The 72,089-nt window shown below is 37.3% G+C and overlaps 3 protein-coding genes across 5 annotated transcripts; 2 read left to right on the top strand and 1 right to left on the bottom strand.

The window, feature by feature from the left end:
- Positions 1–46,614: 46,614 nt before the first annotated feature.
- Positions 46,615–47,571, bottom strand: LOC140879285 (uncharacterized). Its single transcript, XM_073282962.1, has one exon. The coding sequence runs from the start codon at positions 47,569–47,571 to the stop codon at positions 46,615–46,617; it is 957 nt and encodes a 318-aa protein (XP_073139063.1).
- Positions 47,572–49,102: 1,531 nt separating this feature from the next.
- On the top strand, positions 49,103–52,139 carry LOC140882168 (uncharacterized). 3 transcript variants are annotated; one of them, XM_073287981.1, is made up of 7 exons: positions 49,103–49,211; positions 49,346–49,449; positions 50,360–50,439; positions 50,813–50,989; positions 51,141–51,239; positions 51,323–51,568; positions 51,668–52,139. In XM_073287981.1, the coding sequence occupies exons 3-7, from the start codon at positions 50,374–50,376 to the stop codon at positions 51,956–51,958; spliced, it is 879 nt and encodes a 292-aa protein (XP_073144082.1). In that variant the 5' UTR covers positions 49,103–49,211; positions 49,346–49,449; positions 50,360–50,373; the 3' UTR covers positions 51,959–52,139. The 3 variants fall into 3 exon arrangements, with proteins under 3 accessions (XP_073144082.1, XP_073144081.1, XP_073144083.1); XM_073287980.1 differs by lacking the exon at positions 49,103–49,211 and having other exon boundaries at positions 49,238–49,449; XM_073287982.1 differs by lacking the exons at positions 49,103–49,211; positions 49,346–49,449 and adding an exon at positions 49,476–49,705.
- Positions 52,140–57,860: 5,721 nt separating this feature from the next.
- Positions 57,861–58,454, top strand: LOC140879284 (uncharacterized). The gene has a single exon (XM_073282961.1). It carries the CDS (start codon positions 57,861–57,863, stop codon positions 58,452–58,454), a length of 594 nt encoding a protein of 197 aa, XP_073139062.1.
- The last annotated feature ends 13,635 nt before the right edge of the window (positions 58,455–72,089 follow it).

Below are 72,089 nucleotides of genomic sequence, written 5' to 3'. Positions count from 1 at the left end.
TGCTTTGTAGCTGCAAATCAACAAAAAAACTGGCTCTGGCACAAGTGACCGAACCACCTTATTTTCAAGGCAATTTCTAATATGAGAATTAGGGGTGTCAATTCGGGTGGGTCGGGTTGAAAAAATATTTTTTAAAAATTTCCCAACCCAAACCCGACTCAACCCGAAAATGAACAACCCGAACCCGACTAACCCGACTAACCTGATCCACTCGAAACAACCAGATTTATTTTTTAAGTTTTAATTTTTTAAAAAAATAATTAAATTAAAATTAAAAAAACAACAACAATAATAATAATAATAATAATAATATCAATATCAATATTAATATTAATTAATTTAAACACATAATATCAAAATCTAATCTTATATATAATTTAAATTTGAAAGTCTAGTGGTAAAAAATTTAAATTATAATTACTACGATAAATAAAAAATTATTTTAAAACATCAAAATTGTACAAAATAAACATTAAATGACAAAAATATATAATATCAATATATAATAAAAAATTTTCAAACATACAACACATAAAAATGTAGCAAATATTTTTTAATTTAATATAAAAATAATAATAAAAAAAATTTCGGGTCACATCGGGTCAACCCGCGTTGACCCAAACCCAACCCAAATCCGATTAATTTTTTCGGGTTAGCTTTCGGGTCAAACCGATTCGACCCAAACACAAAAACCCCCAACCCAAACCTGATATTTTTTGGGTCGACTCGTGTCCGGTTGGCGGATTGGGTTCAATTTTGACACCCCTAATGAGAATCATGCCTTGGTCACTAATCTTATTCCGCACAACTCTTTTGCTAATCGATTAATATTGACAGTCAAGAAAAAAACACATCGTTCAATTGTGACCACGACTGAACCAAGTCATTAAATCGAAGAAAAGTGCAAGTGGTGTATTCACCCTCATCTACACGCACTCACCGATCCTAAAATTTTAATTGTTGTTGGATCCAAAGCAGAGCAAAGAAATTTATAGCAGCTAAGTAATCTGATTCAATCCTACTTCTTGCTAGACCATGAGATCAATCGATCTCCTAAGAACTGGCAAGACCCACTAGTGCTCTTTCTATCTAGTTTGCAACCGGCATGGTCTGCATCCAAATCCAACTAGATTGAACGAGCTGTCCTTAGAATACCATAGCCCAACTTTTGTGGTTCCTTTGAGATACTTCAATATGCGTTTGGAATCTAAGTAATGTGACTGCTTGGGACTGACCTGAAATCTTGCACACAAGCAAACATCAAACACAATATCTAGTCTACTAGCAGTTGTATATAACTATGAACCTATAAGATCTTGATACAATGTTACCTCAACTGGAATTCCCCGTTCATCTTTATCGAATTTAATCGATGAGCTCATAGGGGTAGCAACAGCTAGGCAGTTCCGATTCCAAACTTCTTAAGCAGATCCTTAGTATATTTGGTTTGTTTTATGAACATCCCACTCTACAGTTGCTTCACTTGCAGTCCGAGAAAGAATATCAGTTCACCTATCATGCTCATCTCGAACTTGTCCTTCATTAGCTTAGCAAATTTCTTTCATAGTTTGGGGTTAGTTGACTCAAATATTTTATCATCAACATAAATCTGGACAAGAAAAGTGTGATCATCCTTCGTGAACTTGAACAAAGTCTTGTCCACTAGGCCTAAAGTGAAATCGTGTTCTATTAGAAATTTGGAAATGGTATTATACCAAGTTCTTGGAGTCTGTTTCAATCCATATAGAGCTTTGTTTAAATGATATACACGGTGGATAAATTGGTGGTTGACAAACATTGGAGGTTGTTCTAAGAACACTTCTTGCAATTGACCATTGAGGAAAGCACTGTTTACATCCATTTGATATACCTTGAAATTCTTGAAAAAGTAATAGGAAAGAAACATATGGATTGCCTCAAGTCGTGCCAGTGGAGCATAGGTTTCATCATAGACGATCCCTTCTTGCCTAAATCCTTGGGCAACCAGTCGTGCTTTGTTTCTCACGACTGTTCCATCTTTATTCAGTTTGTTCCTGTACACCCATCTTGTACCGATAACATACTGATGATTTGGTATTGGAACTAAGTTTCAGACATGGTTATGAGTAAAATGAGTCAGCTCTTCTTGCATAACTTCTATCCAAATTTGATGAGTAAGAACTTCATCAATTTTTTTGGGTTCAACTTGGGCTATAAAAGCTGAATACATAAAAAGGTTATGAGTTTTTTTTTTTTTTTTGACATTGGGGGTGGAGGTTGTAGGGTCTTGAACTCAAGACCTCTCCCATTTTTGGGAGGTTGATGCCACTTAGGCTAGAAGCCTTGGGCATAAAAAGGTTGAGAGTTGCCCTCTGGTCTTGATTGGATTAGAGAGGTTACGTATAACCATGTTCTGAGGATGATTTTTGTTCCATATGTAGTATGGATCATCGATTTTGACTTGGGGAACTATATCAGTTGGTCTAGCCTCAATTGCATCATCCACGACTGGATTGGTATAAGTTAGGATATCCTCAGTTTCATGTGCATCGACTGGTAGGACAACTGGATCAACTGGTTGATATACTATATCAGGTTCTGGAGATTGAAGTATTCTCTTATATAGTTGGACATCATCTTCACTATCATCTTCTAGATTTATTCCGTATAAGCGGTTTGTAAGTTGAGTTAGATCAGTCGCCATGTCAGTCGAGGATGTTTAATAAAAAACAACTTGCACAGTTTATTAAACATTTAGAGTTCTTTTGTTAAAGTCTCGATATGATTTACTAATTAAAGAGTAGCCAAAGAAGATATCCTCATCTGAATTTGCATCAAATGTAGTCAGATGACTTTTACCGTTGTTTTGGATGTAGCACTTGCAACCAAACACCTTGAAGTAGGATACCTTAGGCTGCTTGCCATTCCAGGTTTCATATGGTATCTTTCCAAGATTCTTATTAATCATAGACATGTTCTGAGTATAGAAAGACGTGTTCTCGCGGATTCTTTTAGAGTGCTATTTCTCCTTTCTGCAACACCATTTTATTGTGGTGTTCTAGCTGCTGAAAGCTCATGTCTGATTCCACGATTCTCTAAAATGAAGAAAAATCTTGATGGAAAAATTTGGTTCCCCTGTCACTCTGATTTTGTCAATCCCAAAATATTTTCTCATTTAAAAGTCTCTAAAAAAAGTTTTATTAGTTGTAAAGCAGTCTATGGTCTTTCGATTTTAGAAAAATGACCCAAGTGAATCGAGAAAATTCATCTACCACAACTAGAGTATACTTCACTCCCCCTAATCTCATCACTGGTATAGGACAAAAAAGTCAATGTGCAATAGTTTTAAGCATCAGTTTGATGAATTAAACCAATTTTTTTAAAAGATGACCTAACTTGCCGCTCAAACCAATATGCTGAAAATACTTTGTATTTGGTAAAATCCAGTTGTGGCATACTAATGACCAAGTCATGCTTGCTTAGACTGGAAATAACCTTGAAATTTAGGTGGTTCAGTCGCTTGTTCCATAACTAGTTCTTAAAAATTTATACTCAGCTGGATATCTCAGTCAGTATTTACGTACCTCTAACACTGGTTTAAGGATCTCACAAGATCCAAACCTATACACCATAACCAATCTCAATGATTGGTCAAGATTAGATTATAAACCAACTCTTAATAATGCAACAGATCATATCTTCATACATAATTAACCCACTGATGTAGAAAGCTCTGTAGCTTGAGCCTAGCTTCTTTACTAATTTGGAATCGAACACTGAATCTCGATATAAATCATACATTTCACCTTTAAAATGTGAAATCCTTAGGCCTCTTTACAAGCATGAGATCGGATGGTCCAATCCCATTTCTGACGGTCCGATCCTTTCATGTTTCTTTGTGTTAATAAACTTTTGGAACCTAATTTGACACAGTCGCGATGCCTTGAAATTGGTGGTTGACAAATCCTGGAGGTTGATCTAGGAACACTTCTTATTGCAATTTCCCATTGAGGAAATAACTATTTACATTCATTTTATATACCTTGAAATTATTGAAAGAGGAATAGGCAAGAAACATACGGATTGCCTCCAATCGTGCCACTAGAGCATATGTTTCATCATAGAAGATTCCTTCTTGCCTAAATCCTTGGGCAACCAGTCATGCTTTGTTTCTCATGACTGTTCCATATTTATTCAGTTTGTTCCTGTACACCCATCTTGTACCGATAACATACTGATTATTTGGTATTGGAACTAAGTCCCAAACATGGTTACGAGTAAAATGAGTCAGCTCTTCTTGCATAGCTTCTATCCAAATTGGATGAGTAAGAGCTTCATCAATCTTCTTGGGTTCAACTTGGGATATAAAAGCTGAATGCATAAAAAGGTTGAGTAATTTCCCTCTGGTCTTGACTGGATCAAAGAGGTTACTTATAATCATGTTCTGAGGATGATTTTTGTTCCATATATAGTCTGGATCATCGATGTTGACTTTTGGAACTGGATCAATTGGTCTAGCCTCAATTGCATCATCCATGACTGGATTGGTATCAGTCAGAACATCCTTCAGTCAGTTGCATGTGCATCGACTGGTTGAACAATTGGATCAACTGGTTGATACACTATATTTGGTTTTGGAGACTGAAGTTCCCTCTTATGTTGCTGTACATCATCTTCACTATTGTCTGCTATAGTTATTCCTTTTAAGTTGTTGGTAAGTTGAGTTTGATCAATCACCATGTCAGTCGAGGATGTTTCATAAAAAACAACATGCACAATTTATTCAACATTTAGAGTTTTTTTGTTAAAGACACGATAAGATTTACTAATTAAAGAGTAGCCAAGAAATATATCCTCATCTAACTTTCCATTAAATGTAGTCAGATGACTTTTACCATTGTTGTGGATATATCACTTGCAACCAAACACCTTGAAGTAGGATACCTTAGGCTGCTTGCCATTACAAGTCTCATATGGTGTCTTTAGAAGATTCTTATTAATCATAGACATTTTCTAAATATAGCAAAACATGTTCGCTTCTTCTGCCCAAAATATTTGAGACAACCCATAATCAACCAACATAGTTCTCGTAGATTATTTTGGAGTGCTATTTCTCCTTTTTGCAACACCATTGTGGTGTGGTGTTCTAGCTGCTGAAAGCTCATGTCTGATTCCATGATTCTCTAAAAATCAAGACAAAGCTTGATTGAAAAATTTGGTTCCTCTGTCACTCATGATTTTGTCAATCCCAAAAGATTTTCTCATTTAAAAGTCTCATAAAAATCTTTATTAGTTGTAAAGCAATTTGTGGTCTTTCGATTTTATAAAAATGATCCAAGTGAATCGAGAGAAGTCATCTACCACAACTAGAGTATACTTCACTCCCCCTAGGCTCATCACTGGTATAGGACCAAAAAGTCCATGTGCAATAGTTTTAAGCATCGGGTTGATGAATCACACCATTTTGTTTTTAAAAAAAGATTACCTAACTTGCTTCTCAAACCAACATAATGAACATACTTTGTATTTGGTAAAATCCAGTTGTGGCAGATCAATGAACAAATCATGCTTGCTCAGGCTGGAAATAACCTTGAAATTCAAGTGGTTCAGTCGCTTGTGCCATAGCTAGTTCTTAAAAATTCATACTTAGCTGGATATCTCAATTAGTACTTATGTACCTCTAACATTGGTTTTTAGGATCTCACAATCTCCAAACTTAGACACCATAACCAACTTACTAATATCAATGACTGGTCAAGATTAGATTATAAACCCAACTCTTAATAAGGCCACAGATCATACCTTTATTCATCATTAGCCCACTGATGTAGAAAGCTCTGTAGCTTGAGCCTAACTTCTCTACTACTTTGGAAGCGCATCGCGACTGACCGGCCCTCGATGATATGGTAAGAAACCTTCAAATATACACTGAATATTGAGATAAATCACTCATTTCACCTTCAAAATGTGAAATCTTAAGGCCCCTTTGTAAGAATGAGATCGGATGGTCAAATCCTATTTCTGACGTCCGATCCTTGCATGTTTCTACGTGTTAATAAATTTTTGGCACCTAACTTGACGGATCACTTTGGAATTTCCGATCTCGAGTTTGGAAGGTCCGAACCATTACATGTTAATGCAATTTTAACACGCGAACTATCTTGATGGAACCTTGGGTTTGGATGGTCCGTATGTGGTTCTGTGGGTCTGAACCCGTCGGTTGTTTCGAACTCATTGATGTTTAACTACTATGTTTTTCTTAATTAATTGACTCTTTAATCATGTTTTAGTATCTAATTCTCAAAACAAAACTCGAGTCACTATACGATGGCCACTGTTGATGATGTTATTCCTTTGTACATTTGGTATCTACTATTCCATTGTTCCGTTCATGCACCACATAACACTTCGTTACATTTTACTTGGTATTATTATATGTTATTTAAATCTTAATTTTATTGTCCTATTGTATTGGGGTGGAACCTAGGTTTTCTTTTTATGTCGTGATTTTGTGGGATCCCATAGCAGGTTATCCAGGGGGTGTTGGGATGAAACTTAAAATTTGTAATTATTTATATGTTAGAAGTTGTGTTTTAAAATTAAAGTTTCATTAAAATTATGAAGTATTATTTTAGTGGTGTGTGTTTATATTTACTTGTTTTACTAAAAATGTTGTATTTTAAGTTTTACGCAGGTTTCGTAAAAATAAAATTACTCAAGCTACAAAGGTCATATTGGAGTAATCTCAAATCCTGTAGAATCACAAAAGAGGCATCTTCAACTTTGTATAAGACAAAAAATTCCAAAAACCTCATTAAGATGATCAAAATAATCAAACATCAAAAAGGAGACAGATTTACTTTTACTATGACCAGCTTGTAGTAAAAGTATCATAACTATTTCACCTTTTACCCAAAAGAGGTAAATTATATGTCCAAACACTTCTACACAAAATATCCTACGTGTTCTATGTTTAATGGAGAGGCTGAATCGGTGGTCTATGGCATCATAAATGCCAATTAACATTGGGTCAAGGTATTGACATTCAAGGAGACAACCACCCACCAACTTTACTATTCATCATTTAATGAGTCTTGGACTCTTTCTCTCATTTAGCCTATAAATAGATGTGTTGTATAAGCTTTGTAGTGTGCAAGAGTGTAGAGAAGTCCTCATTTGTAAAATAAATATTGTGTGTGTGAGAATAAAAGTTTGAGTGTGCATATTTCTCAAGTTCAAGTATGAAATTTATTTTATCCTTACTCTTGAGTTTCATGTTCATGGCAAGCTAAATCTTTTTATGTCATGTGAAAAGGTTTCATTGTTGGTCAAGTAAGATTGTTTATATTTTGTATATTCTTCTCTTTTTCTATTTCTATTTTGTTTTTCTAATTGATCCTTATTTGTAGGTATAATTTTGGAAGATTTGTTATTATCTATTTACATCAAATGCTTGGTACCTTGAATGTGGTTACCTTGATTTGTTGTCAAATATGATACAATAAATACTACAATAATTATATACTATAAATATAAGTATCTATTTATAATAAAGTCATATATTATTTAGACGATAGCGTGACACTGTCGGTTGTTCTAAATAATATATTGTGATTTGAACTAACATTTACTTTCTCGCATCTAACTTTTACTTTATTGCAAATAACATTTACTTTTTTCCAACTAACATTTACTTTCTCGCATATAACATTTATTTTTCCGCAACTAACATTTACTTTATCGCATCTAACATAAAGTCATATATTTTATTTAGAAGATAGCGTGGCTCTGCCGGTTGTTCTAAATGAAATATTGCGATTTGATCTAACATTTACTTTTATGTCAATTTATATTTATGCATTTATATATATATTATGGGTATCATGTATTAAATATCGGCTGATATTAATATAGTGGAAACTATATTATATGATATACTTGTTTAAATATTTAATTGTTCTTTTTATGTTTATATTTATTCATTTATATATATATTATGGGTACCATGTATTAAATATCGGCTGATATTAATATAGTGGGAACTATATTATATGATATACTTGTTTAAATATATCATTGTTCTTTTATGTTTATTCTTATTTTAGTTTCTTTTATTTATTTTTATTAAATAATCTTAAATAAACCAACAATGAACCTTTGAAACCTTGACAATTTTATAATTTGTGTATTTGAAGTTTCATAATAATATTTCCATCTATAATATATCATGCTAAAATTAAACTTACAGCATCCTCTCCGTGGATCGATCTCGTACTCACGAGTATATTACTTGCACACAACGTACACTTGGGTGAATTACAATTTAAGTTGTAGCAAGTTTTTGGCGCCGTTGCCGGGGAGGTATAAATTAAGTTTAATTTTTGTTATTTATGTTATTATGTATATAGTATGTTGTTTTTAATTGTATGATTGTTTGGAGTCGTAAACAAAGTGGTAGACTTGTTCGAGTAACTGAAATTATTTTAAACATGGAGGATAATTCTAATAATCAAGATGATAATAATAATAATAATAATAATAATAATAATAATAATAATAATAATAATAATAATAATAATAATAATAATAATAATAATAATAATAAAGAACATGAACAACCAAGAACACTTAGGCACCATATGAATCCAATAAGAACTAGTACACTATCTTGTTTAGTTTTTCCTCCTAATGCATCTAATTTCAATTTTAAGCCACAAGTTATTCAACTTTTACCAAATTTTCATGGCTTAGATTCTGAAAATCCATATTTGCATTTAAGAGAATTTGAGGAGGTTTGCAACACTTATAATGATCAAAATTGTAGCATGGATACTGTTCGATTAAAGCTTTTCCCTTTTTCCTTAAAAGATAAAGCTAAAACATGGTTGCAAAATTTGAGATCAAGTTCAATAAGATCATGGGAATAAATGCAACAACAATTTCTAAAAAAGTTTTTTCCTTCCCATAGAACAAACTCTTTTAAAAGACAAATTGTAACTTTTTCTCAAAAACAAGGGAAAACATTTTATCAATGTTGGGATAGATATAAAGAGTTACTTAATACATGCCCACATCATGGTTTTGAAATATGGAGAATAGTTTCTCACTTTTATGAAGGTTTAATACCTAAAGATAGGCAAATGATAGAATTCATGTGTAATGGAACTTTTGAAGATAAAAACCCAAATGAAGCTATAGAATATTTGGAGTCATTAGCAGAAAATGCTCAAAATTGGGATAATATAGGCTCAATTGAACCACCAAGTAAAACCAATAATTCAACAAATGGGGGTGGTATTTATCATCTTAAAGATGATGTAGATGTTCAAGCTAAACTTGCATCTTTAGCAAGAAAAATCGAGTCATTAGAAATGAAAAAGAGTGATCAATTAAAAAGTGTTCAAGAAATTGTTTGTCATATATGTGACACACATGATCATCTTACAAAAAATTGTCCTACTTTGCCTTTATTTAAAGAATGTCGCCATGAACAAGCCAATTATGCTAACAATTTTAAAAAATCAACATCAGATCCTTTTTCACAAACATATAATCCTGGTTGGAGAAATCATCCCAATTTTAGTTGGAGGAACGATAATAATGCACAACCTTCACAACAACCTTTTCAAAATAACCAAAATCATCAAGGTTATGCTCCTTATATCCCACCTCCAAGAAAACATTTTGAAGATGAAATTCATGCATACATTCAAAAGCAAGAGTCTATCAATATTCAAAACATTCAATCTATGAATGATTTGAAAGAAACTCTTGCAAAATTTGCATCTGCATTTAATATTCATGAAAAAAGAAAATTTCCATCTCAACCACAATCTAATCCTAAAAATAAAGATAAATTTGATCAAGTAAAATCTGTTATTACTCTTAGAAGTGGTAAAATAGTTAATGATCCATATAGTGATGAAAACAAAGATCAATTAAACTCAAAGAGTAAGGATTCAAATCCTGATACTTTTGAGAAAGATGATGCTTTGAGTCCTAAAAATAAGAAAATTGATGATAAAATAAATAAAAATGTTCCTTTTCCTCATGCATTAGTAAATAATAAAAAATAAAAAAATAATTCTGATATTTATGAAGTTTTTAAACAAGTAAAAATAAATATTCCATTATTAGATGCTATTAAACAAGTGCCTTCTTATGCAAAGTTTTTAAAAGATTTATGTACTGTGAAAAGACAATTGCATGTAAAGAAGAAAGCATTCTTAACGGAGCAAGTAAGCTCTATTATTCAAAATAATTCTACCTTGAAATATAAAGATCCCGGTTGTCCAACAATTTCATGTATTATTGGAAAAAATAAAATTAAAAAAGCTTTGTTAGATTTGGGAGAAAGTGTGAATTTACTTCCTTATTCAGTTTATGAAAAACTTAAGTTGGGAGATTTAAAGCCTACATCTGTCACTCTTTTACTAGCCGATAGGTCAATCAAAATACCTAGAGGTATCGTAGAAGATGTGTTAGTTCAAGTCGATAAATTCATATATCCTGTGGATTTTATTGTTTTGGATACACAACCAATAGAAGTGCATAATGAAATTCCAATAATATTGGGACGTCCATTTCTCGCAACTTCAAATGCTTTAATAAATTGTCGAAATGGAATAATGAAATTATCTTTTGGAAACATGACTTTGGAACTTAATGTGTTCAATTTGAGTAAACAACCAAGTAGTAATGAAGATGAAGATGATAATACAATAGAAACTATCGTGGAAGAATGTCAACAAGATAACTTAAATCAACAATCTGATGTTTGTTTAGTGGAAAATTTTGATTCGGAAAATATTTTTGAATCAAAATTATTTGAAAAAGACAATCAACTTGAAGAAGATAATGTAGTAGCCGATCAGTTATCAAGAATAATTTCTGAATCATCTCAAAATGAAATACCAATAAATGAAAATTTTTCGGATAATCAACTATTTTATGCTACTACTATGCCTTGGTCTGCTAATATTGTAAATTTTCTTGTAACAAAGAAAATGTCTTCTCATTGGAGTTCACAAGATAAAAATAAATTATTCAAAAAGGTAAAAAAATTTTATTGGGATGATCCTTATTTGTTTAAGTATTGTCCTGATCAAATTTTTCGACGATGCATACCCGACAATGAGGCAAGTAGTGTCATTAAATTTCTTCATTCTGAGGTATGTGGAGATCAATTGTTGTCAAAGAAAACAGCTAAAAATGCAAAAATTTATAAAGATAAAACAAAAGCCTTTTATGAAAAAAATATTATGAGAAAATCTTTTGAAAACAGACAAAAAGTTTTACTTTATAATTCTCGCTTGCATTTGTTTCCAGAAAAACTTAGATCACAATGGTGTGGACCATTTATTGTTAAAAATGTTTATCCTCATGGTGCTGTTGATGTTGAAAATCCTAAAAATAATAATGTATTTAAAGTTAATGGGCAAAGACTTAAACCAATTTTAGAAAATAAAATTCTTGATGATGAATTTATGCCTTTATATGATCCAACTTAATTGTTATTAATATTTTCATTTTATTTTTGCAGAAATTAGGTCACTTCCCGGTTAAGTGGCGGATAACGGTACTCCGTGGCTCTTACAGTCGGTTAAATTGGTTTCCCACAATAACTGATCCAAAAAAAATATAAATATTTCTTTATTTTCAAAATGGAAGAAGCTATCAAAGAACATGAAAAATATATTTGTTCTTCTGTTTCTAAAAAGGTTCGAAGAATGATTTATGAATGCAGACGTGAAAGATTGAGAATGCTTATGCAAAAAGGAATTTCGGAGGACATTCGTCTTATAATTGAAGCCAAGGTTCGAATAGGTGGCGAAGTTCCAAAATTCTTACATGTTTGAAATATGTCCGGACTAGGAAAAATCACCTATGCGAAGAAAAGGAGGGCAAAAGAGTTAGATGTTTGTCATAAATGTACCAGATGGACTTGTAACAAACGATGCAGATCTTTGGGATGTGTTTCCACAAATAGAGAAGATAAAATTGATTTCATTAAGAATGAGCTGAGTAAAGAGTCATTGGATGATATCTCATTGACTCTTGAGACGCATTCTAGTGGAGATGTACAAGGTCAACTTCTCCGTTTATGGAAACTATTCCAAGCGCAGCGTCATGGTAATGGTCTTGGGAATCTGACTAAAAAAGACCCTATTTGCCAATTTATAAGAAAATTGGATGGGAAGCCAACCCTCAACTCATAAGAAGACGTTGAAGTCATCATTGATTCAACATGTCACGAAATGGTTTGTGTTTGTTCCTCATCTTCAATAAATTCCAGGTGATATCTCTTTCATCATGTACTCTTTTTTTTAATAAAAAAAATTAAAAAAATGTCATATTCAGGTTTGGGGGAGGGTTTATCCTTAAAAAAAAAAATTAAACTTTAAAAAAATATATTTCTATAATAATATTTATTTTTATTTTTCAATGGCAGAGTAAGGAGTCAAAAACTCCTGACACGCATTAGTTTTTATTTATCATCTTATCACAATAGATTAGATTTTAATATTCCGTATATATTTAAATTGCAAACTACTAAGAAAATGAAGTCTTTTTGTATAGATGTTTATTTATTCTTCTTTTTATCAATTTAATAGAAAATATATAATTGATGGGATATAATTTATAAATAATATATAATTGTGTGTTTTCAAATAACATATTTTCTAAAACTTTTATGAGTATATAATTAAAGTGATATTGATTGAATGAATAATAACATGTATAATTGAGGGAATTAATTTGTAAAAGTGCAATATTTACTCACATAAATTTTGTGAGTGAGGGGTGAGAATTGAGAAAACAAATTATAAGCTTTTATTGATTATTAAGAAATGGTTGATTACTAGATTAAACCCATTTTGAAAAAAAAAAAAAAGAAAAATGAAAATTGGCTGCAAAGTTGTTTGAAGTTTGATTGTAAAGATGTAGATTATTAATATCTCTACTATAATTATTAATGTAATAGATTTACCTCATAAAAAATAAAAAAAATTAATAAACTTTGAAAAAAAAATGTTACATTTTCAAAGTTTATTGGAGGTATTTGATTATGTAAAAACAATTTTGCAGCCAAGCAAAAAAAAAACAAAAACAAAAACAAAAACAAAAAAAAAAATGGGTTTATTCTTTGTAAATCATTCTATCTTATTTTCAATATTATGTTATTTGATTGTCTGCTTTACTAGCCATTTTCAAAGAGTGTATAATTTTCTTCCAACTCCATGAGTGAAAAACAGCTATATATGAAATACTTTAACCCAAGAGAATATGGAGTTGAAACTTTTACATTAATATTCCTGATGATATACATGTTATGAAAATGATTTCTATTATCCTTTTAATTATATTATTCTCAAAGTTTTTAGAAAATATTTATGTAAAAAAAATTATATATATTTAATATTTTGATATTGTGTGAAATATATATGTATACCCCATCCAATTATATATTAATATATTAGTTGATAATAAGATTTATAAATAAACATATGATCTCCTCACAAGTGTGCTTTAAAATTTAAAAGTTTGCAAATTTGAATATATATATATATATATTAAGGAATAAAAATCTAACTTGTGATTTTATGATATTTTATGATATTTTATTACTAAGGGACTAGTAATTAGCCGGTTTGGGGGTGTGATGAAACTTAAAATTTGTAATTATTTATATGTTAAAAGTTGTGTTTTAAAATTAAAGTTTCATTAAAATTATGAAGTTGTATTATTTTAGTGTTGTGTGTTTATATTTACTTGTTTTACTAAAAATGTTGTATTTTACGTTTTGCGCAGGTTTCGTAAAAATAAAATTACTCAAGCTACAAAGGTCATATTGAAGTAATCTCAAATCTTGTATAATCACAAAAGAGGCATCTTCAACTTTGTAGAAGACAAGAAATTCCAAAAACCTCATTAAGATGATCAAAATAATCAAACATCAAAAAGAAGACATATTTACTTTTACTATGACCCGCTTGTAGTAAAAATATCATAACTATTTCACCTTTTACCCAAAAGAGATGAATTATATGTCCAAACACATCTACACAAAATATCCTACGTGTTCTATGTTGAATGGAGAGGCTGAATCAGTGGTCTATGGCATCAAAAATGCCAATTAACATTGGGTCAAGGTATTGACATTCAAGGAGACAACCACCCACCAAGTTTACTATTTAACATTAATGAGTCTTGGACTCTTTCTCTCATTTAGCCTATAAATAAATGTGTTGTATAAGCTTTGTAGTGTGCAAGAGTATAGAAAAGTGCTCATTTGTAAAATAAATATTGTGTGTGTGAGAATAAAAGTTTGAGTGTGCATATTTATCAAGTTCAAGTATGAAATTTATTTTATCCTTACTCTTGAGTTTCATTTTCATGACAAGCTAAATCTTTTTATGTCAAGGTGAAAAGGTTTCATTGTTGGTCAAGTAAGATTGTTTATATTTTGTATATTCTTCTCTTTTTCTATTTCTATTTTGTTTTTCTAATTGATCCTTATTTGTAGGTATAATTTTGGAAGATTTGTTGTTATCTATTTAAATCAAATGCTTGGTACCTTGAATGTGGTTACCTTGATTTGTTGTCAAATATGATACAATAAATACTACAATAATTATATACTATAAATATAAGTATCAATTTATAATAAAGTCATATATATTATTTAGACGATAGCGTGACACTGTCGGTTGTTCTAAATAATATATTGTGATTTGAACTAAAATTTACTTTTTCGCATCTAACTTTTACTTTATCGCAACTAACATTTACTTTTTCGCAACTAACATTTACTTTCTCGCATTTAACATTTATTTTTTTGCAACTAACATTTACTTTATCGCATCTAACATAAATTCATATATTTTATTTTGACGATAGCGTGGCTCTGCCGGTTGTTCTAAATGAAATATTGTGATTTGATCTAACATTTACTTTTATGTCAATTTATATTTATGCATTTATATATATATTATAGGTACCATATATTAAATATCGGCTGATATTAATATAGTGGGAACTATATTATATGATATACTTGTTTAAATATTTAATTGTTCTTTTTATGTTTATATTTATTCATTTATATATATATTATGGGTACCATGTATTAAATATCGGCTGATATTAATATAGTGGAAACTATATTGTATGATATACTTGTTTAAATATTTAATTGTTCTTTTTATGTTTATATTTATTCATCTATCTATATATTATGGGTACCATGTATTAAATATCGGTTAATCTGATATTAATATAGTGAGAACTATATTATATGATATACTTGTTTAAATATTTCATTGTTCTTTTATTTTTATTCTTATTTTAGTTTCTTTTATTTATTTTTATTAAGCAATCTTAAATAAACAAATAATGAACCTTTGAAACCTTGACAATTTTATAATTTGTGTATTTGAAGTTTCATAATAATATTTCCATCTATAATATATCATGCTAAAATTAAAATTACAGCATCCTCTCCGTGGATCGATCTCGTACTCACGAGTATATTACTTGCAGACAACCTACACTTGGGTGAATTACAATTTAAGTTGTAGCATGTTGACGTGTCTCGAAGCATTTCGCATCGGTTCCTAGTGATTTTAGTAGTTTGTGATGTTCCCAGATATTATATATGTATTATATCGAGAGTATGGTATTTTCTCGGAAGATTCTCCGTACGTAGCTTTAAGTGTCTGACATCGGTTCCCAGTGATTTGAGTAGTTTGTGACGTTCACATATATTATATATGTATTCTATCGAGAATTTGGTATTTTTCTCGGGAGATGCCCCGTATAACTGTATTGATTTTTTTTATGTTGATTTGGATTAATTGTAGTGTGTTCGAGTCTTGCTGGCTCTATTGTTAATGTTAGTCATGGCTAGTGCGACTATAAGATATTGTTGAATTTGACTTTATTTTCGAGTTTATAAATGTTGTTTTTGTTTCTGTAATTTCTCGCTATTTCCTATTTATGAGGAAGTCAAGCCGATTTTTTTGCATACCTAAAAAAAACTCGTTTTCATTATTTACGTTAATTAATCTTGTTTGCTCGATCATTAAAGACAAATTAGGAGCACATACACTCACGGTGGGCATGACACTCAAGAATGCAAAAAGTTAGCTAATGAATTGAAGAAAGCAATACAGAACCCAAGGATGATGTCTTTATTGGCGCAGTTATATACTCAGTTCATCTAACTCATTTAAGTTACATTTCATTTTTCATCTGTCTCAAATATATATTTTAATTTTCATACTTAATGTCATCTCTCCTATTTTACAAAATTATCTTTATTAAATTAATAATATTAACTACATGTATAATTATTTTATTCTATTTAAATCTTCATTAAATAAGAGTAAAATGAGAAATTTTGTTTCTAAAATTTACTTTACCAAATATTTTCTCAATCTATGTGAAAATACATACTTGTCTATTGATATGTGATGGAAGAAGTATTTATTTATTTATTCAACCGAGACAATAGGTCTTGAGAGATTAGAGGCCAAACTTTGAAAATTACATTTGACAAGCAAAAACTTGCATTTTCTATATTTCACTATCTATATTCATACCTTGAGAGTCGAGTAGGATTAAGATAGTGTTTGCAATCTCTAAAAATAATTTCTTATGAAGATTCTCTTCACAAATTTGTGAAAAAAATCTTTATAATCACTTATTTTTAGAGGTTGCAAACTCTACCTAAATTGTTGAATGAATTCTTTTTAGAAACATATAGATATAATGAATAACAATGATGATGAAACATTAATAATAATACTACTTCCTTCGTTCCACTTAGTTAGACCATTTTTTTTTCATTCGTCTAATTATATATTTCAGTTAATTTTTATTTTTATTGATATTTTTCATATTATTTTACCACTTTCTCTCTATTAAATTAATATCATTAACTTTCTTACAAAAATATTATTAACTAAGAAAAAAAAAAGATAAATTACCATAAAACCAATTGATATACCTCAATAAAGTGATCTCCTTCGATGAGCTGAAGAAACTCCTCCAACAAAAGATGAACTGCTGCTGGCCTGAAACCACGAACAAGAGTGTTAAAGGGGGCCGGAAGGTGATCCGGCATATACCCTCCGACGCTCAAGTTAGATGCTAGGATAGCGAAATATAGAGAGTGGTGTGTGCACACGAGTGAAAAAAATTGGAGTCCAAACAATGAAAATAAACCTGGTATTTATAGGAGAGAACTTTGGTGATATGAATCTAAAAAGCTATCAAAGATTCATATTGTTCCAAGATTTTTTTCATAATTTGCCATCAAGAATTGAAGGGTTTGGAATTCATGGGAATCAAGTTGGAGAGCATGAGAGCCAAGTTGGAATGCATGGAGCTCGAGTTGGAGGACTGAAATTATCTGGAATCTTTAGATATATCCAAATCCAATCTTCACCGTCCAAAATATATTTTAAGATGTTATGAAGCTACGGTTAAAATTTTGGCTCAATCCGACGGCTAGATTTTAAGTATTGAATTTTTGAAGAATAATGCACAATTCGGACAGCTTCAGAGCCTAGGCTCCAGTTTGAAGCGCCTAGGCGCCAGTACGGGATTTACACATAGTACGGCATGTACTGTGTGTTTTCGGGTTTTTGATTATTATTTTATTATTTTGAGTATTTTTGATTATTTTGAGTATTATAAGTCTATTAGGAAACTTTTAGATAATATCTTTTGATATATTTTATATTATTTTGCGTTATCTTTTATTATTTTGTAGTTGTATTATAAATACAACATATACAATCATTTTTGAATACAACAATACAATGAAGATTATTGAATATTGATTTTATCAATTATAATTCTTTCTAGAATTACGACAAAGCTTTGCTTTGTGTATCAAAAAAATAAAACTTATCAAAGTTTCATAAACTTTGTGGCGTTTGTTAATTGATTATATTCGTGGATTGTCAGAGACAGGTTCCTCTGAAGGTTCCGTTGAGATCGATTGTTTATCTCGTGATTATCTGTTGCTGGTTTCATTGTAAATTAGAGGTGGATATCCAAAAACTGTGATTATATGTTGCTAATTTCATTGTAAATTAGAGGTGGATTTTTCAAACTTACTTGTTTCAAAAGATCGGGACAACATTATTGAGTCTTTTTGTTATTGAACTGAGGGTTCGATTTTAATATAGTCGTGTTTGCTTTTCATGACATCCAAGATTCTTATCATTTGGTATCAGAGCTTAAGGTTCCATTGATTCAAGTAAGTCGTATCTTTTTATTTGTTCTTCTTATCTGTTCTTCGTTCTTCTTATCCCTTCTTCATCGTTCTTTGTTCTTCGTTGGAATCTTTCCTTCGTCGAATTTCTGTGTCGTTTTTTTCAAACTTGTTATCCAAGTCTTGTGTCTTGTGTTACAAGTTATAAATTAAAAAAACAAAAAAAATTCAAAAATTCAAAAAAAAAAAAGATGATTTCGAAATTGTTGAGAAAAAAAGGGTGAAAACAAAAAAGAGGAGAGAAGAAACGAGAAAACTTGTGGCTAAATTTCTTGCAGGTAAAGGGCAAGATTTGAGGACAAATCTTTTTGAAGAAGAGGAGTCTGATATGAATCTAAAAAGCTATCAAAGATTCATATTGTTCCAAGATTTTTCTCATAATTTGCCGTCAAGAATTGAAGGGCTTGGAATTCATGGGAATCAAGTTGGAGAGCATGAGAGCCAAGTTGGAATGCATGGAGCTCGAGTTGGAGGACTGAAATTATCTGGAATCTTTAGAGATATCCAAATCCAATCTTCACCATCCAAAATGTATTTTAGGATGTTATGAAGCTACGGTTAAAATTTTGGCTCAATCCGACGGCTATATTTTGAGTTATGAATTTTTGAAGAATAATGCACAATTCGGACAGCTTCAGAGCCTAGGCTCCAGTTTGAAGCGCCTAGGCGCCAGTACAGGATTTATACATAGTAAGGCATGTACTGTGTGTTTTTGGGTTTTTTATTATTATTTTATTATTTTGAGTATTTTTGATTATTTTGAGTATTATAAGTCTATTAGGAAACTTTTAGATAATATTTTTTGATATATTTTATATTATTTTGCGTTATCTTTTATTATTTTGTAGTTGTATTATAAATACAACATATACAATCATTATTGAATACAACAATACAATGAAGATTATTGAATATTGATTTTATCAATTATAATTCTTTCTAGAATTATGACAAAGTTTTGCTTTGTGTATCAAAAAAATCAAACTTATCAAAGTTTCATAAACTTTGTGGCGTTTGTCAATTGATTATATTCGTGGATTGTCAGAGACAGGTTCCTCTGAAGGTTCCGTTGAGATCGATTGTTTATCTCGTGATTATCTGTTGTTGGTTTCATTGTAAATTAGAGGTGGATATCCAAAAACTGTGATTATCTGTTGCTAATTTCATTGTAAATTAGAGGTGGATTTTCCAAACTTACTTGTTTCAAAAGATCGGGACAACATTATTGAGTCTTTTTGTTATTGAACTGAGGGTGCGATTTTAATATAGTCGTGTTTGCTTTTCATAACATCCAAGATTCTTATCATCCGGACATTACGCTTACTTCCTAATCAAGAACCCGAGAATCCCGGGATCACGATCCCGAATATATAGGCGGAGATCTCGTCTGAATCTCATTTGATAAAGGAACTATTGATCTGTACATCTTATCTAAGCTGAACTGTAATCACTAGGAATTTATATTGCTGCTCTCCTTGGAGTCAAATGGAAAGAGGTAAATGAGTTATTGTTGAATCCTTGAACTCACTTTAAACACTGATCCTAACATCCTAGCTAGCTCGCCAAGGTTTCCGAAACAATCTACCAAGCTAACTCCTTACTGCCATCAGGGCCGAGCTGAGCTCCCAAACTCCCGAGCTGAGCTCCCGACCCGAGCTGGTAATTATAGTGGGGGAGCTTTGCCGAGCTCCTGAGCTCCTGACCCGAGCTGGTAATTATAGTGGGGGAGCTCGGCCGAGCTCCCGAGCTCCTGAGCTGGTCCTAGTTGATTAGAGACGAGCTTTCATCTTAGAGTCATCGATAAGCTGAGGTGATTTCCTCCTCCGGGTATCACAAGTCCCCCCCTCAAAAGTCAAATTGAGGTCAAAGACTCGAAGTTCGTTATTCTTATTCTGAGATGACCCAAGCGAATGCCGAGCTGAAGTGCCCCGCCGAGCCCAGTTGTCATTCTGACAAGTACTATGTAACAGTAAATTTTCGAACTCCAGAGGATCTGAGCCGTACACCTGTCTACATTCAACTGTCCGATTAGATCCGAGCTTTCTATAAATAGCCCCTTGATGTAAAAAAATTCATTTTCATTTTCTCCACTTCTTGTTTTTTTGAATTCTCTCTTGAATTCCTTTTCTGAGCTTCTTTGCTTTCTTCCCTTTCTCCCATGTTTCCGAGCTTCCTAAGTAAGTAAATACCTTTCATGGCCACTTCTTCCCGAGCTCACTCTGGAAGCTCAGACGAAGTGTTTTGTGAGGTGGATCAATTTGATTCCCTCGCTCTTACTCCCACAGGAGAGCCTATAGGCCAGGACCCTGCCCACCCCTCGACGTCAGCTCAAGATGATGACTTGGGCACTGACCCTGATGTCCCCGTGGTGCCGTGGTTTGAGCTATACCCTTCCGAGCTAGATGCCTCGGACGAGGCTAAAATAAGGGCTCTATCTCACGCTCCTGTGGATTACGAATTCATTATCCCTGATCTCGATGACCGAGCTGATAACCCCCCAGAGGGATACTACACCTTTTATGTAGATCAGTTAGAAGCTGGTCTTAGGTTTCCCCTGCCCCTCATCTTTCAGCAGCTCAGCCGTTACTATGAGCTTCACTTGGGCAGTTCACCCCTAACTCCTTCCGAACCTTGCACAGCTTTATAGTTCTCTTTAGAACATTAGGCTTTGAAGTAACTTGTTTTAATATCTGTAATTTTTTGCTCCCCAAACGATCTGAGGAGGGCCCTTTTTACTTCTCTTTCCGACCTAACTGTAAATTTTTTAAGGGCTCCCTCAGTTCAAACAAAAACTGGAAAACCTCTTTCTTTTTTGTTCATCCTTCCGATGACTGGGAAATATGCTCAGCTTGGAGGGAAACTCTCCCCTTCCTGCTTGTTCCTTCCCCGGGCTTTCGACAGGGGGAGTTGTTTACCGGAGCCCTAAGGGCTATAGGGGGAAGGTGCTTCGATACTTTTGCCCTTCTGGCAGAAGATCTGCTCTGCCACCATGGGCTCAGCTCGGCCGAAGATCTGCTCTGCCACCATGGGCTCAGCTCGGCCGATGTCTCGGTCCGAGGAAACTTAGGTATGGCCCTTCCCCGCCCTTGCTTTCCACTTTTTTTTTTACTGACCTCCTTTATACTTGCTCAGAAAAAAGAGTCATGAACGCTGCCATGAAGAGGATGCTAGAGAAGAAGAAGACACCAACTCAGCCAGGAAGCAAGGCTGAAGCTACCTCGGGCAAATCCAAAGCTGCTTTGCCCCGCACTGCTGCTGCCTTCGAGCCATCCACTGCCCCTTACAAAGGCTCTAAAAGGCATGCTGCATCTAGCCCCCGCCCCGAGGTAGTTGAGCTGGATTCGGGAAAATCTACCATTCCCGAGGTTGTGCCTCTTCTGCAGTTCAGGTCGGAGAAGCCCCAAACCCCTGTGGTCCGATGCCGCTCCAATTTCTTTGACATGTACCATGATGAGCTTCGGATAGTGGGGGTAGGCCCTACCCCAGCAGCAGGCTCAGTCCTTCAGGACATGCTCTCTCAAGCCGATGCTGACTTTGTGAAGAACCTTGGCTGGACTGAGCTTCTACAACGTTCCAACACCGCTTCCGCTGAGGTGACTTATACTCTATTTACTTTATGCTCAGCACTTTATACTCAGCTCACAACGATCTCTTTCCTATGCCAGGCCGCCGCATTGAACGCCGAGGTGTCCCTCCGAGCTTCCATTGCTCGGAAGCAACTCATCAAGGACACCAGGAGTTTTGATACTCATCTTGCTGAGATCAACCAAGAGCTTGAGGTTCTAAAGCTGGCTCACAACAAGGAGTTGGCCACCCTCCAAGCTCAGATGGAGGAGATGAGGATGGGCTTCCATGGTGATCGGCTGAAGCAGCAGAATGACCTTCGAGTTTCCGAGGTGCAGAAGGAAGCCCTGCAGGGTAAACTTAAAGGCTCCCAGGATCAGCTTGCTCAAGCCCTCCAAGAGCTGGAGTTGTCCCAAACCGAGCTGGCTGAGGGAGCTGAGGGTTTTAAAGAAGTCTTCTTAAAGTCGGGCGAGTTTATGGATGAGGTTGCTATCCAAGCCTATGGCTATCTATCCAAAGGGTTCGAGGGATGCACCCAGCAGTTCAGGGTAGCAGGTTATCCTCCTGAAGGGATCCCCGTAGATTTTCTAGACTTGGACGGGTTTGCCCTCTCCCTCACCTCAGGAGAGGCAGCCAAGGAGGGCGAGGGCGAGGCCGAGGGAGGCGAGGGTGAAGGGGAGAATGAAAATTAATTTTTGTAATTGCTGGTGTAAACACTTATATTTATGTCATATTATGCAAGCTCAGTTCTGTTATTATTATTATTATTTTTTTATGTTATCATAATTTGAGTTGCGATTACTAACACCCTAAAATGAGCTGAGACGAGCTCCCTAAAGGGAGGGAAAATTAACACTTAAAAATAAACTCACCCAAAGGTGAGCTGAGCTGAGCTCCCTGAAGGGAGGAAAAATTAACACTTAAAAATAAACTCTCAAAGGTGAGTTGAGCTGAGTTCCCTGAAGGGAGGCAAAATTAACTCTTAAAAATAAACTCTCAAAGGTGAGCGGAGCTGAGCTCCCTGAAGGGAGGCAAAATTAAATCTTAAAAATAAACTCTCAAAGGTGAGCTGAGCTGAGCTCCCTGAAGGGAGGCAAAATTAACACTTAAAAATAAACTCACCAAAAGGCCAGCTGAGCTTAGCTGAGCTCCCTGAAGGGAGGCAAAATTAACTCTTAAAAATAAACCAACACCCAAAGGTAAACTGAGCTGAGCTTTAGATGGCCGAGCTGAGCTGCCAAACTCTCGAGCTGAGCTCCCGAGCCGAGCTATCAAATATGTCGGGGAACCTTAGCCGAGCTCCCAAGCTCCCACGTCCGAGCTCCCGACCTGACCTGGTTTATGTGACCCGAGAGCTTGAATGAGCTCTCGACCTGACCTGGCTTATGTCACCCGAGAACTTGAATGAGTTCCCGACCTGACCTGTCTTATGTCACATGAGAGCTTGAATGAGTTCCCGACCTGACCTGGATTATGTCACCCGAGAGCTTGAATGGGTTCCCGACCTGACCTGGCTTATGTCACCCGAGAACTTGAATGAGTTCCCGACCTGACCGGCTTATGTCACTCGAGAGCTTGAATGAGTTCCCGACCTGACCTGGATTATGTCACCCGAGAGTTTGAATGAGTTCCCGACCTGACCTGGTTTATGACATCCGAGAGCTTGAATGAGTTCCCGACCTAACCTGGATTATGCCACCCAAGAGCTTGAATGAGTTCTCGACCTGACCTGGCTTTCCCCTGCTCCAAGTTTACCTTGATGAGCCTGATGTGAAACAGTCTCTCTTATTTGTTAAGTGTGCTCAACGGGATCACTTATGAAGTTTACACTTCTTGTTTAAGTATATACTGAATTGAGTTGCCAGTACTAGATGTGCTCAAGTTAAGGGCGTGACCAAGGTGATGAACTGAACCAAAGTCAAGAGCCTAAGAGGCGTGACTAAGGTGATGATCTGAACCAAAGTCAGGGGCCTAAGAGGCGTGACTAAGGTGATGAGCTGAACCAAATTCAGGGGCCTAAGAGGCATGACTAAGGTGATGAGCTGAACCAAAGTCAGGGGCCTAAGAGGCGTGACTAAGGTGATGAGCTGAACCAAAGTCAGGGTCCTAAGAGGCGTGACTAAGGTGATGAGCTGAACCAAAGTCAGGGCCTAAGAGGCGTGACTAAGGTGATAAGATGAACCAAAGTCAGGGGCCTAAGAGGCGTGACTAAGGTGATGAGCTGAACCAAAGTCAGGGGCCTAAGAGGCATGACTAAGGTGATGAGCTGAACCAATGTCAGGGGCCTAAGAGGCGTGACTAAGGTGATGAGCTGAACCAAAGTCAGGGGCCTAAGAGGCGTGACTAAGGTGATGAGCTGAACCAAAGTCAGGGGCCTAAGATGTTGGTATGCGTTTTCAGATCAGTGTGATATGATACCCGGAGCAGCGGAAGTTTAAAAATTTTTATATGGAACGATTCCATATCATGGGTATCAAATCCTAACGATTAAATTATGCAAGTAAAATAATAATAACAATTAATATTTTACCTCTTCAAGCTATGGCTTGATTATGGACTCCAACAGATTAATCTGCTCTTGTTGTAAATCCCAGGAACTGATGACTTGCTCGATCAACTCCTGAATTAGGTCCACAAACAGAAAAACTGAAACCCTCTGATTGATTGCACTAGAAATCAATCAAATGTTTATCGAAGAGATTAAACAGATTTGATCTGTCAATTCAGAATGTAATTTTTCATAAAAATCACAAACTGAATTCTCTCAAAAAAGAGAAGGAATTTCGAAAATTCTCTTGAGACACTCTCTCAAATTTTCGAAAATTCCTTTTAATATTTAGATGTGATTTTCGAAAATTGCAAGGTTGGAATGATATGTCTTTTTCGAAAATTACACACACATATATATATAATTTCTAGACTAGATTAAGTTATATGTCTATTTTCGATTGATAAACTGATTTTACCAATGTGCATAGAAACCATTTCTGCACCTTTTAAAGTCAAGATAATTTTTCTGAATCCAAATTCAGTTATTTCCAAAAATGCTCATCCCTATGTCATTTTAGGAAATTCCACTCCCTTTAGTTAAGAAGTCCAACTTCTCTTTCGTTTAATTCAACTCTTTAAATTTAACTATCTCAACGGGGATTAGTAATCCATTACTTGTGTGACCCTCAATGGTTCAGGGATACATCTAGCCGTGGGCTCACAACTCCTTGTGACTCAGAACAACAATTTCCAACTTACCCATCGAATCATGGTAAGAGCGCCTAGCAACATCACCCCATGATTCCCTAGGTATCACTGATAGTGCCTGCAAGAACCAGTAGGTTTTGGTTAGCGTACATTACGGTCCCTTCATCCATATATCCCGATCGAATCAACAACCATTGGTACATCGAGAGTCGTTTGAGATTCGATAACTATGCAATGCATCTTGAAGATCAAATAGTGACATCGCATGTGCTACTAGGAAACCAAGTAACCTAAATCACATCGAGTACTCTGGCCAGAGATTTGTCACAGTAATATCTCTTCAGATCGCATAGGATATCCACACTCACAAGCGTGTGGTGAATCCTTGACAACAAAGCATTGACTCCTATATGTGTCGTAACTGTACCCAATCCCGACACCTGATGACCCTCATAGAGTCGGTTAACGAGTCAAAGTATAGTACTTAGCATATAGAGTCTCCATGATATTTCAAGTAGTAAGGACTAATGGTGTACAACCAAAACCACGGACTTATCCACTCAATTAATAATAACCACTTGGAAAGTCCGAATAGGGTAGTTCGATCATTCATCATATGAATATCCATTTGCATGCTTTGAATATCTCTATGTTCCATACCAATGAAACGTGGTACTTGGCATCGCAAATGCTAGTCTCGATCTCGATCGATCCTTATCCTTATTTACGGACGGCTCAATTGACTAGGAACTGTTTAGAATATACAGTGACTATAAGATGTGTTTCATGATAGTGATCTCTCTTTATTCACTATCTCATCTTACTTACACTATAGTATATTCAAGGTCTTTATCAAAACAACAATAGTATATCACAATATAACATTATGAAGAAAGATAAAGAAAATGTCATTAATGAATGTAAATTATATTAAACAAAGATTGTTTACAATAAGAGAGACTCCCAAAGCCCTTAGCCACAACTTGGCTAGCGGGGCTTCAACTCTTTCAATCTCTCACTTGCCCTATAGCCAACTAGTCATAATACGTAGTCCCATTGCTTCGCGATGTTTGTCAAACAATGGTCCTGGCAAGGGCTTAGTAAGTGGATCAGCGATATTGTCTGCAGAGGCCACTCTCTCGATAGTGATGTCTCCTCTTTCCACGATCTCCCGGATGATGTGGTATTTCCTCAGTATGTGTTTGGATCTTTGATGAGACCTTGGTTCCTTTGCCTGAGCAATGGCACCAGTGTTGTCACAGTACACCGGGACTGAACCAACAGCTTCAGGAATTACGCCCAACTCTTGGACGAAATTCCTCATCCAAACGGCCTCTTTAGCAGCAGCTGATGCTGCAATGTATTCTTCCTCAGTGGTGGAATCCGCTGTGGTGTCCTGCTTGGAACTCTTCCAAGAGACAGCACCGCCATTGAGCATGAATACAAATCCAGAGGTTGACTTCGAGTCATCCACGTCACTTTGGAAGCTAGAGTCGGTATAGCCTTCCAATTTCAATTCTCTTCCTCCATAAACCATGAATATATTCTTAGTCCTTCTCAAGTACTTTAGAATATCCTTCACAGCTTTCCAATGCATTTAACCGGGATTGGCCTGATATCTGCTCGTGACACTCAGATCAAAGGCTACATCCGGTCTGGTAGATATCATCTCATACATGATACTACCTATGGCTGACGCATATGGTATGTGTGTCATTTTCTCTATCTCTTCGTCAGTCTTGGGAGACATAGACTTGGATAGAGAAACTCCATGACACATAGGTAGATGTCATCTCTTGGACTCATCCATAGAAAACCTTTTCAATATGGTGTCGATGTAGGTTGCTTGAGTGAGTCCTATCATTCTCTTAGATCTATCTCTATAGATCTGTATTCCTAGAATATAGGACGCCTCACCCAAATACTTCATCGAGAATCTACCTGATAACCATATCTTTGTTGACTGCAACATCCCTACATCATTCCCAATGAGTAGGATGTCATCAACATAAAGTACTAAGAATGTCACAGCATCCTTAACTACTTTCTTGTACACGCATGGTTCCTCCGGGTTCTTGATAAAACCAAAATCCTTTATTGTTTCATCAAATTTTTGGTTCCAACTTCTTGATGCCTGTTTGAGACCATAAATTGATCTCTGAAGTTTGCATACCTTATGCTCGCTTCCCATGGATGTGAATCCCTCGGGCTGCATCATATAGATTTCTTCCTTAATGTTTCCATTAAGAAATGCAGTCTTCACATCCATTTGCCATATCTCATAGTCATACCAAGCTGCTATGGCAATAAGGATTCTTATGGACTTAAACATTGCGACTGGTGAAAAGGTTTCATCATAGTCAACTCCTTGTCTTTGAGTATAACCTTTTGCTACTAATCGTGCCTTGTAGGTCAGTACCTTACCATTAGGCCCAAGTTTTCTCTTGTAGATCCACTTATACCCTATTGGAACAATTCCATCGGGAGGATCTACTAAATACCAAACTTGGTTTGTATGCATCGAGTCTATTTTTGACTGCATAGCTTCAAGCCATAAATTCGAATCCGCATCAGAAATTGCTTCTTTGAAGTTTCTTGGATCACATCCAATGTCGGGTTCATTTTTATCCCCTTCAAGAAGTAGACCATATCGAATAGGAGGTCTAGAAGTCCTCTCGGATCTTCTAGAAAGAGGCGTGTCATTTAATGGTTCCTGAGGTGTGGGATCGTTATTTTGTATCTCGGGTTCTGCTCGAATTTCTTCGAGTTCCATCATCTTGCCTTTCTTATCAAGTAAGAACTCCTTCTCCATAAAGGTGGCATTCCTCGAAACAAACACTTTTGCTTCAGTAGGATGATAGAAATAATATCCGATTGAATTCTTTGGATACCCTACAAAATAACATAAGGTGGATCAACTATCCAACTTATCTCCCACTGTCCGCTTCACGTAAGCAGGACATCCCCAAATCCTCAAGTACGAATACTTAAGAGTTTTGCCAGTCCATAACTCGTATGGAGTTTTATCCACTGCTTTAGTGTGGACATTGTTCAACAACAATATCGTCGTTTCAAGCGCATAGCCCCAAAACAAAGGTGGGAGCTCAGTGAAGCTCATCATGGATCGAACCATGTCCAACAAAGTTCGATTGCGATGCTCCGAAACACCATTAAGCTGAGGTGTCATAGGAGGAGTCCACTGAGAGAGAATCTCATTCTCTTTTAGATAGTCCAAAAACTCGGTACTTAAATATTCTCCACCTCGATCCGATCGAAGTGCTTTAATACTTTTACCTAGTTTATTTTCTACTTCAGCCTTGAATTCTTTGAACTTTTCAAATGATTCAGACTTATATTTCATCAAATATAAATACCCGTACCTAGAATAATCATTAGTAAAGGTAATGAAGTAGTTGTGACCAAATTTAGTACCAATACTAAATGGGCCGCAAACATCTGTATGAATCAAATCCAACAGATTTTGACTACGCTCAGGTTTTCCTTTGAAAGGAGTTTTAGTCATTTTTCCTTTTAGGCAGGACTCACAAGTATTTAGAGAGTTCATATCAGACATATCAAGCATGCCCTCTCCCACTAGCTTGTTCATCCTCCTTGAGGAAATATGACCTAGCCTAGCATGCCAAAGGTTTGTCGGGTTTTGACTATCGTTTTTCCTTTTATTTGTTGTTATCGGTTTATCAACATAATTAATTGGAACTTCTTTTAATTTTAAGTTATAGATCGTTTTTAAATTGTCCATTTCAAATCAAACATTCATTCTTGTAAATATTGCAAATCCCATTCGCAAAATTCCAAGAAAAATCTTCTCTATCAAGAATAGAAATAGAAATAATGTTTTAATGAAATCTTGGCACAAATAAAAAACATCTCTCTCAAAATATAGATTAAAATTGTTTTGCAAAATCAAACAAATGTTTCCCATAGCTTTGGATTCAACTCTGAAATCATTCCCGAGCCTTAACTGGGTCTCACCCATCCTTAGCCTATTACTACTTGTCATCATCTGCAACTTATTGCAAATGTGAGATCTACATCTGGTATCCAATATCCAAGAAGTAGTATTAAGTGAAACATTTATTTCATTATAAAATATATCCTTAGCAGTTCGTAACTACTCGATATATATATTCTTTGCAGTTGCGCTTCCAGTAACCAGGTTTCTTGCAGTGATGGCAAACTTATTTAGACTTGTCTATCTTTACATATAACATTTGGCCTTGATATCATGGTCCTACCATTTCTCTAGTTCGGCCAACCTTTCCGAAGTTACATCAGCCGAAGCTGTTTTCGGAGGAGCCTTTTCTAGCACATAGAAAATCTTCTCCGAACTCAGGACAATCTTTTAACTTACGAAACCATTCCGTATAGTTTGCGCCAGTCAGTTTGTTTTGTTCGAGAATTGAGACATGTGAATTATGAAGATTCATAATAATGATATACTGAGATGAAAGCAGATAATTATCGGTGATTGCTTAATTAATTTACTAAGACATAAAATATGGCGAGATTTATTTTATGAATTTCACTCCCACTATTTTAACGATTTCACTACCCTCTAGTGAAAACGAAAAACTATTTTCTTTAGTGGGAACATGGAGTACAATTGACAAATCATAGTCCCGAATAATATCAGCCAACCATAATTTTCAAAAGGTAGAGTCCAATTGCTTCCAAAGCAATTCCCATGTTTTTACCTCATGTCCAATAAGAGCCCAATAATATGACGCCGTTTATTATGACATGTCAAGATGACCCATCAATATTAAGTTGTGATGGATGGTCGCCATGTGTATTTCCCAATAATATGAGCCAATCCCATGGGAGTTCCACCCAACTTACAACATGTGTCGATCCAATGTACAACTTTCCGACGAACGGGCCCCCCAATAATATGAGCCGGACCGTGCCCGCGGGTAGCATCTCATACATTGATCGTTGATGGAAGGTAGGAATATTTAAACAATATTTAAATTCCCTTTTGTTTATCTTGATATTAATTTTAATCATATTTAAAATGAGGGATTTTTAATTTTGAAAAATTGTCTCATCATATCATATTTGTATGCTTGGGGGATTCATGCAATTTAGTCTAAACATGCATACAACAATAATATCATATATTATATTTAGGATGATCGACCTCAAAACTAATCGATTCGTGGTTGCCAATCACGAGTCTAAGTCCAATCCTAGGTGATATGCAAGTATGCAATGCAATCCTATTACATTGAGCTTCCAATTTACATTTCTTCGGTCTTTATTGTCTGCTGGGCCCACCTTTGTCTTCAAATCTTTAACTCCCACTAAGTCTAATAAATTTACAATAAATTTCGATGACAAGTAGGGGATACATATTTAAGGGTGGGAACGGGTCATAAACCAGGCCCACTTTTTATTACAAATGATAATTCAAATTGGGTCATAAACCAAGCCCATTAATAAAATCCAAAAACAATAAAACCAAATGTAAACAATCTAACATACACCTACGAAATTGGTCATGGCAATCGATCATCCTTTTATCCAATAATTAATTCAATAATTAAATAATTGGATAACATGCAATGGCAACATAATTAAAAAGATAAAATCAAATTTTATCTAATATATTCATAAGATCATATCTTATCAACAATTGTACCAAAATAATTAATTTTATAAAATCTAATTTAACGGATAAAATTTATAAATTTTCCAAAAATTCAAATTTATCCAAAAATCAATTTTAAAAATTTCGGACTCAAACAATTTGACCCGATGTCTCGTGGACCAATCAAAAACAATTTTCGATCGGACCAAAAACTAAAATTTCAAAAATCTAAAATTCTTTTAAAAAATCAAATTTTAATTTTCCGGGCTGCCCGGGACCGCCTCCACGTGGGACAAGGCTGCCCACGTGGAGCTGGGCAGCTCGTCGTTGCCCTTAGGCAGCGATCAAGTCGCTGCCCTTGGGCAGCGATCACATCGCTGCCCCGGGCAGCGATGATCGCTGCCCGTGTTGCCCTTCAAAAAATTTTAATTTAAAATTTTGTTTTGTTTCAAAAACCGAGGCTAAAAATTTTGTACAATCGATTAATATTAATCGTTTGATCTGAGAGCAACCTGACTCTGATACCACTGTTGGTACGCGTTTTCAGATCAGTGTGATATGATATTCGGAATAGCGGAAGTTTAAAAATTTTTATATGGAACGATTCCATATCATGGGTATCAAATCCTAACGATTAAATTATGCAAGTATAAAAATAATAACAATTAATATTTTACCTCTTCAAGTTATGGCTTGATTATGGACTCCAACAGATTAATCTGCTCTTGTTGTAAATCCCAGGAACTGATGACTTGCTCGATCAACTCCTGAATTAGGTCCACGAACAGAAAAACTGAAACCCTCTGATTGATTGCACTAGAAATCAATCAGATGTTTATCGAAGAGATTAAACAGATTTGATCTGTCAATTCAGAATTTAATTTTTCATAAAAATCACAGACTGAATTCTCTAAAAAAGAAGAAGGAATTTTGAAAATTCTCTTGAGACACTCTCTCAAATTTTCGAAAATTCCTTTTAATATTTAGATGTGATTTTCGAAAATTGCAAGGTTAGAATGATGTCTTTTTCGAAAATTACACACACACATATATATATATATATATATATATAATTTCTAGACTGGATTAAGTTATATGTCTATTAGGACACTAACTCCTTAGGGCATATAATCCATGACATAAGGCCAACAAGCCAAGCCTGTTATTATAGAAATTAATATAAAATTCATCATGACTCAGATTGATAAACTGATTTTACCAATGTGCATAGAAACCATTTCTGTACCTTTTAAAGTCAAGATAATTTTTCTGAATCCGAATTCAGTGATTTCCAAAAATGCCCATCCTTTATGTCATTTTAGGAAATTCCACTCCCTTTAGTTAAGAAGTCCAACTTCTCTTTCGTTAAATTCAACTCTTTAAATTTAACTATCTCAATGGGGATTAGTAATTCATTACTTGTGTGACCCTCAATGGTTCAGGGGTACAGCTAGCCGTGGGCTCACAACTCCTTGTGACTCGGAACAACAATTTCCGACTTACCCATCGAATCATGGTAAGAGCGCCTAGCAACATCGCCCCATTATTCCCTAGGTATCACTGATAGTGCCTGCAAGAACCAGTAGGTTTTGGTTAGCGTACATTACGGTCCCTTCATCCATATATCCCGTTCTAATCAACAACCATTGGTACATCGAGAGTCATTCGAGATTCGATAACTATGCAATGCATATTGAAGATCAAATAGTGGCATCTCATGTGCTACTAGGAAACCAAGTAACCTAAATCATATCGATTACTCTGGCCAGAGATATGTCACACTAATATCTCCTCAGATCGCATAGGATATCCACACTCGCAAGCGTGTGGTGAATCCTTGACAACAAAGCATCGACTCCTATTTGTGTCATAACTGTACCCAATCCCGACACCTGATGACCCTCATAGAGTCGGTAAATGAGTCAAATATAGTACTTAGCATATAGAGTCTCCATGATGTTTCAAGTAGTAAGGACTAATGGTGTACAACCAAAACCAATGACTTATCCACTCAATTAATAATAACCACTTGGAAAGTCCGAATAGGGTAGTTCGATCATTCATCATATGAATATCCATTTGCATGCTTTGAACATCTCTATGTTCCATACCAATGAAACGTGGTACTTGGCACGCAAATGCTAGTCTCGATCTCGAGCGATCCTTATCCTTATTTGCGGACGGCTCAATTGACTAGGAACTATTTAGAATATACAGTGACTATAAGATGTGTTTCATGATAGTGATCTCTCTTTATTCACTATCTAATCTTACTTACACTATAGTATATTCAAGGTCTTTATCAAAACAACAATAGTATATCACAATATAACATTATGAAGAAAGATAAAGAAAATGCCATTAATGAATGTAAATTATATTAAACAAAGATTTTTTACAATAGAAGACTCTCAAAGCCCTTAGCCACAACTTGGCTAGTGGGGCATCAACTCTTTCATAAGAGGCATGACTAAGGTGATGAGCTGAACCAAAGTCAGGGGACTAAGAGGCGTGACTAAGGTGATGAGTTGAACCAAAGTCAGGGGCCTAAGAGGCGTGACTAAGGTGATGAGCTGAACCAGAGTCAGGGGCCTAAGAGGCGTGACTAAGGTGATGAGCTGAACCAAAGTCAGGGGCATAAGAGGCGTGACTAAGGTGATGAGCTAAACCAAAGTCAGGGGCCTAAGAGGCGTGACTAAGGTGATGAGCAGAACCAAAGTTAGGGGCCTAAGAGGCGTGACTAAGGTGATGAGCTGAACCAAAGTCAGGAGCCTAAGAGGCGTGACTAAGGTGATGAGCTGAACCAAAGTCAGGGGCCTAAGAGGCGTGACTAAGGTGATGAGCTGAGGCACGTTTACATCAATATTTCTTAAAAAAGTAACTGCTTATAGATAAAAGTAGAATGTAGCTTGCATGAATTACAACTTAAAGGAAAATTGTACTTGCAACATTAAGAATAATATTTGCGTAAATTGTAAGCGCTCCAAGGTCTCTTTAGCATCTTTCCTTTTAAATATTCTAGGTAGTAAGCATCCGAACTGAGCCTCATCACCAGCTTGTACGGTCCTTCCCATTTAGGGTTGAGCTTCCCTACAGCCACCTCCTGAACTCTTCTGAGCACCAAATCTCCCACCTGGAAGCCCTTTCCTGCGCACCCGATGATTATAGGATCGAGCTATCCTGTTCTTGTATGCCTCCGTTCTGATGGCAGCAGCTTCTCTCTTTTCATCCAAAAAGTCTAAGTCTTCCATTCTCCTTTCTCTATTTTTCTTATCATAGAAAATGATCCGATCTGACTCTTCTCCAATTTTTGCTGGCAGGACTGCCTCGTTTCCATACACCAGACTAAATGGAGTCTCTCCGGTACCAATTTTTGGCGTATTACGATAGGACCATAACACACTATGGAGCTCTTCCACCCAATTCCCTTGGGCTTTTCCCAAGCGTGTCTTCAAGCTTTGCACTAAAGATCTGTTAGTCACTTCCACCTGACCATTGCTTTGGGGATAATGGACAGAAGTAAAGTGCTGTTGGATCTTCATCCCTTTACACCATGCTTGCACCCGAGCTCCTTGAAATTGTCTCCTATTATCAGAAATGAGCTTCCGAGGTACTCCAAATCTGCACACTATATTCTTCCATAGAAATTTCAGAACTTCCCCTTCAGTAATTCGAGCCAGGGCTTCCGCCTCCACCCACTTAGAAAAGTAATCAATAGTGACCAATAAGAATTTCTTCTGAGCTGGGGCTGGAGGGAAGGGACCCACAATATCAATTCCCCATTGATCGAAAGGACACGCTACCACTATCCCTTTCATTAATGCTGCTGGCTGGTGCTGAAGTCTGCTATGTCGCTGACAACTATCACAGGAAGTCACCAAAGCTATGGCATCTTTCAGAATAGTAGGCTAGAAATATCCCGCTAGGAGGACCTTACGGGCTAGAGAATAAGAACCCAAGTGATTGCCGCAACACCCCTCGTGTATTTCCTTCAGGACATAATGAGCTTCCTTGGGGCCTAAACATTTAAGGAGAGGTCCAGAAAATGATCTCTTATAAAGAACTCCCTCCACCATCACAAAGTGGAGATTCCTCTGCTTCAACCGATATGCTTTCTTTGGATCCCTTGGTAATTCGCCCTTCTCCATGTATTCCAAGAGTTCTTTTCTCCAGTCACTCTCCTCCTGAACTAATGGTGTGAGCTCAGTAGAGGGTGTCAATTCCAATTGCACAACTACCTCTCTATTTTTCCAGTTATGAAGTGAGTTAGCCATCTTGGCAAGAGAATCTACCTTCTCATTGCTTTCCCTAGGGATTTGCTCAAATATCACTTCGTCAAAAAGGCCCCGAGCTTCCTCTATCACCTTCATATATTCTTTCAACTTTTCACTTTTAACCTCATATGATCCATTCACTTGCTGCGCTACCAACTGGGAGTCGGAATAAAGATGTACTCGAGCTGCCCCAACTTGCTTAGCTGCCCGGAGGCCGATTAACACAGCCTCATATTCTGTCTCATTGTTACAAGCTCGAAAATCCAACCGGACTTCCAGTCTGATCTCATCTCCGCAGGGGGAAACCAAAAGCACCCCCAATCCACATCCTTCATTGTTAGAAGCACCATCTACATATATCTTCCACAAGTCCTCCCCTTCCATATGTTTGGTTTCGGCTAGGAAGTCGGCCAATTCCTGAGCTTTAATAGCTGACCTTGGCTCATACTGAATATCATACTCACTGATCTCTGTAGTCCATTTCACCAATCTTCCAGAAATATCAGCTCGAGTCAGTATCCTCCCAATAGGACTATTGGTCAGTACTACCACAGGATGTGATAGAAAGTAATGTCTGAGCCTTCTGGCTGTCATAACTAAAGCCAATGCTAGCTTTTCCACCTCTGAATATCGGAGTTCAGCACCCTTAAGGGCATGCGAGAAGAAATAGATAGGGTGTTGAGTTGTTCCCTCCTGCCTAAGAAGTACTGAACTGACTGCCCCTTCCAAAGCTGATAAGTAGATGTATAATGGTTCACCCGGAACTGCTTTAGCCAACACATGAAGTTCAGCTAAGTAATTTTTTAAGTCATCAAATGCCTTCCCACACTCAAACTTCTTGGCTTTACGCAACACCTTAAAGAAAGGTAAACTTCTATGAGCTGATCTTGATATAAATCGAGATAAGGCAGTTATCCTTCCTGCCAACCTTTGAACTTCTTGCAGATTACGAGGAGCAGACATTGATCGGATAGCCTGCACCTTCTCAGGATTGGCCTCTATGCCCCTCTCAGTAACCATGTAATGCCCCGATTTTATTATAATTGAGTTTAACTGAGATAATCAGAGTTTTCATTATTTGAGGGCCATTTTGATAATTCGCAGGGGTCACTTTGCAACTTTGGAGAATTGAGGGACTAAAATGCAAAGTTGGATTTTTATATAATATCCTTGCAAGTTGCTACCCATCACTTCACCCTCTCATCTTCCTCCTCCATTCGTACGTACTGAATCTGGAAGCCATGGCTAACAATTATTCAAGCTTTTCTTCCGTCTGTTTCGCACGATCCGTCCGTCAGATTTTAATTCCGAGTTGAGATTCATGATCACCACACCGAGGGCTTCGTTTTGACGTAAGTTTTGCTACGATCCTCGAACTTTGATTTTTGTTGGGTCGTCAGATTTTGATAATCTTCGAGTATGTTTTTCTTGAGCTATCATAGATCATGTATTCGAAGTCGGTTCGGAAACAGAACGAAGTTTGGATTTTATATGATTTTTGAGGCATAATTTCAAAAATGGGGTTTTGGACATTGGTTGGATTTTGATTGTTTTGTTGGTTTAGAAGATGATATGGATTGTTGGGAGTTGTTTGATGTTGTTAAAGATTTTTGGTTTGACCGTTTATAGCCGTTATGCCGTCGAAATCGAGTTTGGATTACCGGTTGTTTGTTTCGTTTTGATTTCCGGGTTTGGTTTGAATTAGTAGATTGATATCGAATCCGTATGTTATTCATTTTCAGATTTGGATTGGAGTTTCGGATTTGGATCAAACTTGGGAGTTGAATCGATTTGAGAATTGAAGACGGTATATTATTTAGTTTCTCCATTTCGATTCTTTTTGATTCGATTGATTATTTATTTGAATTCGTTGTTATTTTCAGATTGGAATCCTCGACGAATTTGAAAGGTAAAAGATGACATTGAATATGAATGGGGTAGAATACTCGAGTTCGATTGATTCTCGAGCCCCGAAAATCACATACTGCATGTTATTTGCTTGTGTGAACTTGTTTGATTATTTCGTTTACACTTGCATTCATATTGAGTCATTATTCGATTCGTTTTTGAAATTAGACAATTTAGGGAGCTATATTGAAGTGGCTTTGGATTTCGAGTTTTTCCAAGTGCATAATACTTCTTATAGTTGCTCTGAAGTCTAGGGGTTGAGTTGAGCGACATCCACCCCGAATGGGTGTGTCGGTGAGTTGTTCGTGAAGACTTGGCCCCGGGATCCCAACCGAGTACCGATTGATATTTTGATTATCTGACTTGATAATCCCGAGTTTTGAAGTCATGCATACATTCATTCTCATTTTGATTTCTTATTGATTAATACATTTCGATATGAGATGTTTAATTATTATCGTATGTCTGTCTCTTTTACTTATAAATTATATTTCTAACCGGTTTATCCGGCTGTTATTTTTGTTTGTATGTGTACTTGACAACAGGAGGATCAGGAGCTGGACCGAGTCGTTTGGGTTAGTTTGGGGTGAGAATGTTAGAAGTGAGACACCGTGTGTCGTAGGGTTGTACCTTTTGAACTTGGATATTTTGATTAGTCGATTGATTGATATCATCGAACTTAGATTGTATTCGACTTGTAGTGTATTGTAATATGCATGTGGAATTTGTGATGCATGTTTATGTTTTGAATGGTTTGATTGTAGTGGAATAGCCTTAATTCATTGTCTGTTGTTTTTCTTGACGGAGGGCGCGCTCGATCCCACGAGTTCATAGGATCGAGCGCGGCCTGCTGATTTGAGGCAGAAACTCGGCACTTTTGGGTGCGCTTGATCCCACGAGTTCGTAGGATCGAGCGCAGCCCTTGAATTTCTCGGGCAACACCTAGCACTTTTGTGGTCCGCTCGATCCTACGAACTCGTAGGATCGAGCGCGGCACTATTCATCCGAAAAAAAAATTATTTTTTACTCGGCTCTTTGTGTTCGATTGTAGTTAATTATTCTAGATTAGAAGATTAGAAACGGGGTCTCACATTAAGTGGTATCAGAGCGATAAGAATCTTGGAATTTAACTAGAGTGAGCGGGGTAGATCGAGTCCGCATGAATTGAATTCTCGCATGTGATTGATATATTTAAATAATTATTTTAAATACGTGCGAGCATGCTTTATTGATTATTGAATTAATTGAATTACATGATTTGTGATTTAATTTATAAAGCATGAATTATGTGATATTTATCTGCCTTGTGCTATTATCTGTTCTTGTATATCATTGAGATTCATGAGTACTCAGAGCAGAGTTTTGGACACCAAGGTTATGAGATTGAGATTGAGTTTGAGATATTGTGTCCTAACCCTTTGATATCACATGGCACCTCGACGATTTTTGAGAAGGAATGAAGCACCTTTGGTACCTCCTTCTACTGAGAATCCGCAGCCAGTAGTAACTCCTTCGAATGATCAGGGTAGTACTGGAGTGGATCAGTTTGACGCAACCGCGACCCCTATGGAAACTCTATTGAAGAGATTTTGATCGTTCCGACCGCCTACCTTGACGGGTACTGAGAACTCCGTTGACTGTGAAAGTTGGCTAGACAACATTGATCAGCTTTTTGATTCTCTTGACTATACCGATGACCGCAGAATCAGGTTAGTCATTCACCAGCTGCAGGGTGTTGCTAAGAATTGGTGGACTACGACCAAGAGAGCAAATGAGAATCGAGGCACCGTTGTCACTTGGAGTTTATTCAAGACTGAGTTCTACAAGCGGTTCTTTCTTGTCTCGTATCGTAAGGAAAAGGGTGTCGAATTTGCGAATTTGAAGCAAGGGAATTTGAGTATCGAGAAATATGTAAGCAAGTTTGACAGTCTCTTGAGGTTCGCACCTCACATCGCAGATCACGAGGAAGCCAAAGCCGATCATTTCATCAACGGCTTGAATCTTGAGATCTTTACCTTGGTCAATACCGGGAGACCCAACAACTTTGCAGATTCCATGGATCAGGCAAAGGGAGCCGAAGCTGGACTTTTGATGCAACGAGGAAATCAGATAGCTCCTCAGCAGCAGCATAGATCTTTTCAGAATCATCCTGTTCAGTTTCAGTCACTGCAGCAGTCCAAGTACCAGTACCAACCTTCTCAGCAGTCGAATCAGTCTCAGAGGGTTGAGGGAGGCAACAGTAGCAAAAACAGGCAAGATCAGTATCGACCGAAAGGGAAGCAATTTAAGATGTCTGGGAGCAATTCATCGAGTTTCAATGGCTCTAGACAGTTCAGTTCTGGGCAGAATTCAGGGTTTTCAGGAGCATCGTGCAGTAAGTGTGGAGGACGCCACCCAAGTGATCAGTGTCGAGGCGTGTTTGGTAGTTGCAATATCTGCCAGCAGCCGGGTCACTTTGCTAGAGTCTGTCCTCAGCGAGGATCCGATAGAGCTCAGAGCGGCATTTATTCTCGATCGCCAGCTCAGCCCAAGAGATCAGTTTCTGCAGTCCATTCCTTTCAGCCCCAGCAACAGTCTCGTCAGGGAGGTAATCAGAGTCAGAATCAGCCTTCTCAACAGCAGGCGAGGGTGTTTGCTTTGACATAAGATCAAGCCAATGCAGCTCCAAATGATATGATAGCAGGTAACTGTTCGATTTTTGGTTATCCTACGTATGTTTTCATTGATATGGGAGCTTCTCACTGTATTATTTCTGAAAGATTTGTTGTGATGCATGATTTATTTGCTGAGCCATTATCTGATGTCGTTTCTATTACTTCGTCTTTGGGTGGGGAAACTGTTTCAGTGAGATTGGTCCGTAATTATGTGTTAAAATCCAAAGGGAATTCGATTGAGATTGACTGCATTGTACTTGCATTATCTGATTTTGACTGTATTGTCGGGATTGATGCTCTGACCAAGTATAGGGCGACAATAGATTGCTTTCAGAAAGTGGTGCGATTCAGACCTGAGATGGCAGATGATTGGAAATTTTTCGGTAAGGGTTCTCGATCCAGGATTCCTTTGATTTCTGTATTGTCCATGTCCCGGTTACTCCAGAGAGGGGCAGAGGGATTCCTGATTTTTGCAGTAGATGTTCAGAGGTCTAGTCCTGAGTAGACTGAGATACCGGTGGTTAGCGAGTTTCCTGATGTATTTCCAGACAAGATTCTTGGTTTGCCGCCTATTCGAGAGATCGAATTCAACATCGAACTTGCACCAGATACTCAGCCTATTTCGAAAGTGCCTTATCGAATGGCTCCGCTAGAATTGAAGGAGTTGAAGGAGCAGTTAGAATATTTGATTGCCAAGGGATACATCCAACCTTGCGTATCGCCTTGGGGTGCTCCAGTGCTCTTCGTGAGGAAGAAAGACGATTCTATGCGACTCTGCTTCTACTATCGCCAGTTGAATCAAGCGATGGTCAAAAACAAGTATCCTCTACCTAGGATTGATGATCCTTTTGATCAACTGCAAGGTTCTTCAGTGTATTCAAAGATAGATCTGAGATCAGGGTATCATCAGCTAAGAGTTCGCGACGAGGATGTGCCTAAGACAGCCTTCAGAACCAGATATAGGCATTTCGAGTTCATAGTCATGCCGTTTGGTTTGACCAATGCTCCAGCAGTTTTTATGGATCTGATGAACCTTATCTTTCAGCGGTATTTAGATGAGTTTTTCATTATCTTCATTGATGATATTCTGATCTATTCGAAGAACCGTTCAGATCATGCAGAGCATCTGAGGATTGTATTGCAGATTTTGCGAGCCGTACAGTTGTATGCTAAGCTATCGAAGTGCGAGTTCTGGTTGGACCGAGTTGTTTTTCTAGGCCACATTATCTCGGGAGATGGAATTTCTGTGGACCCCAGTAAGATCGAGGCAGTTATGAATTGGCCGAGACCGACATTAGTGCCAGAGATCCAAAGCTTTATGGGTTTAGCAGGGTATTATCACCGATTTATCAAGGATTTCTCTTCTATTGCAAAGCCGATTACCCAGTTGACCCAAAAGAATGCACCATTTGTTTGGTCCGAGGAGTGTGAGGCCAGTTTCATTGAACTGATGAAGAGGTTGACCAGCGCTCCGATCTTGTCTATTCCATCAGGTACGAGAGGTTTTTCCGTGTACTGTGATGCTTCTCATCGTGGTCTTGGATGCATTCTTATGCAAAGGAAGCCTGTCATAGCTTATTCTTCGAGGCAGCTGAAGCCGCACGAGACTCGTTATCTGATCCATGATCTTGAACTTGCTGCGATCGTCTTCGCTTTGAAGACCTGGCGCCATTACCTTTATGGCGAGTTGTTTGAGATATTTTCTGACCACAAGAGCCTGAAATACTTGTTTTCCCAGTCCGAGCTGAATATGAGACAGATGAGATGGATAGATTTGCTTAAAGACTTTGACTGTAAGATCAAGTATTATCCTGGAAAGTCGAATGCAGCTGCAGACGCTCTTAGTCGGAAACTTTGTTCTTTATCTCTTGCTACAATTGGTGTCTCTCAATTGATTGAAGACTGTTGTACTTCTGGTTTGGAGTTTGAGACCGATAGGAGTTCCATCATAGTTTTTGTGATTCAGGCCGAGCCAGAGTTGGTTCAGTTGATCAGAGAGGCACAGAGATCCGATCCGAGCAGTCAGAGTTCGATAGAGAGGGTCAGATCAGGTCACCAGTCAGAGTTTCAGGTCAGGGATGATGTGTTATTCATGAATAACCGTATTGTTTTGCCCGATGTTTCTGAATTGAGACAGCGTATTCTTTGAGAGGCTCATTGCAGTAGGTTCAGTGTTCATCCCGGAGGCCGGAAGATGTATAAAGACTTGAAGACTCAGTTTTGGTGGAAGCAACTGAAAGGAGATGTCACGAGGTTTGTGTCCCGTTGTCTGAATTGTCAACAAGTGAAATTCGAGAGGAAGAAACTAGGTGGATTATTGCACAGTTTGTCAGTCCCGAAATGGAAGTGGGATTATATCTCAATGGATTTTGTCACGAATTTACCGCGTTCAGTCAGAGGTTGTGATGCGATTTGGGTAGTGATTGACCGGTTGACAAAATCTGCTTGTTTCATTCCGTACCGAATGGCATACCGTCACGATCACATGGCCGAGTTGTATGTCAGAGAGGTGGTGAGATTGCACGGCGTGCCGAAGTCGATAGTATCAGACAGAGATCCAAGATTCACTTTTTACTTTTGACACAGTTTGCAGGAGGCATTGGGTACTCGTTTGCACTTGAGCACAGAGTATCACCCTCAGACCGACGGTCAGTTCGGGCGTACGATCCAGACTTTGGAGGATATGCTTCGCGCAGTAGTGCTTGATTTTGGATCAGGTTGGCAGGAGTCTTTTCCTCTAGTTGAGTTTTCGTACAATAACAGCTTCCAGGCGAGTATTGGCATGACACCTTTCGAAGCTTTGTATAGGAAGAAGTGCAGATCTCCGTTGTTTTGGGATGAGATTTCAGAATCACCTGAGTTGGGTCCAGATACGATTCGCGACATGGCAGAGTAGGTGAAATTGATTTGAACCAGAATTAAGACAGCCCAAGATCAATAGGCCAAGTACGCGAATGTCCGAGTCAGACCACTGTGTTTTGATCAGGGAGACCGTGTGTTTTTGAAGATTTCTCCTTTCAGAGGTACTGTCAGATTCGGGAAAAGAGGGAAGTTGTCGCCGAGATTCATTGGTTCGTAAGAGATTTTAGAGAAGATAGGCGATCTTGCCTATAGGATTGCTCTTTCTCCATCTCTTTCAGGAATCCACGATGTGTTTCACATCTTGATGTTGCGGAAATATCATCCGGATCCGTCGCATGTTCTTCATACAGATGAGGCCGAACTCGATGAGACTCTGAGCTATTTCGAAAGACCGATTCAGATTCTTGACAGAAAAGAGAAGCAGCTCAGAAATAAGTCGATTCCATTGGTGAAGATTCAGTGGAGTCGTCACGGAGTTGAAGAAGCAACTTGGGAGACCGAATCTGATATGAGGCAGCGATTTCCAGAGTTATTCGATTGATGTGAGTTATCTTCAGTCTGATTCTTTCTTGTTTTCAGTTTTGATCTGCCAGATTTCGAGGATGAAATCGAATCTTAGAGGGGGAGAATTGTAATGCCCCGATTTTATTATAATTGAGTTTAACTGAGATAATCATAGTTTTCATTATTTGAGGGCCGTTTTGATAATTCGCAGGGGTCACTTTGCAACTTTGGAGAATTAAGGGACTAAAATGCAAAATTTGGATTTTTATATATTATCCTTGCAAGTTGCTACCCATCACTTCACCCTCTCATCTTCCTCATCCATTCGTACGTACTGAATCCGGAAGCCATGGCTATCGATTTTTCAAGCTTTTCTTCCGTCCGATTCGCACGATCCGTCCGTCATTTTTTAATTCCGAGTTGAGATTCATGATCACCACATCGAGGGCTTCGTTTTGACGTAAGTTTTGCTACGATCCTCGAACTTTTATTTTTGTTGGGTCGTCAGATTTTGATAATCTTCGAGTATGTTGTTCTTGAGCTAGCATAAATCGTGTATTCGAAGTCAGTTCGGAAAAAGAACGAAGTTTGGATTTTATATGATTTTTGAGGCATAATTTCGAAAATTTGGTTTTGGACTTTGGTTGGATTTTGATTGTTTTGTTGGTTTAGAAGATGATATGGATTGTTGGGAGTTGTTTGATGTTGTTGGAGATTTTTGGTTTGACCGTTTATAGCCGTTATGCCGTCGAAATCGAGTTTGGATTACCGGTTGTTTGTTTCGGTTTGATTTCCGGGTTTGGTTTGAATTAGTAGATTGATATCGAATCCGTATGTTCTTCATTTTCAGATTTGTGTTGGAGTTTCGGGTTTGGATCAAACTTGGGAGTTGAATCGATTTGAGAATTGAAGACGGTATATTATTGAGTTTCTCCGTTTCGATTCGTTTTGATTCGATTGATTATTTATTTGAATTCGTTGTTATTTTCAGATTGGAATCCTCGATGAATTTGAAAGGTAAAAGATGACATTGAATATGAATGGGGTAGAATACTCGAGTTTGATTGATTCTCGAGCCCCGAAAATCACATACTGCATGTTATTTGCTTGTGTGAACTTGTTTGATTATTTCGTTTACACTTGCATTCATATTGAGCCATTATTCGATTCGTTTTTGAAATTAGACAATTTAGGGAGCTATATTGAAGTGGCTTTGGATTTCGAGTTTTTCCAAGTACCAGAATACTTCTTATAGTTGCTCTGAAGTCTAGGGGTTGAGTTGAGCGACATTCACCCTGAATGGGTGTGTCGGTGAGTTGTTCGTGAAGACTTGGCCCCGGGATCCCAACCGAGTACCGATTGATATTTCGATTATCTAACATGATAATCCCGAGTTTTGAAGTCATGCATACATTCATTCTCATTTTGATTTTTTATTGATTGATACATTTCGATATGAGATGTTTAATTGTTATCGTATGCCTGTCTCTTTTACTTAGAAATAATATTTCTAACCGGTTTATCCGGCTGTTATTTTTGTTTGTATGTGTACTTGACAACAGGAGGATCAGGAGCTGGACCGAGTCGTTTGGGTTAGCTTGGGGTGAGAATGTTAGAAGTGAGCACCGTGTGTCGTAGGATTGTACCTTTTGAACTTGGATATTTTGATTAGTCGATTGATTGATATCATCGAACTTAGATTGTATTCGACTTTTAGTGTATTGTAATATACATGTGGAATTTGTGATGCATGTTTATGTTTTGAATGGTTTGATTGGAGTAGAATAGCCTTAATTCATTTTCTGTTGTTTTTCTGGATGGAGGGCGCGCTCGATCCCACGAGTTCATAGGATCGAGCGCGGCCTGTTGATTTGAGGCAGAAACTCGGCACTTTTGGGTGCGCTCGATCCCACGATTTTGTAGGATCGAGCGCAGCCCTTGAATTTCTCGGGCAGCACCTAGCACTTTTGTGGTCCGCTCGATCCTACGAATTCATAGGATCGAGCGCTGCACTATTCATCCGAAAAAAAAAATTTGATTCTTTTCCTCGGCTCTTTGTGTTCGATTGTATTTAATTATTCAAGATTAAAAGATTAGAAACGGGGTCTCACAAACCATGTACCCCAAAAACTTACCTCACCTGACTCCAAATACACACTTCTCTGGATTGAGTTTCACACAGTAAGTCCTCAAAGTTGAGAAGGTCTCCTCAAGGTCGGTCACGAATCCCACATCATCCTGAGATTTTACCAGGATATCATCCACATAAACTTCCACATTTCTACCAATTTGGGAGGCGAACACTCTGTCCATGAGCCTCTGATAAGTGGCCCTTGCATTCTTCAACCCAAAAGGCATCACTTTGTAACAAAAAGTTCCATGAGAGGTAGTGAAACTTACTTTGTCCTGATCTTCCTCCGCCGAAGGAATTTGGTGGTACCCTTGATATGCGTCCATGAAGCATAAATACTGATGACCTGCTGTAGAGTCAACCAACTGATCAATTCGAGGCAGTGGATAACAATCTTTTGGGCACGCCTTATTCAAGTCCCTGAAATCAACACACATCCTCCACTTGCCTGAACTCTTAGGGACGAGGACCACATTGGATAATCAGGTAGGGAATTGCACTTCCCTAATGTGTCCTGCCTTAAGAAGATCATCTACCTCTTTCTTAATGACCTTATCCTTTTCTGGTCCAAAGTGTCTATTCTTCTGTTTTATCGGCCTTACACCCGCAAGAATATTGAGTCGATGAACCATAATTTCTGCGCTAACCCCTGTGAGCTCTGATACAGACCAAGCAAAAACATCCTTGTTCTTCTTCAAGAAACCAACCAAACTTTGCTTCATCAACGGGCTGAGATCAGCAGCTAATTTAACAATCTGAGCTCCCGGGCTTAACTCCACCTTCTCATGGTCTTCTTCATCCATCAGAAGCACCTTCTGACCAAACATCCTTGGTGCCCGGCCTACTGAAACCATTCGTACCTCCCTCCTACCCCTCTTTGCATCAATCTTTACTTTATTCACATAGCACAACCGAGCTGCCTTTTGATCACCCCGAACGACCCCCACTTCTCTTCCACTTGGGAACTTCAACTTCTAATGATAGGTGGATGCCACGGCTCGGAAATCACTCAGGGCAGGGCGTCCCAAGATTCCATTGAAAGAGGATGGTGCATCCACCACCGTGAAGCAAGCCATTTTGGTTACTCTCTGCTCCCCATTCCCAAGAGATAATGGGAGCATTATTTGTCCCAAGGGTTGCAAAGCATGACCCGTGAACCCATACAACTTTGTGGTGATTGGGTCCAACTCAAATCCTTCCAATTTCATTTGATCAAGGGTTTATTTGAAGATAATGTTCACTGAGCTCCCAGTATCCACAAAGATGCGAGCCACATCATAATTTGCTATGGTCAAATTAACCAATAAAGGATCATTATGAGGTACCACCACATCCTTTAAATCTTCCCTTACAAAATTGATGATCGGATCATTAGGACAGCTGAGCTGAGAATTTACCTCGAAATTTTCCTACCTACGCCAGTGAGCTTTGCGAGCCCTTCCTGAATCTCCATCCGTAGCACCCCCTGAAATCATATGGATCATACCCCTATGAGGGTGATTCGCAATTTGTTGAACCCTCTCTCTTTGACCATTTTGAGGAGCTCTTACTTGATGATCGCCTTGATTTTCCCCGCCTTCATTCCTCTGATTTCTCCATTGTGGAGCTCGGCTTTGGCGAGGAGGGTTTGCTCTTCGAGTTAGCTAAGCCCTGATCCGAGGATCATCATACATGATCCTCTGAACTTCCTCACCTAGCCTCTGGCAATCATTAGTGATATGCCCATACTCCTGATGAAAGTCGCAAAACTTGTCAGATGGCGGTAACCGCGGGCCTTTTTCAGCATTCCGGGGCCTCACAAATGCTCGCCTATCCTCACAGACTTGCATTGCCTTTTCCAGGCTTACCGAGAGTGGTACGTAAGGGTAGGGTCCCTTAGCCCTGTTCATCTCTTCTGCAACCCTCTTTCTTCCTACTTCTGCCTTCCCCTCTACCTTTGCTCCTAACTTGCTATTTGGCTTACTCCCAGATGTTCCTTCCTGTCTCCTTTGCCTTTGTGCATCCTCTAAATTTACATACTTCTCAGCTTGACTAAGGAGCTCATCATAAGTCAAAGGAGGCTTCTTGACTAAGGACTTGAAAAACTCTCCTCCCCTCAACCCTTGAGTAAAAGAGTTTACCAAGGTATCGGCAGTGCCAGCAGGTACTTTCAGAGCTGCTGTATTGAAGCGCTGAACATACTCCCTCAAGGGTTCCACCTCAGATTGCTTCAGATTAAACAAACTGAGAGAAGTCTTCAAATATTTTTTGCTACTCGCAAATTGGTGTAAAAAGGGTGAGCTGAAGTCATTGAAACTTCGGATGCTACCAGGCTGTAAGAGGTTGAACCATTGCTGAGCTGACCTCACCAAAGTAGTGAGAAAGACCCGGCATTTAATTGCATCCGAATATCTACGCAACAGGGCCGTATTTTCAAACCTTCCAAAATTTTCCTCTGGATCTGAACTCCCATCATATTCCCCTAAAGTGGGCTGCTTAAAATTCGCAGGTAGTTCTTCATCTAGAATAGCCCGAGCAAAAGGGCTTTCCCTCTGTATAGGCCCAGGCCGACCTCCGAATTGCCGACCCAATCTCCTGATCTCTTCCCACACTGAATCCATTTAGTTTGGCTGACCTCCAGGTGGAGGGGGATGAGGTGGTGGATTCTGACCCATGGCTGTTTGCACCATTTGAGTGATGAACTGGCTGAGCTGATCTACAGTCATGTCCGCCACATTCCCTCCTCCCCTCCCTCTTCCTCTTCCTCTTCCTGCCATATCTACGCCTTAGCTTAAATTTCCCACAGACGGCGCCAATTGATATACCTCAATAAAGTGATTTTCTTGGATGAGCTAAAGAAACTCCTCCAACAAAAGATGAACTGCTGCTGGCCTGAAACCACGAACAAGAGTGTTAAGGAGGGCCGGAAGCTGTTCCGGCATATCCCCTCCGACGCTCAAGTCAGATGCTAGGATAGCGAAATATAGAGAGTGGTGTGTGCACACGAGTGAAAAAAATTGGAGTCCAAACAATGAAAATAAACCTGATATTTATAGGAGAGAGCTCCGGACATTACGCTTACCTTCCTAATCAAGAACCCGAGAATCCCGGGATCACGATCCCGAATATATAGGCGGAGATCTCGTCTGAATCTCATTTGATAAAGGAACTATTGATCTGTACATCTTATCTGAGCTGAACTGTAATCACTAGAACTTTATATTGCTGCTCTCCTTGGAGTCATATGGAAAGAGGTAAATGAGTTATTGCTGAATCCTTGAACTCACTTTAAACACTGATCCTAACATTCTAGCTAGCTCGCCAAGGTTGCCGAACCAATCTACCAAGCTAACTCCTTACTGCCATTAGGGCCGAGCTGAGCTCCCAAACTCCCGAGCTGAGCTCCCGACCCGAGTTGGTAATTATAGTGGGGGAGCTTGACCAAGCTCCAGAGCTCCCGAGGCCGAGCTCCCGACCCGAGTTGGTAATTATAGTGGGGGAGCTTGGCCGAGCTCCCGAGCTCCTGAGACCGAGCTCCCGACCCCAGCTGGTAATTATAGTGGGGGAGCTTGGCCGAGCTCCCGAGTTCCCGGGCTCCCGAACTCCTGAGCTGGTCCTAGTTGATTAGGGACGAGCTTTCATCTTAAAGTCATCGATGAGCTGAGGTGATTTCCTCCTCCGAATATCACCAAATATTTTTTTTACTATGAAAATAAAAAAAAAAAAATCTAAAAGAGCGAGAAGAAGTAAGTAATAATTTTTTTTAAAAAAAGGTAAAGTTTGATAAAAAAAAATTAGGTCAATTAATGCATACTATGAGGATTCATGACTCTTATGCAATGCCACGAAGGCCTTCTAGATAGTGCTCAAAATAATGCCTCTCCGCATTCCTTTAATTTAGTCATCGTTTGAGTCACTTTTACGTTTGAAGTACAATTTTATCTATTCATAACATTAAAAAATAAAACATTTATATAATAAAAAAATTTTAAAAACAATAATAAAAACAATAATTGGATCTGTCTGGAGACAATCGAAGTGTGACTTTGCCCTACCAGAAATCTAAAACATTAAAAGTGTACCGCTAATTTTTAATAAATATCGATGTTAGAATCAAAGTGATTTTTAAAGTTGAATTTATGGGATGGACACGTATTTTGTGGTTGCAGTAAACGACGCCGTACACCAGACGGCCCACACCCAAGGAAAACGGAACAAAGAAAATCAGATTCGCTCCACCAAATACCAAGACAAGATTATTGTAATATTTTATATATATATAGACACACACACACACAGAGTTCACGCACTCATATTGAGGAGCTGATCACAGCTTGTTTTTTGCGTGTTTTGGTGCGTGAATTTGAGCATTTTTCCGTGTTTCGATTTGTCTAGTTCGCGGAAGATTTTGCATGACTTTTTTTCTCGAGGCTAACAGGACACTAGTTTCTTGATCTTGAATTTTCATTCTTTTCCCAGGGGTGTGACAGAATCCACAGGTGAAAATTTTGTTCTTTTTTTTTCTTTTTCCTGTCCTTTTTGTCGTCTCTTTTTCATGGGTTGAGATTTTTTATTCTGATTTTTTTTTCTTTTCCCACTTGGTTTGTATATCTATATGCGCTTGGTTTAGGATATGGGAAGTGGGATTTTGGTTTTCTTGCCGGGTTTTGTTTCTTGGATCTGTTTTGGGATTTTGGTTCTGGTTTTTTCGGTTTCTTGGTGAATTAATCCGATCTTAGGTTTTTTTGTTATTGGGTAAGTGAGAGTTTGGACATTTTTGGTATGATTTCTTGGCTCTTTGTGGCCTTGTATGGAAGTCAATGCTCTGATCTTTTGTGGTTGATTGGAAAATGCAATCTTTTTCTTGAATGATTTGATTTTTTTCGACTTTGAGAATTGGAAGTTTTTGTTTGAGGATCCATCATCAAACCATAATTAGGGACTTCTGAGTGTTGGTGACTGTAATTTTAATTTCTCCTTTCCATTTTCCCATTTGCATTTTCTATTATTGATCGATATAAGATTTTTCCCACCACTCTTTACCTGGAAAAGTGAAAGACAGAAAAAGAATGGAAATATACAATTGAATTGACTGAATTTTGTTGACTTGATGTTGATCTCTGACTATTTTCAACTGAATTGAATTTCCCCTTTAATTTTATCATCTAGAGTTTGGTGAGTTTTGAATTCTGTTTTATACCATGAATCTTGGATTTGCACGTTTCTTTAGCCTTAAATTGTTCATGTCTGAACTTTTGATTGAACTGTCTGAAGCTTTTATATGATGTTAATCAAGATGTTATTGACAAATATATTGAATTTTATTGTGGTTTCATTATCTGTATGTATGTTCCCTTTTATCTTGATTGGTTAATAATTATTATGTCGGTTTTTTATTACATTAAGTAGAGCCATCAAAGACCATGTTTCGCCGCAGGAGTAATTCTTCTCATGATGACGAGAGTATCGAAGTGCAGCATGAGCGCAAGGTAACTTTCTATATTTTGCATTTAGAGATAATATACGAGATTTGGTTGCTTATTTTCCTGTTGAAGGAATTGGAGCATGAGTTGATGTAATAGTTTTCTATGTCTTTTTTTCATGTTGAACATCTTGTTATGATCTCATATTGGTTCGATGTAGCGGCTAATAAATTATGGAGGCTTTCCGACCTGAAAGACTAGTTTTTTCGGTTTTGGTTGTCCTCTTCGGCAATATGGGAAATTTTGTGTTTGGACTTCAAGGCCTAGCAATGTTTCCTTTGATCTTTTTATTGGACATTTGGCGAATTAATAAAACTTGGGAATTTATAGAGTTGGTCCATTAGTCCTAACTCAAATTATATTTTCTGCCTACTGTCAGGTCGATGAGCTGAAGGCTTCCCTGGGACCACTTTCAGGTCGTAGCCTGAAGTATTGCAGTGATGCTTGTCTGAAGAGGTATTTGGAAGCTCGGAATTGGAATGTCGATAAGTCAAAGAAAATGTTGGAAGAGACGTTGAGATGGCGATCAAGCTATAAACCAGAAGGAATCTGCTGGGTAAGAAAATCTATAATGATGTCATTTTCTGATGATGGTTAAAACGTAAAGCATCGAATGTAAAATGCGATGTATCTTATACGGTGTAATGTTATTGCTTTTGTTTTATCCTTGTCATCATCAATCAACATTCCATCTCTTTAATTCTCAGCCTGAAATTGCAATAGAAGGCGAGACTGGCAAGGTGTTCCGTGCTAACTTTCGTGATCGCCATGGTAGGACCGTTCTTATATTAAGACCAGGATTGCAGGTTAATGAACAAGCTCACTGACATTGCGAGTTACTTTATTTTTCCCATTTTCCTATCTAAACTGAGCTGTTGTATGTTTACAGAATACTACATCACTTGATAACCAGATTAAACACCTTGTTTATCTCATCGAGAACGCCATACTTAACCTCCCAGAAGGGCAGGAACAGATGGCATGGTTGATAGACTTTACAGGTTGGTCTTTGAGCACCAACGTCCCGATCAAGTCAGCTCGAGATACAGTCAATATATTACAAAATCATTATCCAGAGAGATTAGCCATAGCATTTCTGTACAATCCTCCTCGCATATTTGAAGCATTTTGGAAGGTAGGTGATACATAGTTCTTGACACGACAATTGTCATCGTCTCCTAGCCCATATCCTTCTTATTCACGTTTTCATTCATGGTTATTCATACATTTGCAGGTGGTTAAATACTTTTTAGATTCTAAGACATTCCAGAAGGTGAAGTTCGTGTACCCAAAGAACAACGATAGCGTTGAACTGATGAGGTCGTATTTTGATGTGGACAACCTCCCAACTGAGTTTGGAGGCAAAGCCACTCTGCAGTATGATCATGAGGAGTTCTCAAGGCAAATGGCACAGGACGACGTAAAAACTTCTAAGTTATGGGGGCTCGACAAGAAGCTACCGAATGGCTTTGCAGGTGCCGAGGTGGCTCCAGAACCCGGTTGTGTTGCTCCATCAGCAAGCTGAATCGCCTGAGATGTTGAAATAAACATATTACAAACTCAATAATATTTGGATTTATCCGAAGTTAACATAACTTTAACCATGGACCATCTTGTCTTTAAAAATGCTAAAAGTTCGTTTTCAAGCTTTTTTAGTTCTGTGTATTTGGATCTTTTATTTCCCCATCATGTACTATTTATATTCATTAGGGTCATAGTTTCATTGATGGTGTTTAACCCGACTCCGAAACGCCAATCGGGCTTGGCGATTCCATCATGAAAACTGAGCATAACCTCAAAAATAACCTCAAAAAATTCCAATTAAGTTTTTTTTTTCTGATAGAAAATCTTGTACTTTTATCATGAAATATCAGTCATTACAAGATTTATAAGTCAACTAGGAAAAGTTTCAAACACCCAACAAAAAGGTGTAGGGTATGAACAAGCAAATTTTGCTAAGGCAAGGGCTACCCCATTAGTTGTTCTTCGAACATGAAAAAATGAAACTATGTCGAGATCCAATATTTGAGAGCTAATATTTGAAGCACAAAGACCCGCATAATTGATATTTTCAAGAGGCTGAGTGACTGATTGCACCGTCAAAAGTGAATCTGAAGTAATAGTCACCTGTTTGTAGTCCTTCTACTGAACAATCTTGAGTCCCTATTTAATTGCCAACAATTCCCCAGCACCACTGAGCTCGGCATCAAAATAGATTTACCGAAGGCAATAATAGGTCGACCCGCATTGTCACGTCCCACCCCACCAATACCACAACAATTTGCAGCTTCATTAAAGCTCGCATCTACATCCATCCTCAGGTGGCCTGCTGGCTGCTTCTCCCAAGTCGTTGGAGACATAGATGGCATCCGAGACCTTTGAAGAGACAAATCAATCACAGCCTTCTTAAAGTCATGGAGCATCGCCCGACCAAGCTCAGTTTAATCCCTTATCTCCGTTACCTCCGCATGAGACACCTTACACATTTCCACCCATAACGACCACGTATGGCACACAAACTCTTAAATCTCGCCGTGATTTGGCATCTCCATTAGCCGTAAGCAAATGTCTCGAGAATCAAGTACTGGACATGATTTAAAGAAATTCCAAACCTCATTATGGCGCCAGAACTTCTTCAATGACGAGCAGAAAAATAAAGCATGACAAGTAGTATCCTCGGAGAAGCGACAAAGAGGGCATGGATCAGAAATCGGAACATGGTGGGAAACCAGATTCGTACCAGTTGGAATTATATTATGGAACACTAGCCACCAAAACACCCTAAACTTTTGAGGGATAGAAAGGGACTATATGAATCGCCACCAACTCTGAACAACCAGTAAGCTTGATTGATTTTCCGAAGTTATTCGATCGGGATATATGAGATGAAGGGACCATACTGTACGATAACTATAATCGATTGGTTCTTGCAGGCACTACCAGTGATACCTAGGAAATCATGGGGCGATGCCACTAGACGCTCTTACCATGTTTTGATGGGTCCAATCAGAAATGAATTCTGACATTCTTTTGATCAAGGTGTTGATGCATAGAATGAGACGAGTTAGGGTAAGCTTGTATAAATGGCAATGTCCTGAATCACAAAGAGTTGTGAAACCACGTCTAGTTGTATCTCTAAACCATTGAGGGTCACATAAGTATTGGTTTCCCTGTTCCCGTTGAGATAATGATTTCAAATAGTTGAATTTATAATAAATAAGTTTGATTGGATCAAACGATAAGCTTATAAATGAATTTATAAAAGCATATAGAAATTTTAAATGCACATGCCTAATTTCAATGGAAGTGTTCCAAAATTAGCAATTGTTCTTCAGTGATTTCGAAAATTAAAATGTGCATCATAATAACATCGAGTTAAGTTTGTCACATCAATGATGTTGGATCATTGATCAGAATTATGATGATAGCACTTAATGAGCGCATGATTTATGGTCTTGTAAGAGTACAAGCTCATCATGTAAAATAATTAAAGTTTTAAATAGATCCTAACTGTACTTGGATTAAAAGAGTCAATGAAGCATACAGGATATATATATGATATATATGGATATATATATATATATATATATATATGTATTAACATGTGCTACATGTATATATATATATATATATTAATGTAGAGTTTTGCTATGCTGCCCACCAACCGTGCTAACCTCTATGCTCACCATGTGCAATAGTTGAGTGCTTTATACATGGTGGGCACAGAGGTTGGCACGGTTGGTGGGCAGCATAGCAAAACTGTATTAATGTATATGTATGCGTGTATATATATATGTGGATATATGTATAACGTATACGTATAAATGCATGTGTATACATATACATGCATTTATATATATATATGCAAGGCCGTCTCTAGAAAATTAGAGGCCCTAGGCTAATTTAAGATCTATATAATTTTTTTTAAAATAGAAAAATATTACAAACAAAATGGTAATAAAATAAACATAATGATCGCTAATATATAATTTAATAAATCTATTGCTTTTTTTCTCTTTGAACTTCCAGATTCAAATTTTCTTTTACCCATCATAATTCACAATGAAAATCTAATAAAACAAATACAAAAAATAATTTAAATAATAACAAAGATTGATTGTTGATACGAGATTTAATATAAACACATCATAAAACGTATTTTAGATCGTAATAAAAGATTAAAAACTTCTTTTATTTACTGTCAAATTTTCCAACAAGAAAGAACCAATACTATAATAACTTATAATAATAAAAAATTCAAAATTCTTGCAACTAAAAATAATGACATAAACTGTAGTAGCCCGTAACCAAATAAAGAGATTAAAGAACTAATCTCAATTAGGAACCTTGAGTTCGGATGCTCCGAAAGGAAGATCGGAGGCTCCGAACGTGATCGGACGATCCGAAGCCAGGATCGGAGGCATCGAACGTGTTCGGACGCTCCGTCGGCAGGTTCGGACAGCCCGATCGGAGTCCAGTATTACGTCATTGCTTACGTCAGCAAGATGACATCACAACTGACGTATTGATGGGACTTCGGATGCTCCAAAGTCGAGTTTAGATGGCCCGAACGTGTTCGGACGCTCCGAAGCCAGTTCGGACGGCCCGAACTCTGTCTATAAATAGAGGTGCCAAGATTCATTTTCAGATGCACCATTCACCTCTCTTCTCTCGATTCCTTAGTCTTCTAACTTAGATCTAGGGAATTCTAGGCGTCCCATTGGGAATCCGAAAGTGGCATAGCGATCCAGACGTCGTAGCGGAGCTGTGGCCTAGTTTTGAGGCAAGCGACAGCAACAGGCTGACGACAGACGCAGACATAGCTTTTGCTTCCTAAAAATATTTAGAAGCATGCAATAGCTTAGTTAAGGCTTTTAGAGCACTATAATGATATTAGTATCATTTGGCAGTGTAGTGCGGATTATAGGCGTGGACCTAGAGCTGGTAGAGCTTGCCTAGTATTTGAGGTACGAAAGTACTGTTCGAGATATCCCGATTGAGTATGCATGTATTATGTGACTGCATGATTTATATGACATGATTATATGGTGCATACATTTGCATATTGAGCTATCTCTTTTGAGATGTCTGGTAGTAGGGTTTTACCCTATATTGTTAGTGGATGGAATTCCATCGATTTGGGTCCGGAGTATCCACTGGTTTTCGGTATGTGAGCCACCTCCTGAAGCGACGGCACAGAGTGCTACATACTAGGGCCCGATCTGTCTTTTTTATCTGATTCTTGGCCTCTAGTCAGTAGGAGGTACACTTGCATTCATGTATACTCATACTCTCGTGCTGACTGTTTTATGCTCACGTCTCATACTTTGTGTATCTGGACACCCTATTCCATGGGGAAGGTTTGCGTTTGGATGAGGCGGGTGGATCCAAGAGGGGCTAGGCAATGGATTGGCCAGCTGAAGCTTCGCCTAGGGTTTTATTTTATTGTATTGAGTTGATACAGTATTTGATTTGGTTGTATAATTATTTAGGTATTTACAGATTCCTTTTCTTGGGATTGTATATTGTTATTTAAACAACCCTAAACTTCTACTTTAAATAAATTTAAATAAAATGCGGATTATTCAAAAATTTCGGCATGACCCATCTGTTTATTTTAAAACCCACCTGACACAGACGTCAAACAACAAAAGCAACCGACAATACAGATAAACTAGACCAGAATAAATGAAAGAGAGACTAAGGGAAAATGTTCAACATCGCAAACATCAAAATATTACAATTTAATCCTTACAGATCGAGAAACAAATCTTAAAAATCATTTCATTTACATTGTCAAATAAACAAAATTAATATTTCATAACATTCAAGTTTGAATAAACTTCTGCTGAAGAATAGCATAGGTCGGAGGGATGTGCCTTACCCGCATCGCAGTCCACTCGAAAGTCATGCCCCTCGATCTCAAAAAAGTACAACCTGCACCAAGCATAGTAGTGAGCCTAAAAGCCCAGCAAGATTTAAATAATACAGCAAGGGTTCAAAATAATGCATCGTACTAAAAGTAGTACTAAGTATACAATGAAAATTCACACGAAAGAAAAGCTTCATAACATGCCCGAAGTAGGAATAATAGCAATATGCGATGAAAAAACAACATTCATGAATCATTTATCCTTTACTTTAATTTTGAATTTAGATTCTCGATTGTGACTATGATTTTGATCGATCGATGACTATAGTATACAATGCCGGCAAGGATGCCGAGATTTCTCCTGTTAAACACCACATTGCCCCTCTGAATTTGGTAGGGATGCCGAGATTTTTCCCGTTAAACACCGTACTACACGTCTGAATTTGGTAGGGATGCCGAGATTTCTCCCGTTAAACACCGTACTACACGTCTGAATTTGGTAGGGATGCCGAGATGTCTCCCGTTAAACACCGTACTACACGTCTCAATTTGGCAAGTGAGTCAGGGCATCCCCCGACCCATCATTGCACGTCTAAGTCACAACCAATTCACTTCATACTTTTACTTTTCATTCATTTAACTTTTCTCATTTCAACTTTGAAAGGAATTTTATTCCTTGATATTTTCGGCCCTTGTATTAATTGATATTATTAGATTTTGCTTTCTAGACAAGATAAAATATATGGTAAATATCCTGAGTATATATCGATTATGTTAAAGATATATTTGCCTAGTTTAAATCATGTCTTGATAAGGTGATTATTTGATATAATATAATTCGATATTATCAAGATTTGATTTGCAAGATTTGATAGAGTTTATTTCCTACTAAAATATGTTTCCTTATTCATGTAGGACTCTATCTAAGGAAATCTTCAAGATTTGAATGCTAATCTATAAAAGGGGATTTCACGCACAAGATGAAGAGAGACTTCAGACGATAATACACTGCGCATACTCTGAAGAATTCTGTTGAAGAATTTGAAGAACTCTGAAGCAAGGTTTGTAACCATCATTGTTGCATGTCCCCATGTTGCCGTTCGTGTTGAAGACATCAGAGACAACACTGTGGGAACTGTGTTATTGAAGATCTTTTTTGTCTCTTCAATTTAGGCTACGGGAGTTTCATCCAATTTCTTTTATACTCTGTTGTATTTTAGGATGCAAGTTTGATTTCTCAACTTGATGAGAAATTTAGGATTTAATGACTTTTTGTAAAATTACTAGGATTGCTTTGTAAGACTGATCTTACGTTTACTAGTAATATTTATCCCTAAGGCACCCGCACGAGTTTTATACTCGTGGAAAATTAATTACTTGTGTTTTTATTTACGCTTTAAATTTCTGCTGCACTGTGTTATCTGTGGTGTTACAACACAAAGGACAACACTGCCTATTTTACATAACCAACCACGTACACTGTTTCTTTCACGTGGTATCAGAGCCACCACTTTACTTTACTAAGTGAGTTCCTGGTTTGTGTTACAGGTTAGTTATGGACACTCCGTACACAAGTGCAATTCATCCACCTATTTTGGATGGAACAAATTACGGCCCTTGGAAATTAAAGATGAGCATGTACATCCAATCCATTGAGTTCAGGGCTTGGCAACGTGTTCTTGATGGTTGGACACCACCTATGAGAGATGATGATGTACCAAGACCAAAGCCAAGATCACAATGGACAGCCGAAGAGAATACTGCGGCTATTTATAATGCTAAATCTCTTAATGCTATGTTTGTTTCAGTTGATATGGACATGTTTAATCTAATTGGTACTTGTACTTGTGCTAGGGATGCTTGGGAGAAACTTCAAACCCACTGTGAAGGCTCGACAAGTGTTAAGAAAACAAGGATGCGTCTCATAACTTCAAAATTTGAGAAAATGAGAATGGAGGAATCAGAGACCATCATGGAATATAATGGAAGATTGAAGAGCCTTGCAAATGAAGCATCTGTTCTTGGTGATCCTATTTCGAACGAGAGACTTGTATCCAAAGTGCTTCGTTCTATCCCTAAAAGATTTCAAACCAAGGTTTGTGCTATAGATGAATCAAAAGATACATCTATAATGGGTTTGGATGAGTAAATTAGTTCTCTTCGCACTTATGAGATGAAGTTGGAAGTCGAAGATGACTCAAAAGGTAAGTCTATTGCCTTTCAAGTATGTAATGATGTTTACAATGATTTTTTTGAAGTTCAACAGGAAGTAAAGGAATCTGATCTTGAAGAGAATTCAATTACTTTGATCTCGAAGAAGTTCACTGATTATCTCAAGGTAATGAAAGAAAAGAAGGATGTAAAAGGTGCACAACCTTCAAAATTTCCTAAATTGCCTACTTCAGAAAAACCTCAAAAACCTGCTGCTACTCAAGGACCTCGTCAAAGGTATGAAGGTAAGGTTCAATCCTCAAGTAAAAATTTTGATAATGTTCAATGCAGGGAATGTAAGGGATATGGCCACTATGCTTATGAATGCGCAAATCGCCTTCGGAAAGGTATGAATGTTTCTCTGAGAGATGATGATTCGGAAGAAGAACAAGAAAAGGTTGAACAGGCAGATCTCATATCTTTTAGTGCTTTGCTGGAAAGTAAGAAAAATTTCAGATCAATTCGCTCGGTGTTGGCTCCGGTGTTGCAACACCTGGATGCAACACAATTCAAAAATCTGTTTGTTTTGTTGCTTCTAACCTTGATAATTCCAGTAATCATGAAGAACAGGTAGCTGATCCTTATACTATGGAAGGTATTCAAAAACTCTATGAAGAGTTGTACTGTTATTGGAACAAGAGGAATCAGTTGAACACAACCCTCACAAAAGAGAATACTGAATTGAAAGCTGTTGTGGCTAGATTGGAAGTTCTCATGAGAAGAAAGATCTGGAATTAGGGTTTCTGAATTCTGAACTTGAAAGAGCAAAAACAACACTTGATAAATTTAATTCCAGTTCAAGCAAACTTGATTCCATTTTGACTATGGATAAGAATGATAAGTTTGGTCTTGGTTTTAAAGAAAGTGTTTTTGAAACTGGCGAATCTTCCAAAATACCAATGTTTGTGAAGAAAGGTAATGATTTCCTGAACCATCCTTTAACTGCTTCGAAAGTTAAGAAACCCATTGTTAAAAAGAATGTTTCTGTACCTAAGCCAAAACAATGGAAGCGTCCTTTTGTATGTCACTATTGTCTCAAATCTGGTCATATCAGGCCTTTTTGTCGAAAGCTAAAAAATGACTATGTGTTGTGGGAATCTAAGCAAGTGTTGCCCCCCGTGTTGCCCAACACCAAGAGCAACACTGACAGAAAGAGGCCCACTGTGAAGAAAGTTTGGATACAAAAACCTGATGTTAGATGTTTTGTTATTTATACTTTCCTGAAAGCTAACACTGCAGGTAATTGGTATTTTGATAGTGGAAGCTCACGGCACATGACATGCTTGAAAGATCATCTCACGGACTACATTGAACAAAATAGTGGTAGAGTGACCTATGGAGGTGGTGCAAAAGGAAGAATTGTTGGCAAAGGAACACTCAATGTGGAAGGGTTTCCAAAGCTTCATAACGTCTTACACGTTGAAGGACTCAACTGTGTGATGATGACTTGCATGTGAAGTTTGATAAAAATACTTGTGAATTTTTTGATAATGCTAATTGTTGTGTTATGACAGGTACAAGATCAGTTGATAATTGCTACCAACTCGGTGAAGAATTGGCATGTAGACACTCAAAGGTTGATGAGTTTAGTCTATGGCACCAAAAGCTTGGACATGTGAATTTCAAGACCTTAAAGAATCTGAGTAAGTTTGAAGCTGTCAGAGGTCTTCCTAATCTAAAGTCTGGTGTTCCATATGTTTGTGGTGCATGCCAAAAAGGTAAGCAAACCCGTGTTGCGCACCCCGTGTTACAACACGGTGTCTTGAACTTTTGCACATGGATTTGATGGGTCCCATGGAAGTCGAAAGCTATGGAGGTAAAAGGTATTCCTTGGTATGTGTTGATGATTTTTCTCGTTTTTCATGGGTAAGGTTTCTTAGAGAAAAATCAGATATTTTTGATGTTTTTAAGAAGTTGTTTACCAAGATTACTAACCTACATACTTTGATTGTAGCAAGGATCAGAAGTGATCATGGAAAGGAATTTGAGAACTCATCTTTTTCTTTTTTTTTTTTTGTGATAAGAAGGGCATCTCATAGGAGTTCTCTGCCCCAAAAACTCCTCAATAGAATGAAATTGCCGAAAGGAAGAATAGGACGTTGCAGGAGATGGCTAGGGTGATGATGAGCTCAAAAAATATCTCCAAGAGATTTTAGGCAGAAGCATTAAACACAGCATGTCATATTTTCATTCGTGTGTATTTGAGAAGTGGTTCTTCGATGACTTCCTATGAAATCCTCATGGGAAAGAGGCCAAATCTCACTTATTTTCATATCTTTGGTTGTGTTTGCTATGTTTTGAATGATAGAAATCACCTAGCAAAATTTGATTCAAAAAGTGATAAGTGTTTGTTCCTAGGTTATTCTACAAATAGTCGTACATATAGGATGTATAACCTTAGGACCAGAACAATTATGGAATCTATTAATGTTGTTTTTGATAATGGTGCAGATCTCAAAGGAAAAACTGCTGAAGATTATATTGAAGGCTTGCTGGAAATTCCTCCCGAAGAACACGGTGTTGTCCCGGATGTTACAACACCAAACACAACACTGGTTCCTCCAGAAACTGTCCATGAGGAAAATTCCCAAAATAATGAAGAAGCTGAGATGATTACTGAAAAGGACATACCAAGAAAGATACAGAAGAATCATCCATCATCACAGATTATTGGAGATGTTCATGGAACAAGGCAAACCCGAGCTAAGGACAAAGTTGACTACCGCAAGATGGTTGGGTTAGTATGCATGAGTTCCGTGTACTCACAAGTAATGCATTCCTGTTTTGTTTCCAATATTGAACCCAAGAATGTCAATGATGCTTTGAATGATGAATTTTGGGTAAATTCCATGCATGAAGAACTTGAGCAATTTGTCCGAAATGATGTCTGGCTTTTAGTTCCACCTCCTGATCATGGTAATGTCATTGGTACAAAATGGATTTTCAAAAATAAAACCAATGAATCAGGAAACATCATTAGGAACAAAGCAAGGTTGGTTGCTCAAGGGTATACGCAGGTTGAGGGGGTTGATTTTGATGAGACCTTCGCTCCTGTTGCCCACATTGAGTCAGTCCGACTATTGCTAGCAATTGCATGTCATATGGGTATAAAACTTTACCAAATGGATGTAAAGAGTGCGTTTTTTAATGGTATTTTAAATGAGGAAGTGTATGTGAAGCAAGCCAAAGGCTTTGAGGATCCACACCACTTGAATCATGTTTACAAGTTGAAGAAGGCACTCTATGGCTTGAAGCAAGCTCCACGAGCATGGTATGGTAGGTTGACCGAGTATTTGCTCGAAATTGGCTTCAAACGAAAGCACTCTATTTGTCAAGTTTATGTGGATGACATTATCTTTGGTGCCTCTTCTCAAAAGCATGTTGATAGTTTTGTTGAATGCATGTCTTCTACTTTTGAAATGAGCATGGTAGGAGAGTTAACTTTTTTCCTTGGACTGCAAGTTAAGCAATCAAATGATGGGATTTTTCTTTGTCAAAGTAAGTATGCAAAGAATTTGGTAAAAAAGTTTTGCAAAGAGAATGTTAAGAACATAAAAACTCCAATGGATTCGAGTGAAAAATTGGGAAAAGACAGTGTTGCGGTTGGTGTTGACAACACCATGTATCGCAGCATGATAGGGAGTCTTTTGTATTTGACTGCTAGTCGTCCTGATATCATGTTCAGTGTGTGTTTATGTGCTAGGTACCAATCTGATCCAAAGGTAACCCATTTAAAAGCTGTTATGAGAATTTTGAAATATGTTTCGGGTACATTGGATTTGGGATTGTGGTATACAAGGGAAACCAACACTAACCTTGTAGGTTTTAGTGATGCTGATTGGGCTGGTGATGTGAACGATAGAAAGAGCACTACGGGTGGGTATTTTTACCTTGGCAATAATTTGGTTTCATTGTATAGTCGTAAGAAAACTGTGTGTCACTTTCGATTGCTGAATCTGAATATGTGGCAGCCGGAAGTTGTTGTTTACAACTTCTTTGGATGAACCAAATGATTGAAGATTATGGTTTTAAGAGTGAACCCCCCATTGTTTATTGTGATAATTCGAGTGCTATTGATATATCAAAGAATCCAGTTCAACACTCACGCACAAAACACATTGACATTCGTCATCACTTTATTCGAGATTTGGTAGAAAAAGGTATGATTCGAATGGAGTTTGCTGGAACCAATAACCAATTGACAGACATTTTTACTAAAGCATTAGATCATGAGAGATTCTCAACTCTTCGGAGGTCACTCAGCATGTGTGCATTATAATTCATTGCATGTGTTGTCTGCGGTGTTACAACACTACCGACAACACTGTTGTTTTTTTTGTCATGCATATTTAGGATTTTAGGCATTTTGCACTCACTCTGTTATGTGTAATGTTTAAATCTCTGTTTCATTGATTCAATCGATGCCAAGTTTTTCTGCAAAATTTTATTGAAACACACTGGCCCTTGCAAATCGAACTCTGACTAAACCTCTAAGTAGTTGAGGGATGTAAGTGTATTCCATGTTCTTGTCCCATGTGAAAGGTGGTTTCACCAATTCAGTATTCAGCTTTTTAAAGTTTGATGACCAATGTCATATATACAAGCTTTATAAACACTACAACAAAAATGCTCAATCACAACAACTAAAAGACAACACTTTTTGTAAAAAGCGTTGTCTTTTTTTATATTACAACGCTTTTAGTGAAAAACGTTGTCTATATATATTTTATATTCATAAAAAGACAACGCTTTTTTTTAAAAGCGTTGTCTTTAAGCGTTTTTTTAGGTAAAAAACAACGCTTTTTTAAAAGCGTTGTCTATGAGATTTTTTTTTTATCTACAACAACTCTTTTTAAAAATCTTTGTAGATAAACATTTTTTTTATTAATTTAAAATAAAACTTCAAATAATTCTATTATTTTACCCCTTCACGTCTGGAAAAAAAATCCCAAAATCCCCAAACCCTTAGTCGCGATTTCTCCCTTTCCCTTTTGCTCTCTTTCGATTCCAACTTTCTGTTTTTCCATCTGAAGAGAAGCTTCTGTGTAAACTACATAGCCATCGAAACCATACAGCAAAGCTAGCACAGGCGTGGTAGTCTAACGTCATTTCAAATCATGAAAACTCTGCTCAAACTCATCCAACCAGACAAAAAGAACATCCTTCTTTGTCAACTGTGTTAGTGGTCTAGCAATATGTGAGAAATTCTCGATAAACCGCCAATAGTATCCTTCTAAGCCCAAGAAACTACGAATGTCTGAAGCTGTCATGGGGACGCGACCAGTTTAGAATAGCCATCCCATGAAATTACATGACCAAATAACATCACTCAATCAATCTAGAACTCGCATTTTATTATCTTTGCATACAATTGTTTCTCTCGGAGATTCTGTAACACAATCCTCAAATTTTGTGCATGCTCGTCAACACTGCGGAGTATATCAGGATATCGTCGATAAACTCTGCGACGAACTTATCCAGATAATCCTGTAAGACCATGTTCATCAAATCCATAAATACTGCATGCGTGTTCATCAACCCGAAAGGCAACACTAGAAACTCATAGTGACCACACCTTGTACAAAACGCTGTCTAAGGAATGTCCTCATCGCGGACTGGAAACTGATGGTAACCAAACCTCATATAAATCTTGAATACCCTGAAGTACCCAAAATGTGGTCAAACACATCATCAATACGTGATAACAGATACTTGTTCTCGGTCGTCACTCAGTTTAGCTATCTATAATCAATATAGAGGCGCATAGACACGTTTTTATTCTTGAAGAATAACAATGGCGCTCCCCAAGGTGAAAAATTGAGACGAATGTATCCCTTATCCAAAAAATATTTCAGTTGCTGCTTCAATTCCCTCATCTCTGACGATGCTAGAAGATAAGGTGCACGAGAAATAGGGGTTGTCCTTGGCACAAGATCAATCCCGACTCAACTTCTCTAATCGGAGGAATACGTTGGAAATCATCAAGGAACATCTGGAAACTAAAAATAACTAGCAGAACCTCAAGATCAATACTCCTTGTGGACAAGTCGATCGAAAAAATGAGGTAGCATTCCCCTTCCAAGTCCAAAGATCGACAGACATTCAGAGCCGATACCAAAGGCAAAGGAGGTCGAGCTACCTCACCATAGAAAAACCAACTATCGCTCTCCACAGGACAAAATAGCACTATCTTCTGCTAACACTCCATAGTATCTCGATACGTCATCAAAAGATCAGTATCCAAGATGCAGTTGAAATATTCCGTCGCTAAAATCATCAATTTCACTGCCAACTCATTACACTCGAATTCTAAAGAACAACCCACAACTAGATGCTTGGCGAAATCTGAATGGCCTGTAAGAGTAGATATAAAAAGTACCACGTATAGAAATATATATATGACAATCCATAAATCTTAACAAATCGTGCAGAAATGAAGAAATTAGATGCACCAATATCAATGAGAACAACGGCAGGAATGCAACATAAACAAAATGTACCTATGACCCTCTCGTTCTCCTCCTAAGCCTGACCTTGATTCAATGCATATCCTGTCTCGAACATGAGGTATAAGATTAGAGCCTCCCATTGATTGTCCATGTGGCCTCTACTGAACTGAAACCTAAGAACCAGAACCAAACATGGATCCTCCACTTGTCTACAGACAATCTTTTTTCAGATGGTCAATCTTGCCACACCGAAAACAAGCTCCTACAACCTTATGGCTCTTATCAGATGTATGTATTCTCCCGCAATGATCACACTGACCCTTCTTCTTCCCAAAGAAAAAAAACACCCCGGAACCCAAAGAAGAAGTACATGAAGCAGATTTCTTAAAAGACTAGGCTCAAGGACCCAAAGTGCTGGCCAGTCGAGAAGACTGGAGAGTCCTACCTCACTACAAACTGATATTTTCATGTCGATATCGGTTCATTAACCCCTCGTACGATGTTGGATCATCACAAATAGTCATACAATCGAATATCTCCTTATTAAGGCTCTGGATAAAGTGATAATACTTTGCCTCAGAACTGACATTTATGTGGGGACAGAAAGGCAATAACTCAGAAATTTTGTTGAAAGTTGTGAACAGTCTTGTTTCCCTGCTTCAGCTCTAGGATCTCAATATACTTGTCCTGGCGGAGTGCAGACGGAAAATAAAACTTCATAAATGTGGCATGGAAATTACCCCAAGAAATAGTAACATGCTCATGCAACAAAGGTGCGGATGCGAACTTCTACCACTTGCGAGTGCGCCCTTCCAACAGGAAGTTAACAGCCTCCATGTGTTGTTCCTCTTACAATGTAAAACATGGAAATAGCCCTCAATCCCCTCCAATCAGTCCTCCACAACCTCTAGGGTCTCGCCTCCAACCAATGGCTTGGGTTCCATCTGTACAAACTTATGCATGTTAAAGCGACGAGAGCCATCATGATGGTGACGATGTCCTAAAAGGTGTCTCATCTACTTAGTCAGGAACGCACTAGGGTATGTAGCACTCTGGGTCATCGCGTCAGGAGGTGAGTCACACAAGAATAATCTGTGGATATGGGTGACCTAATCTCATACTAGCGGGACCAACCATCCACTAAGGAGAAAGGAGCTGAGCGACCCCCACTACAGGCTATCTCAAGGGTACATGTTCAATATGAATGTGATGTCCGATATTTTTGGACATTTTCAAGAATTATGATGCGAAAAATGTGGGAAACTTTTTTAAATACAAAAGTTCAGGAGATGCATCGCATTTTCAAATTTAATAAGTCGTGCATGAAATTAAATCTAGTTAAACAACTCTTAAAAATCTCATTACTCAAACGTGCATAAAAGCTTTGAAACAAAAGATGCAGCCCTATAATTAACGATTGGCTCTTATACGGGTACTTCAAAACTTTTACTTACATACCTAAATCTAAACTAGAATTAAGATCTTATGAAAATAGAAAAAACACGAGTTTCAATAAAATAATCTTACTGCAAAAAATAATTTTAAAACGTTTGTGAAACCAAGAATTTTTGTGACAAAAAAAAATACATGGAAAGACTGTGAATCCAAAACATTAAAATATGTTGTCATGACACTGAAGTTGAAATTAATTAAATACAATTTAACTTCAATACTGTCTAACCATGCATCAAAATCTCGTATGAAATAAAAGAAATAAAGAGTTGTAATTTCAAAAGCATTAAAACAAACCCTCACAAGACTATCGGTGAAAATTCTTAGTCTAAAAGATAATTTAACTAATTCTAACTATTCTTGAATCCAAAAGATAACATAACCATTGGACTACAAAGAAATGTAAAACTTCTGGCTTTGAACACTAGACGTTCGAACAACCGTACCATGAAATATCTTCGTCTCTTGAACTCATCGGCCTTACTACCAAATTTTTTAATTCATTTACTTCTCAATTATAACTGCACCAATCAAGCATAGTGAGTCTAAAGACCCAAAAAGAAATATTCATATGCGTAACAAATACATAATAAAAATCATAAAGCTTTGTACGTGCAAGACTTGAACATAAACATCATGCATATAAAATCATGGGCATAAAATTCCTTCATTTATGTGATGAAATACATGCAATTGTGGTAACCACAGATTATGAGCACATTTATTCTCGTGATCACGGTCGTCGTACAAAAAGCATATAGAACATACTAGTCATGGCCAATATGCATCTCATCTCGGCCTTGACCGCTTAAACTTTAATTCTTTGTAAGGGCCCCTCTGAGGCTCAATCCGGAGTACCAATCACGTAATTCTATCACAAGAATACATACAACATCAAAATATTTTTCTTGCATCATCATAACATCATCATTCATAAAATTCATCATAAAACTTCATCATCGTGAACTTTTCATAAACTTTTTCACAGAACCTTCTCATCAACTTTCATAAACATTCCATGCCCTTGAAAATCTCATGTTTATTTGAAATAAATGACTACAACGACTGTACATTCATAAAACTTCATGTTTTTATAATAAACATAACTTTCGTGTGGAAAAGTACGTATAGATGCACTACATAGCTAAATTGATCTACATTAGTCGTTATTTCCGTTCTAACTTCAAAGACCTTAAACATAGCTTTAGGAAATTAAAAATGCATTTAAAAGAAGTTCCGAGCTGACCCCTAGCGCTAAGGCACCCCTGAAGTGTGCTTAGGTGCTAGGGCTGGCCATGCCTAGGCACCATTGGATGGCGCCTAGGTGCTAGGGCTTCGACCCTGGAAGTGCTTAAGTGCCTCAGCACCTGCCAGCTGCGATAAACGAAGGATTTTCATGATCAACTCTCTCACACATTGAAACTTTTGATCAAACTCATGAAACACTTCAAAAATTCGAAAAGTTATTCAACCAAAAACAACCATATTCAAAGATTTGCATCAAAACTTTACACTCAAAATACACACACAAAAAATTCTCAGATTTACACATCTTTTCTCATCAAATCACAAAAATCTTTACACAAAACGTCAAGAACAATTCATGTTTCACAATTCTACATCACACTCTTCAAAAACTGTCAAAAATCATGCATTATACACAACATACACATCAACACGCATAATTTTCATATCAAAATACATATTTTCTTGAATGGTGGTTTCAAAAGTATTTAAAACTTGCATTTTCTTCTTGGTAGGGAGTATTCGGTACCTTAGAAACTCGATCTACCCTTCCCACGAATGGATCGTCGAGCAATTTTGTGGGACCCGAGGCTAGTCTACTAAAAATACCATAATTAAATAATTAGAGCATTTAAGATAAGCAGCAAAAAATCATAAAAATTTTAAAAAAAATTGTAGGCCAAAACTACCGCAGCTGCGCTACACTGAAGTTGCGCAAAAGCGCTGAAGTGCTTCTGCGCTTCATGAAGCGCAGAAGATTATCCCAGAAATCCCAGGTTTTTGCCAACTCCGCGCTTCTACGCCATTTCTCACGCAAAATCTTGTATGGAATTTTCCAAGTTTCTGCCTATTCTACGCTTCTGCCTTCTTTTAAGCGCTTCTACGCAAAAACTCAAATCTCAAAAATCCAAACTCTCTGCTATATTTTTGTTGCTGTTGTTATAAAATTACTGTTAAAAACATAATTTCAACTACAATAATTTTCAAATAAAACATATAAAACAAATTCTAAACTTACTCAAAACATGATCCAATACCAACCCAACATAATCTGTACAACTCTAGACTATGCAAAGGATACAACTCATTTGTTGAATACATACGACTCAACATGTTTAAAAAGTATGTTTTAGACAGCATGCTCTAACTCAACCGGGAATACTAGTTCTAAACTCTTCCCAATGCTCATGGCCTCCTATAACTCGGCCCTGAATCGCCTATTGCAATGCACACACAAAAACAAAGAAATAGCCGGACAAACCTGTAAGTATAAAACTTGGTATGAAACAATGGAAAATATGAAATACTTTAATATGACGATATCAATGCATTTCAAACTTCATCAACATTTTATGGAATGGATGAAAAATTACAAGGCTATCAAAGATCAAGGATCAAAGCTGACATCGGTCTAGATGCTAAAACGCATCAACTCATCATCAAGATAAAACTCGTCACTGATGCTATTTCCGGAGTCTAAGTATCAATTCTATAAACTCATCATTGATACTCGATATCGAAGCTTATGCTCATCAACGATACCATGGAAAATCTAAAATAAAGGTTAGGCTCAAAATGCACAATGAGATGATGCAATACACAACCACCCCATACCATAGCCTAACAATCATGCCATGAAACTCATGGATCAAATAATGCATTCAAAAACACATAAACATGTGAGATGGAACAATTGTATGATTTAAGGGATCGAGAAGACAACTCATCTCAACGCTTATTCCTCAAGTCGATTATCGTTGAATCATACCTAATTTCTTAATTTCTAAAAGAGCTTAATCCAAAAGCTTGATCAATACTTCAACGACTCAAATTCTTGCAACTTGAATTCGATATACCTCTCTTCAGATCTAAAATAAATATCATAACTTCATCATATTCATATCTCAATATCTTTCAATTCAAAGGCTCAATATCTCATTCTAGAATCGAACCGGCGACATAACAGCTAAAAACTGGCATTTCCAAAATCTCAACATCATCAATTCATCCATATCAATTCAACAACATCATCCCAACATCACCACAATTTCGAAATATGGCAGCCCAAAACTTCAAAATTTTAAAAAATCATTCAAAATTTGAAAAAAATGCTCAAATGATGATTTTTTCTCGATCCGTCTTAGATGTTATCCATACTAGCTTAAGAACACGTTTATACAATCCAAACTCAAATCTAACAACATCCCAAAATTCAAACACAGTAGAATTTAATCAAACTTATGTCAAAACGTAGCTCTCGGTGTGGTGATCGCAAATGTACGATCAATCTTAAATTCTAACGGTTGGATGATGAAAATCAAAGCTCGTAAAGAAACGAAATATGCGTGAGTGGAGTTTCTGCCTTTCTCTCCTTTTTCTTCACGTTCAAGATGATGAGGATTATATAGATATATACCATATATATATATATATATATATATATATATATATATATATATATATATCAAGCATATTAATCCACCTTCAAGGATTTTTTGCTCTTTAATCCCTGCAAACTTTTATAAACTTCAATTTAGTCCCTTATTTTATGCAACTCGGAATTTAAATCTCAAATTTATAATATATCAATTAAATATTTTCGGGACATTAAAATTTTCTCCCTCTAAGACATGATTTAGTCCTCGAAATTGCATAAAATTATCCTGCAAAAGATATGGACTGAATAAATGACTAAAGTAAAAACTCACTTCAGTGAAATAGCTCTGGATATCGCTGTCTCATTTCCTGTTCCACCTCTTAGGTTGTTTCTTCAATTCCGTGTCTACTCTACTGCACTTTGACAAGTGGAATGGATTTGTTTCTGAGCTGCTTTTCCTTGCGATCAAGGATTTGAATAGGTTTTTCAAAGTAGCCAAGTGTTTCATCCCGTTGAGCCTCATCTGGACGAAGAATATGGGAAGCATCTGGCTCATACTTCCTCAGCATAGACACGTAAAGCACGTCATGAATACCTGATAATGTAGGATGTAATGTTATTCGATATGCAAGATCACCCACCTTATCAAGAATCTCATAAGGCCCGATAAACCTCGGTGATACCTGTATCTTGTGTTTCAGAATTGATCATCCCAGAACAACGGAGATCTACATTCCCTACCATACAATTCTTCAAACGGAGTCATCTCAATGCTTTTCTGATAACTGTTATTAAAGGAAAATTCAACAAGTGGCAAAGATTCTTGCCAGCTGGCACCAAAATCAAGCACTACAGCTCTCAACATATCCTCCAAAATCTGGATAGTTCACTTTGACTGCCCATTGGTCTGAGGATGATATGCTGTACTCAAATGAAAACGAATACCTAGATATTCCTGCAAACTGTGCCAGAAATGTGAAAGAAATCGAGGATCTCGATCTGATACGATAGACTTAGGCACATCGTGCAAGCTCACTACATCTCAGATATAGATATTGGCCATCTGATCATGACGATACGTCATCCGATAAGGAATAAAACAAGCAGACTTAGTCAGTCTATCAATCACTACCCAAATGACATCACATACTCTCTAGGATCTAGGTAGTTTTGTGACAAAATCCATAGTGATATGATCCCATTTCCACTCCGGAGCTGTTAAACTGTGCAATAAACCACCTGGTTGCTTTCTCTCAGCTTTTACCTGTTGACAGTTTAAGCATTTGAATACAAATTTTGTCACATCAGCTTTCATATGTTTCCACCAAAATTGTTGTTTCCAATCGTTATAAATTTTCCAACCACCTGGATGGACGCTAAACTTGCTGCAATGAGCCTCATTTAGAATTTGATATCTCAATTCTGCAATATCAGGCACAACAATACGTTTATTCACAAACAAAACTTCATCTATATTGACCTGATACTCTTACCCATGTCCAGATCTGACTTTTTCAATCGAATTCTGCATATTCGGATCAGCGTTCTGTGCTTCTTTAATCTTGACAAACAATTATGGCTCAGCTTGGATTGCATAAACTCGAATAGTTTGTACATCTGTATCAAAATCCAAGCCAAAAACACAACAATATTCTATCAACTTAGATACATGCATAGTAGATAGAGACAGATCACAAACCTTTCTACTCAAAGCATCGGCAGTTGCATTAGAATTTCCCGGGTAATACTTGATTTCACAATCAAAATCTTTCAATAAGTCTAACCAACGCCTCCGTCTCATATTCAATTCAGCTTGAGAAAATAGATATTTCAGGCTTTTGTTATCAGTACAAATTTCAAAAGTATCACCGTACAAATAATGACACCAAATATTCAAAGAGAAGACGATAGTTGCAAGCTCAAGATCATGTACGGGGTATCTGGTCTCGTGCGGTTTCAATTGTCTCGAAGCATAAGCTATCACATGACCTTTCTATATAAGAACACAACCCAAAACTTTATGTGACGCATCAGAATAAACTATAAAACC

This window comes from Henckelia pumila, chromosome 2 (genome assembly GCF_033568475.1).
Source record: "Henckelia pumila isolate YLH828 chromosome 2, ASM3356847v2, whole genome shotgun sequence".
Taxonomy (NCBI): domain Eukaryota; kingdom Viridiplantae; phylum Streptophyta; class Magnoliopsida; order Lamiales; family Gesneriaceae; genus Henckelia; species Henckelia pumila.
Note: the sequence above shows the minus strand (reverse complement) of the source record. Positions and strands in the feature narration are given on the sequence as shown.

What these genes read in the sequence shown, in the direction of transcription:
- LOC140882168 (XM_073287981.1), top strand. Translation starts at nt 50,374, where the DNA reads ATGTTTCGCCGCAGGAGTAATTCTTCTCATGATGACGAGAGTATCGAA. An exon ending in AAGTGCAGCATGAGCGCAAG is followed by an intron (nt 50,440 to 50,812) that starts GTAACTTTCTAT and finishes GCCTACTGTCAG; the next exon opens with GTCGATGAGCTGAAGGCTTC. An exon ending in TATTTGAAGCATTTTGGAAG is followed by an intron (nt 51,569 to 51,667) that starts GTAGGTGATACA and finishes ATACATTTGCAG; the next exon opens with GTGGTTAAATACTTTTTAGA.
- LOC140879285 (XM_073282962.1), bottom strand. Translation starts at nt 47,571, where the DNA reads ATGGATTCAGTGTGGGAAGAGATCAGGAGATTGGGTCGGCAATTCGGA.
- LOC140879284 (XM_073282961.1), top strand. Translation starts at nt 57,861, where the DNA reads ATGGACACTCCGTACACAAGTGCAATTCATCCACCTATTTTGGATGGA.